At 38.1% G+C, this 72,089-nt stretch overlaps 1 protein-coding gene across 1 annotated transcript; it reads left to right on the top strand.

Moving 5' to 3' along the window:
• The first annotated feature begins 41,797 nt into the window (after nucleotides 1-41,797).
• ube3a.L (ubiquitin protein ligase E3A (human papilloma virus E6-associated protein, Angelman syndrome) L homeolog) lies at nucleotides 41,798-71,665 on the top strand. Its single transcript, XM_018247117.2, has 11 exons — nucleotides 41,798-42,084; nucleotides 50,149-50,193; nucleotides 57,983-58,293; nucleotides 59,363-60,609; nucleotides 64,336-64,480; nucleotides 65,664-65,869; nucleotides 67,735-67,899; nucleotides 69,022-69,177; nucleotides 69,260-69,333; nucleotides 70,047-70,190; nucleotides 70,776-71,665. The coding sequence occupies exons 1-11, from the start codon at nucleotides 41,972-41,974 to the stop codon at nucleotides 70,894-70,896; spliced, it is 2,727 nt and encodes a 908-aa protein (XP_018102606.1). The 5' UTR covers nucleotides 41,798-41,971; the 3' UTR covers nucleotides 70,897-71,665.
• Nucleotides 71,666-72,089: the final 424 nt, after the last annotated feature.

Genomic DNA, 72,089 nt, shown 5'->3' with positions numbered 1-72,089 from the left:
AATTTTTCATTCTGTTACATTAGGGAACATCATGAAGATTATACTGCCTTGGTCCCTAGTAACTTCTAAGATGACATCCCCTGCTCCATGGCCATGCTCCTTCCAGTCAACCTGTTTTTTTTTTTACTGAAACAGTAAATCCACCATGTACAGTAAGAGGATACTTGGTTGTTAGTTCACATATATGTATAGGGCATGTATGTATAGGGCATAACACAAGTCTGATAATTTATTAAACCACAAAGATTGGCTGAGAATAATAAGAACTATATTACTGTATATCCAATGGAGAATTGGGGTTTGATGCTAATGAATTAAAAAAACAACGTATAACATTAGGGACATAATTAAGCCTTTGGAAGCTTTATGCTTAAGAACCACCAGAAAAGTATATGTTGAATATGTATGAGAATAATTCTGTTTTCCGCTACCTCCATTTTTATGGACATCTGCAAATTCTCTATTGTATGCAATGCTCTATAGCTGAAATGTATCTGTCTTTCTGTCTTCCTAGTAACATATCTCTCTCTCTCCCTCTCTCTATCAATGTGAGTGCCCAGAAGGTAAAATATATCAGCACATGTCAGCAAAATGCATTGCAGATCCACATAAACTAGCAGTGTCTGGAAAAGATATATTATTCCATATTATAGAAAAGCACCACTGCCAAGAAACAAATGAAGAAATACTTTTCAAAGATTTTCCAAATTCAGTACTTTATGACCCGATATTAAATAGAATGTACAGTACATGCAGCAAACACTACCATTATATCATAATTGTAAGGTATTCCTCTTTCTTACAAAGCCCATGTTGCCTAAGGTCTCATCTGTATGTAAGGGAGGGTCTTTGGAATCTGTACCACAAACCAAAACACAAAACTAGTATTAAGTCTCTGTATTGTCAACACCTATTAAAGAGGTTGTTCACCTTTGAGTTACTTTTAGTATGATGTAGAGAGTGATATTCTGAGACAATTTGCAATTGGTTTTCATTTTTTATTATTTGTGGTTTTTGGGTTATTTAGCTTTTTATTTAGCAGCTCTCCAGTTTTCCATTTCAGCAAACTGGTTGCTACCCTAGCAACCATGCACTAATTTGAATAAGAGATTGGAATATGAATAGGAGAGGCCCGAATAGAAAGATGAATAATAAAAAGTAGAAATAACAATACATTTGTAGCTTTACAGTGCATTTATTTTTAGATGGAGTCAGTAACCCCCATTTGAAAGCTGAAAAAGAGTCCGAAGAAGAAGGAACAATTAAAAAATAAATAATGAAGACCAATTGAAAAGTTGCTTAGCATTGAGCATTCTATGACATACTAAAATTTAAATTAAAGGTGAACAACTCCTTTAAAAGGCATGCAATGTCTGCACTGTATCTGTTAAACGAATTTCAGTTATTTACAAAAGGTATTTTTAAGCCAAATAAAGTAAAAAGTTGTAAAAAAAATCCATTAGAGAACACATTTAATAAACTCATGATTCACATTTACAGTATTAAGTTAAAGGTTATTAAAGGTTAGGCTTCAGGCATTGCTTTCTGTTTTGGTTAGGTAACATATTTGGCTGGGTTTCTTCCTTCTACTAAAATAACTGTTATATTAACTTGTAAAATACTATGATGTTAAAGGGAATGTCAAACATGAAAAAAAAAATAGGTTTGCCCAATAAAAGAAAACATAATTCTAGTCAACTTTACAATATACATTCATTACAAGTTTTTTATGATTTTTTTCCCGGTTTTATTTTTGTATTTTAATAAAACAATAAAGTAATAAAATAAAACAATACTAAAACAACAAGATAAGGTAAAATTAAAAAAAAAAAGTACTCGTACAGTGTTGAGGGTAGGTAGTAAGGGGAGAGAGGGTTAAGAAAGGGTAGGCTATCAAGTTGGGATTATACTAGTTTCAATTGTCCTAAATAGGCTTAGGTGGGGTCTTGCTCAGTAGTAGTTTCATGGCAGGTCCATGCATCCCAAATTTTAGTAAATTTTTTGGGTCATCCTCTGCCCAGGTATGTCAATTGTACATGGAGAGTACCTGTAAGAAGGTGGCAATATCATCCCAGTAGCAGGCAATCACCCCCTGCAGGACCAGAGGTGCAGGAAGGTGCTTAGGGCTAATTGACAGTTGAAGCATGAGCTCCCTCCCATGTTGTACAAGAGTACAGGTGTCTAGTACAGTCTATCTCTCATCTTATATTGAATAAGTCTGTCACACTATTAATCACAGTGGACACAAAAAGTTATATCATTCCAGTCATTGGTATTGCTATTGAAAGCAGTCTTTGTCTGTCTCTTTCTAGTCTCTGCCCTGACTCATACTGTTGATACAATGTAAGACAAGGCAGCTGATTAACACACCTGTCTTTGTTTGGGAACTAAGACCTTTGCAACATTGTTTAAAAAGGAACAACCAGGAGTTATTTTGGGGGTTGACTTACCCTTTAAGAAAGTGATTGCCTTATAGCAAAAGTCCTGCAACTGATATATAATTGAAGACTCATCTGAAGGTTATGTTATGCTTCTGTAGGACCCCTAGTGGATTCCATTAACTCTAAGTAACTCTAAGTACTCTAAGGATGCAGAGAAACACTTTTCCTGTTTTTCTTAGTTATAACTGGCATTTTAAGTAACCAGATCTTTCTGCTGTATAAGTACAGACTGTCCCGTCTCCCATATAGCCCCACTCCCCATTATCTGAGGCTTATTGGGCTATCTATAACATTTACATTGAAAACTAGATTGGTTTATTCCCAAGATTTCATTCTAATTGGAAGGCAATTTCCCCAGTCTACTTGTCTTTTGAACTTCACATTTGCCTCAGGGGAGTTCCCTGATTATAAAATATATAGGCCTGGTGAATTATTACAAACAAGGAGAAACAAAGACAGAGTGATAAGTGATAAATACATCCCTAAGCAAACCTTCAGACAAGTGCTTTTATTCAAGTTTTTGTTTTTCTAATTATTTTTACTTTGCTTTAAAGAATTTCTGTTGTTATTTTTTAAAAACATTTGGAAACTAAAAATGATGACTAAAAAAGTTATTTCCCTCAAATTAGAAAATGTAAGTCTGTATTGAGTCTATTCAGATTATTCACTCTGGGGCTCATTTATAAACATTGGGCAAATTAGCACCTGGGCAGTAACCCGTAGCAACTAATAAATAATTATCTTTTTTCAGCCAGGTGCAGGCTGAACACGGAAAGCAATCATTGATGGGGGGGGCTATTTAAGATTGCTTGAGCTTTTGGACTTAAAGGACAAGGAAAGTCTAAAATAGAATAAGGCTAAAAAAGCTGTATTTTGTATACTAAACATAAGCATGAACTTACTGCACCACAAAGCCTAATCAAATAAATGATTTATGCTTTCAAAGTTGGCCACAGGGGGCTGTCATCTTGTAACTTTGTTAAACATCTTTGCCTGACCCTGACCCTGCACATGCTCAGTGTGGTCTGGGCTGCTTAGGGGTCGTCATAAACAAAGCTGCTTGAATTCTGCATGGCTGGTAAGTAAGGCGGGGGCTCCCCCTGCTGTTCATAAGTATGATTGTTTCCATGCTCAGCAGTTAGGAACCATCTGACAATTCCTATCCACAGCAGTAAATGAAGGGAGAATTTCACTGCATACAGTCAGGTTTCTTATAAAAACGGTACACATTTTTTAATTAAAGTATATTGGAGATGGGTTTCTTTTTCATTAAAGAAAGTAAAAATGTGATTTGATTTTTTTGCCTTTCCTTGTCCTTTAAGCAAACTGCAGGTTGAAGCTGAACTTTAGGGAAAAAATGCTTGCTGAAAAATCAAAGGTTGATGAAGTTATCAGGCCCGAAACCCTGTGCGAGTTCATTAACTAACAAGGGATTCCCTTAAAGATTGCTTGAGCCTGAAAGCTTGAGAAGTCTTAAATAGGCCCTATAACATGTAGAAGTTTAGTACCTACCAATCAGAATACAACCACCCCTTAAAGTGTGATGTACTCATTCTCCGTTCAGTACATTCCAACACTGGCTACAGCTACAACATGTTTAGGTCCTACACTAACAAGCTTTGTGAACCTTTTGTCGGGGAGTAATTTGGGATCCTATATCCGCTCTAACAAATGTACCACATATAGAATCTAAACAAGAAATCAATGAGGACTTGTAAAAAAAAATATAATCAATGAAAAAAATCCTTTTTTTTCAATTCTCCTACCTAGTACATTAAACTTGCTCACAAATGGTATCCTTTTGTTCTTCCTCAGAGGCACAGAGGTGCCAAGAAGGTAATCATTCAAGACATTCAGTAAGAATAATGAGCTAAGCATCTGGAAACCAAGAATCTTGATGCACAAAGGCTAGTGTTGGGGCAAGCAACAGACTGAATAAAAAGTTTAAGGGGCTATAGACGCACAGATATTTGCTGTGTGTATGGCGAGAGACAAACCTACCAATAGACTTGGATATTGGTCGGCTCGTTGATTGGCACATCAGCCCAAACATCAGCCACTGTCTACTGCTGAATCGTCAGATACAGATAGAATTCTATTGTTTCTACCTGTATATCTGATGATTCCGCTCTAAATGTCGGTATTGCAAACAAATGATCTTTCCTGCACCCATTGGTTGCAGAAAAGATCGTAATTGTTATGCCTTTGGCCACCTTTAGCACAGTCAAGGTCAACCCATTAGGAGAGGAGTCAGAATCAAGCCAAAGTCAAAACCAATAAATCAGAAGAATAGAATGTCAGTGTCTGTAAGGACAATCGCCACGCACTGAACTTTGGGCGTTTGTGCTGTATTCATGCTTTAAAACACGCACACAAATGTGTAGAAGTATGTGCTCAGATGACTGACACATACTGGAATATGTTCAATGGTAAGACAAGTGCTGTGGTTTTTGTGAACACAATTCATTTTAGTCATTAATGGTAAAGAATATTCTCGCATCAGCAATTCCCAGTACACTTACATTTCCAAGAACAATAAGTTAATCTATAGGAAGTGCTGAAAATCACGCTATATTAATGAATAACCAACAATCATTGCTGCATCAAAGATTCTACAATACACTCTGCACTAGCGCTTCCCAAGCTAGGTTTAGGCACCCGTGGCTCTTAAGCAATTGACAATGATTTATGAACAGGAACAATGGCAAAGCAAGGGCCAAAGTAGAATGAATAGTAAGTATCAGCAATAACATGTCGGTTCATATAAATGACTGTACTGCTATGTTACAGGCTTCTTTATAGCTCTTAATGTATCTGCTTGTTAACATATAAAAAAGAATAATTAAACATCCTTGCAAAAATAAAAATTAATTCTTGATCAGTTAGTTACTTTTAAAAACAAAAGCCATTTTTGTGCCTGTAGGGCATGATATTTAGCCTCATAGGCTATATTTAAAATTCAAATTAGCCAATGACATAATGGCTAAGAATAGCCAATCCAAAGAGCCTATAGGCTATCATGAAAAGATATTTTACAGATATATATATTTGCATGTTATACAAAGGCTGGAGCCACATGTATACATGCCTTTCTAGGAAAGTAAAATCATTTTGGTAGAAGATAATTTATTACCTAGTGGTCCGGTTCCTTTAGTTACAATTTTCTAAACTCATATTTAGAGTCTCATTAAAAATTGTATATGATTTTAAGACAAATATCCCTTATCCACAAAACCTGAGATCCCAATGATTCCAAATACCATCACTGTAGAACAAAAAATATACTGTAAAAAATGATGCTGTTCTTTCCTGTAACATTTATAATGCTAAAAACACACTTAATGTGTGCCAGGTGACACTGATCGTGTATACAACAGGCAAGAAACTAGAACAGCCAGGCTCCAGTTATTCACCTGTGATCCATGCAAGAAAGATGTCCGAAGGCTTCAGCAAATAAGTAGAGCTCATCGCAAGGAAGTTCATACCAAGCCGAGATTTAGTCTCATTAGTCATTTCAGATTTCATATTTGCAAGGTAGGCTTCTTTTATCTGCTTTGATTTTCTGACTTGCAGAGACAAATGTATATTTGGTGAAGTATCACTGAGCTTTCACTTTGATATATCTTTTCCCAGCTGGGTAAGGGTTGAAGCTTTGAGGCATTACTAAGCCAATTATTTTGCCTACTCAGATTTTTGGCCTGATAATCAGGTAAGCAGGCAAATAAATAGCTTAACAAGGCTTGGAAATTCATTGAGCAGTGCATATGAAATTGAATATGACTGCAATAAGACTTTGCATCTTCAACCTATTCATGTGTAACTATAGGTTTCCCTCATCCAAATAAAAAACAGAATTCAGCAATCTTATTTTGGCAAGATTCTTATTTTATGTTGTTCTGCAATGTGTCCTTTATTATTTTATCCTTCTGGCAGTACCAGAGTTTGGCCCCCAACCTTTATTAGACTCTTTATAAAGAATCATGCCAAACATATTGCAGTTCTTCTGCTTAGCAGTGCATAAACAAAGACAACAGTTTCAAAACAGTAAATGTGGGATACATATGACTGATATCCCGGCCTTTACACAAAGATTAGAATAGATTAGAGTTCGATTAGACGGCAGGATTTAAAAAGAAGCCTTCTTGCACTCGCCTGCCCTGCACTGGGTTAGTGTGAAGCGGCAGTCCAAAACATCACATAAACTGTGGGGAAAATAAGTACAATTTTTCATTTATCCAGATTCTGGAGTAGTAGTTTCAACGATTATTCACCCTCTGCAGTGGGGTTTACAGCTTATACCTGGCACTTCAAGAAGCAGTATTTTACCTGTATGTGCAGTACAACATTGTTCTTCTCCTTGTCTTGTTTTTTTACATTGGGTTGCACTGCATTGGGCTGTTGATGCCCAAAAAGTTGCCTGATCTTTGGCACAAATAAACCACTTTCTTCACTTACCCAGTGTGCTACTGGAGTTGCAATTTTATGATTTTTCACCCTTTGCAGAGGGCTTTACATCTTGCACCCTGTGCTTAAAGAAGCTGTATTTTACATGCTGTGCAGATCTACTGTAAGTCAGGAAACCCCATTATGTTTGTAAAAGATTTATTATGGTTGGCATGATATAATAATAATAATAGATTAATAAATCACATGCCATTGACTGATTTGTGCATTGCAATTTGCCACAGTTAGGATAGAGAGATGACAAATTATTTCCCACTAAAAACATACATGCGGCTGTAACGCTGATCCATTTAGCTGTTCCCATGAGATTCTTACTCTGTCTCTTTCCTCTGCATCCAAGAATGCCCTTGAAAATAGTATAGGATACCAGACTTGCTCATAGATGTTGATAAGATGCATTAGTCATTGCTTGAACTTCAAAAAGAATCTTTAGATGGCGTGGTTTTGCATTCTGCCATAACGGCTATGTCATGCTAGGCTTTTTGTTAGCTGCTAGTTCGATCCTTGTTTCATTTTTAAATTCTGGTATTTTATTGGATTGGGAAGGCTTTTGTGGTCATTTTCTTGGTCACACTTCTTAAAGTGTCAATAGACATGAAAAAGTTTACATTTCTCAAAGTTTGACTTCTGTGAGCACTTGTGATCTATATGCTGAATTAAACTGATTAAATACTTTGTTAATGTACTAAACAATGTCAGTTTCAAACTTACTGTAGGTATTGGACTATAAACTGGTTAAGCCCCAGAAACCCATACACAGTCTGATATTGCCAGCCAATACAAACCACCAGACCATTGTATGTGGGGCTTCTCCTGCCTTGTATTTGCTGGGGTTTGGTTAGATATCAGTTAGGTTAAGGGCTATTCTCATAATAGTATGAGAATATTTAGTATTGTTTCTTATGTAACTATGACAGTGTAGTTTTTCAATAAAGGTGGCCTGCTGTCCAATATACCCATATTTGTGAGCTACAATTAAAATGTTGGTCTTATACAAATAAGTGTGTAGAACCCCTGGGTAAATTCGGGTTCATAAATATTTATAGCAAGGCCACAGGCTTTCAGTCAGACAATCCTAAAATAGGAGGGCATAATAACATTGAATCATACTGGGCAATCCTGGGCTCCAGTGCAAGCAGTATACTGTATGTCTTTTCTTGCCAAACAGAATACAGGTTTTACTTTATTGTGACAGTTGCTTTTTTTTAAGCTATTGATTTGAAAAAAAAACGAGAAAGCATTTGAATGAGATTCTGTGAATGGCACTTTATTGTATGAGTAAGCAGTAAAGTAGCTCCCATTCGTAATGAGTCTCTCGTGTTTAACTGAATAATTGAAGAGTGTGTTTTCATTTTTACAAAAAGTAGTGAGAGTGATCATTCATGCAAAGAAAATATGGGTATTGTGTTTTGAAAAATCAGATCATGTAAAACCAACATAACTTGAAAGTGGTATCAATTTATGGATCTTTGCATATGAAGCCTTTGAAATGCAGTATATTCACCAGAGATGGACGTTTAGCTCCCTGCCTCTATAGTATGACAAAACTAACAAATGACAAAACCTGAACAAGCAAGATGTAATTGAATGAATGCAAGTCATAATACTAGTTCACATGATAACAAGAAGAAATTCTCTCTATGTTCTCTCGGTTAGGTATTGCAAAGATTCAATCTTGAAGATTAAAGAGCTTTCAGTATAACTCCAAGATGTTGTAGAAAGGCATACATCTAAAGATAAGAATAAAGAAATCAAAGGCATTGAAATATCCCTTTGAGCACAGTAAAGCTCAAGGGTAAAAAGTTGAAGTCATACCTGATATGCCATAGATCAACTCATTACTCCAAAGCATGCAGTAGAACAGGAAGAACGGGATGATAGATACAACAAAGCAAATTTAGCTTTAGCTGCTGAGAGCACTTGCTGACCAGAAAGGAAGTCCATGTGGCAGTCATAAATCCAAGGCCCACTCCACTGCTAGGCAAGGTGGATCTGTTTGCATTATACTATATGTGCAGCTATTTTATGAGACTGGTTTTCATCTGCAAGGATTGAAATGCTTATGAGGTCTCTAAGAGAAGATAAATCAAACAAATTAACACAGTGTCGGACTGTAACACCAGGGGCCCACCCAAAAACCTTGGACCAGGTGCCCACTCTCAGTACTATTATTCTTTCTCTCATCTTACTCAACCTCTATTCTCCTAGTCTCTTTTCTTTACATACTATAATCTATTATTCCATCAATTTAGCCTCTTTGTTCTCATCTCATGAAATAGGCCAAATCTTTAGAAGCAGGCCAACTGACACCTGGGCCCACCGGGAGTTTTCCTGATATCCCAGCGAGCCAGTCCAACACTAAATCAACAGGAGGTCAGATGGCTAAAGGCATGAAAGTATAGTGGAAACTAACCTTTCATTAACACTGTGACCAAAGACTACTGCCTACAATGCCTTGGTAGCAGAACAGGAAAATACATTGATTGTTAGTAGTTTATGTAACACTAATCTAGGCTATCACAGCAGCTTATTTATATAAACAATAGTAGTGTTTCTTAAGCAAACACAGCAGTTTTATCAGTGCAGGGCAACACTGCATTATATTTTCATTACTTTAAAACACTTTTATTTTTTGACGTTACTGTTCCTTTAAATGGCTACATAGGGGCAGATTTACTAAAAGGCGAAGTGACTAACGTTAGCGAAAATTCGCCAGCATGACGTCATTTCATTACTTTGCCGATTTACTAACGGGCTCAGGCGTAACATTTCTAGCGTAGGAGATTCTAGCGGTAATGTGCTCCCATACACCTGGCGAAGTTGCGCTCTGGCGAAGGGACATAACTACGAAAATTCACTAAGATGCGGATTTTACTGAACGTTACCTCTTGCGCCAGACTTGCCTTCACCACCTCAGACCAGACGAAGTGCAATAGAGCAGATAGGACTTCCTCAAAATTTAGTTGAAAATTTTTCTAAGTACCAAAAAACGCTGGCAACTTTTCATTTTGCAAAAGATTGTAAATTTTTAGGGGCGATTTAACCCCTATAGGTCCCTACACTCAGTTAAGCACTAACATGAACCCAACAGGAATAATATTGTACACAGTTGATATCTGCTAAGAAATAGAAATCAATTGGAAGAAGACATTTTTACTTTTATGTGTCACTAAACTCATTCGCCTAGCTGGAAAGCTGCCATCTACAAAGGCAATGTACAATAGGATGTGAGACTGGAACCTGCTGTGTCTTTGTTGCAATGCTATACGTCTTAACACACATGTCTGTGCTATTTTCCCATGTTTTGCTGTCCATCTATTTAAATATTAAATAGTGTCAAATCTTTTACTATTAAAAAGAGAATATTATATATTATAAAAATGTAATTGAGTAGTTCAAGGGCAACTAACGTTTTGATTTTTTTAGTGTTTTTAACGGAACAGTAACACCAAACTGAAAGTGTATCAAAGTAATTAAAATATAATGTAGTAATGACCTGCACTACAAAAAGCTGTGTATTTGCTTCAGAAAGACTACTATAGTTTATTTAAATAACTCGCCTTGGGGGCAGACATTCAAGCAAGAACAAAAAGAAAAGGCCCTGGTTACGTAGCAAATGGCAGATAAAACATCATTGTAAACTACAGAACTTATCTGTTATGTGCTGTGTAACCTGTGCCTTTTCTCATTTTTCCCAGATTGAATGGCTACCCCCATGGTTACACAGCAGCTTTGATTATATAAACTATTGTAGTCTTCCTGAATAGGGATGTAGCGAACGGCGGAAAAAATGTTCGCGAACATATTCGCGAACTTGCGACAAAACATGCGAATAGTTCGCGAACGTCGCGAACCCCATAGACTTCAATGGGAAGGCGAATTTTAAAAGCTAGAAAAGACATTTCTGGCCAGAAAAATGATTTTAAAGTTGTTTAAAGGGTGCAACGACCTGGACAGTGGCATGCCAGAGGGGGATCAAGGGCAAAAATGTATCTGAAAAATCCATTGTTGACACAGCGCTGCGTTTTGTGCTGTAAAGGGCAGAAATCACACTACGTCACTCAGGTGATGTTTCTGGACACGGAATGTGAAAAAGCTCACACAGCTAGGTGGCACTTGGTTAAAGACTGGGCAAATAATGCCTGCAAGGTCAACGTATACACTACAGCCGTTGGATACGGAATATATTATTGCTGCTTGAAAAACGTCACTCGGGAGGTGTTTCTGGAGACGGTATTATTATTGATATTTAGACAGCTAGGTGGCAGTTGTTTGAAGAACAGATGCAGATGAGAGATCAGCAGCAGGACAGCTGCCCACAGCAGCTACATACAGAGCACTGCAGTAGAAGGTAGATTACTAGCCAGCAAAGCTACCTAACCTAAAATGTCCCTCAAATCCCTGCAGAGTTCTGTCCCTACAATACAGAGCAGTATCAAGTAGATTACTAGCCAGCAAAGTTACTATCAACTGTCCCTCAAATCACTAACAGCTCTCTCCCTACACTAGCTCTTCCAAGCACACACAGGCAGAATGAAAAAACGCTGCAGGGCTTCAGTTTATATATGGAAGGGGAGTGGTCCAGGGGGTGTGGGGGTGGTCCAGGAGGGAGAGCTTCCTGATTGGCTGCCATGTATCTGCTGGTCTGGGGTGAGAGGGCAAAAATAAGCGCCAGCTAAGGCGAACCCAAATTGGCGAACGTCGCGCGACGTTCGCGAACATTCGCCGAACGCGAATAGTCGATGTTCGCGCGAATTAGTTCGCGGGCGAACAGTCCGCGACATCCCTATTCCTGAAACCTGAAACACACAGCTATTAGCAGGGCAGGGTAAAAAGCATATTATATATTAATTAGTTTAAAACACTTTTTTTACTGTTCCTTAAAGAATTTACTTGTCCAGCAGCATTTGCTTTCCTGATATGTAACAAGCATTCATATTGAGGTTAAGGTTAGCAGTGAGTAAAATGCAACTTCAAGCACAATTCCCATATTTTTCCCACAATGCACCTTTTTCCCAGGATTCATCCCAGGATTCATTGTGTCATTGTGGATGCAGACAGACAATTCTCTTTTCTAAAGCTGGCCATAGATGTTGAGATTTTTAAAAGATCAGATCCTGATCGTGAGACCACGATCTTCTCAGAACGATCTACGAATTGTCCATCAACTAAAAAGACCAATTTGCCAGGAAAACAATGGGGAGCTGCCTGCTTGGCCCTGCAAACATAGATAGATTGCACTGGGACCGACAAAGATTTTTTAACCTGCCCAATCAATTTCCCGACAGATGTCGGCCGAAAAATCGTAAGATGCACGATCGTTCGAATCCCACTAACCGCACGATAATTTCGAAGGATTGGTCGGACTTCCCTAAAATCGGACGTTCGGCAAGAAGAATCGTTGCTTCTATGGGGAGCTTTAGTCTGCCTGGAGTCATTTCCCACATTCACTGGTATCTTTTATGGTATTTGCAGTGCAATTGAAGTGTGTGCATGATACTTTTGGTGCAATTGAACTGCGCTAAATGACGCAGGGCACTGAGGGATGCCTGGAGCTACTGCCTGGTCCGGAGGTGGAAGAGGGTTACCCTGCGTCAATAGGCACAGCAGTGCTCAATTCGGAATGGAAGGCAAGAAGTAATGAACTATAGAGAAGTGTGAGAAGTACATTTTAATGCAAGTAAGTGATTTCAGCAATGGGAAAAGTGAAAGTTGCAAATGTTAAGCCAACAATACAACATTTCAGGGGTGTACCCCTTTGTCAGGTGTGAAGGGGTATGCCCCCAAAACATTGTATTGTTGGCTTAACATTAAACACGGGAGGAATCCCTTGAGCAATCTACATGTGCTGGAGTTATTTGCATTCACTTAAGTGTGGAGGGGCCGTCCTCCTATACCCCAAGCACCGGACATAATTAGTGGAGAGGCCAGATGTGCAGGTGCAATCTACTGCCTAAAAGTTTGCCCACTGTGCTTGCAGACATAAATGAGCCCTAGGGACCTTTACACCAACTCTATACCCTGTATTAGAGCAATAACCAGGAGTTACATTGTCCAATAAAACTATTTAACTTCAAATCTCAAGTATACTAATGTCACATGTTATTGTTCATGATATATTTGATTTATATGTACTCTCAAGAATATCTAGATTGACGGAAACTCTCCTCATATGTTTTATTAATTTTGTATAAGCCAGTGGTACACAAGCCCTATAATGAATAAAAACATTTTTGCTTAGGGGTTTATTTATATTTAAGTTTGAATGTTAAAAAGTCGAATAATTTGAGTTTTTTCACTAGAAAACTAGAATTTTTACAGAAAAAAAACTCAAATTTTTATACCGTTATTATACCCCGATGCTGCAAAAAGCCAGAATTTGAAAATCCGCCATCTCAGACCTGTCGTGGTCCTGTTTAAGTTAATGGGAGAAAATTCGGCAGAAAATCCAACTTTTTTGGGGGTTTTTGGGCAAAAACTTGAGAAAATCAAGCGATTCAGGAAAAAGCCCAAAAAATTCAAGCAATTCTGGAAAAGTCCAAAATATTCAAGCAATTTGGGTTTTCACGCGATTTTATTGTTTTTTCCGTGATCCGATTAAATTGAGTTTTTCTCTTAATAAATAAGCTAAAACCAAGCATGAGAGTTTGGTAGTTTTTTTTAATAAAATATGAGATACATTTGGATTTTAATAAACAACCCCCTTGGTGTTTTAAGAAATAGAAATTGGACTTAATAGTTGAGGACCGGCAATGATGAATAGGATGGCTATGTACAGTACCATGTTACTGAGCTGCAATGGTACAAACAATTGTAATAGTGACATTTGTAGCTATCTGACACCAGTCTTTTGGGGAGTGGACAACCATTTCACATTGTTAAGCTCCCCATAGACGCGATGATTCTTCTTGCCAAACGACTGATTTTAGTGAAGTCTGACCAATCCTTCGAAATTATTGTGCGGTTAGTATGATTCGAACGATCGTACATCTTACAATTTTTCGGCCGACATCTGTCAGGAAATTGATCGGCCAGGTCAAAAAATCTTTGTCGGTCCCAGTACAATCTATCTATGTTTGCAGGGCCAAGCAGGCAGCTCCCCTTTGTTTTCCTGGCAAATTGGTCTTTTTAGTTGATGGAAAATTCGTACGATCGTACGATCGTTCTGAGAAAATCGTGGTCTCACGATAAGGATCTGATCTTTTAAAATCTCAACATCTATGGCCATCTTAAGATTCAATTCAGACTAGTTCATTGAGGCATTCCTCTGATAAAAACACAAATACAATCCAACAATTTTGGTCCATTGCAAAGTGCTTTACAAATAGGGTGAAGTGAGGAAAAACAACAGTTGAAGTAAATATTTCAAAAGTTGGATCAAAGTGAAATATTTCCATGGAATCGATTGAAAATAAAAGCTGTGAAATCCACAAACTTTGATCATTTATTCAACTTCAACATTTTAGAAACAGGCTTCACTGCTTTCATCTGTGCAGTACTTTGTCCAAATCATGTTAGAGAAGTGCATTTCTATTTGTTCCATAAAGTCATTTCTTCTTCTGTTCACCAAGGTCAACTTCTGAAGAGGTTGTATTTATGCCTTTCTTCTAGAGATGTCGCGAACTGTTCGCCGGCGAACTTGTTCGCGCGAACATCGGGTGTTCGCGCTCGCCGGAAGTTCGCGAACGTCGCGCGACGTTCGCCATTTTGGGTTCGCCATTGTTGGCGCTTTTTTTTGCCCTCTCACCCCAGACCAGCAGGTACATGGCAGCCAATCAGGAAGCTCTCCCCTGGACCACTCCCCTTCCCTATAAAAACCGAAGCCCTGCAGCGTTTTTTCACTCTGCCTGTGTGTGCTGAAGAGATAGTGTAGGGAGAGAGCTGCTGCCTGTTAGTGATTTCAGGGACAGTTGAAAGTTTGCTGGCTAGTAATCGTTTTGATACTGCTCTGTTATTGGAGGGACAGAAGTCTGCAGGGGTTTGAGGGACATTTTAGCTTAGGTAGCTTTGCTGGCTAGTAATCTACCTTCTACTGCAGTGCTCTGTATGTAGCTGCAGTGGGCAGCTGTCCTGCTTCTGATCTCATCTGCTGACTGCTGCAATAACAGTAGTCCTTGTAAGGACTGCTTTTATTTATTTTTTTGTTGTTTTACTACTACTACTACTACTACTACTATAAGAGCCCAGTGCTATTAGTCTAGCAGTGTTGGGGAGTGGGACTGGTGTGCTAATCTGCTGCTCCTAGTAGTTCAGCAGCACCAACTTTAATTTTTTTTTTTTAATATTCATTTTTTTTTTATTTTACTTTTTTTTATTTTACTACCGCTGTAGTAGTGTATAAGTTGACCTTTTAGGCATTATTTGCCCTGTAGGCATTATTTGCACACTGTTTTCTTCAACCCGCCATCGAGCTGTGTGACCTTGTTCCCATTCTGTCTAAATATCCATAATATTACCGTCTCCAGAAAAAACACCGGAGTCACTTTTTTCAAGCAGCATTCATATATTTTACGTAATCCGTATCCACCGCTGTAGTAGTGTATACGTTGGCCTTGTAGGCATTATTTGCACACTGTTTTCTTCAACCCGCCATCTAGCTGTGTGACCTTGTTCACATTCTGTCTAAATATCCATAATATTACCGTCTCCAGAAAAAACACCGGAGTGACTTTTTTCAAGCAGCCATAATATATTTTACGTAATCCGTATCCACCGCTGTAGTAGTGTATACGTTGACCTTGTAGGCATTGTTTGCCCAGTTTTTTTGGCCGCAGCCACTGAAGCACAGAGGCCAGAAAAAATATGCCATATAAATGCTGAAAATAGTCATTTTTTGCCATACGTTGACTCAACGTATATGGCAAAAAATGACTATTTTCAGCATTTATATGGCATATTTTTTCTGGCAACTGTGCTTCAGTGGCTGCAACCAAAAAAACTGGGCAAACAATGTCTACAAGGTCAACGTATGGCGAAAAATGACTATTTTCAGCATTTATATGGCATATTTTTTCTGGCAACTGTGCTTCAGTGGCTGCGTCCAAAAAAAACTGGGCAAACAATGCCTACAAGGTCAACGTATGGCAGTTGTTTAAAGAGAACAGTAGGTTACTAGCCAGCAAAGCTACCTAAGCTAAAATGTCCCTCAAATCCCTGCAGACTTCTGTCCCTCCAATACAGAGCAGTATCAAGCAGATTACTAGCCAGCAAACTTACTATCATCTGTCCCTGAAATCACTAACAGCTCTCCCCCTACACTATCTCTTCCAAGCACACACAGGCAGATTTTTCAGATACATTTTTGCCCTTGATCCCCCTCTGGCATGCCACTGTCCAGGTCGTTGCACCCTTTAAACAACTTTAAAATCATTTTTCTGGCCAGAAATGTCTTTTCTAGATGTTAAAGTTCGCCTTCCCATTGAAGTCTATGGGGTTCGCGAACCGTTCGCGAACCGCTCGCATTTTTGCGCAAGTTCGCGAATATGTTCGCGAACTTTTTTTCCGACGTTCGCTACATCCCTACTTTCTTCCTAGTCTGTCCGGCAACTCTTTCTTTTGTCTTCCCAACAGTGAAGTCTTAAATTATTTCCTTCACCTGCTGAGGAACATAAGAACCTTTTTTGAACCTTCATCCTTATATGTGCATATAAGCTAAGAAGGCCAGTAAAACTCCACTAGTAAATTACTCAAGCGCAAGAAAGATCATTAAATGTAAAAACTCTGGGTAATATTCACAAAAGCAAAAACTCAGCACAGATTGCCAAATGTTTTCTCAGAATTCCATTTGGGTGTTTTTGCATGTTTTAAAGAACCCATTGTAAAAACTGTTTTAACAAAAGGACACCAAAACTTTTTTTCTCTAGGGCCTTCCCTAAAACTGTATCTAAGAAAAGCCAATAAGAATTATCATGTGAATGATGCACATAGATGACTATAATCTCAAACTTTTGTGTTTTAAGAAGATAATTACCCAATGCATGCACAACCAATTTTATTTTTCAGACAATAGCTAGGGCTTGTTTGTCATTGGAAAGGTGCCATGACAATATGTCAGAACACTCTCCATGTGTGATAAGTCTAAAGGCCTTTCTTCTTTTTACATTAAACTAGAACACAAGGGCTCACTCATCACTATTACTCAGGGGCAGAAAAGAACATACACACAGCACCTTTATGCAAAAGACTAGCCAACATTCAAATTAAAGTAAGTCTTTCTGCATTGTTATCTATGCACAACAACAGCCCGAGTTCTGTCTACAGCAGTTGGAACACGTAAATTCCACGTTTGCCTATATCCATTAAGGATTTATTGGACAAAATCAATACCATTCATTCTGCAAGTATTTTTAACTCAAAAGGCTGATTATTCTTAATTCTGTAGGAGTTCAGGGCAAAGCATTGTTAAGAAATCAATAAGAATCATTTGCTGGAAGAATAAATATTAATGAAGGAATAGAACAAATAATTGCCATACTCGTCAACTGTATGACAGAGTGATTCTTTATCACTAGGAATGCTATTGGTGCATTTTTGAATTATAAAGTTAAAGGAAAGGTAAAATCACTGGGGGGGTCAAGTTTTTAGGCACCCCCCTAATGGTTATTATCACTAAGCAGAGACCCCAGGCTGTTCCTCTTTAAAACATGCACCAGTTCATTTGGCAAAGTAAGATATGGCCATTTTTCCTTTCAATGTTGCCCTAAGCAAGTGCAGGTGCAATAGGGAGAATATTTGCCGATTTCTGCATACCTTTGCTTGGCACAAGAAGCATTGGGAAAAACAGATAAAATGACTGTGTTGCACTCTGCAATGATCTTTGCTTAGTAATTACAGTATAATCACTGTTTAGAACCCCCCCCCCCTGTGATTTTACCTTTCCTTCGCTTATAAAGTCATGGGACCATGGGTATGTGAACATCTACCTTATTTGTCATCTAAACTTGAAATGCAGATTATAAACTTTTTATATTGCATCAATATATATATATATATATATATATATATATATATATATATATATATGTGTGTGTGTGTATGTATGTATGTATTGCATTTTTAGGTAAGCCTACAGCATATTTGCCATGATGTTTTATTATAAAAAGTACCCATTTTAGAAAGTTTACTGAGGCTTAACCTGCATAAAACAAAAATAAACTGGCATATATGTTTATTGTTTTAAGCTTTCCAGTGGAAAGACATCTGTTTCATGTGTGTAAATATATAGTCGAAACAGCCAAAAAACAAAACTGTTAACCACCAACATCTTCCCAGATAACTGTTTCCACCATAAGGTGCCACTTTCATATTCATTTGAGCCACACTTCCAGATGTTGTTTTTTATTTATCCTATATCGGATTGTAACCTACCACAAATGAGCATGACCCAGTGTGATAGCAGGGAAAAGAATAATTAAATTTGGCAGCCTGGTGAATAGGTTAAGAATATCAGGATAGTTACAAGATGGTCCTAAAGAGCAATGTATGAGCAGCATCAGTGGTTGGCCATCAGTTATCCACCCTGCAGGGCATATGTGAATATGTGAAACATGTAGACCAGTGCTGTCCAACTTCTATGGTACCGAGGGCCGGCATTTTTCTAATCTACATGGTGGAGGGCCAATAATGGAAGCCAGTGTTAGCCACTCCCTGTTTTTAGACAACACCCACTTTAATCCACACCCATGTTACCACAAGACCACATTAATAGCACACCAAAAAACCAAATGGTTGGTGCCCACTGAAGGGATCAGGGCCGGAACTAGGGGTAGGCAGAGTAGTCAGCTGTCTAGGGCACCATCATTGAGGGGCGCACTTTTTTTCAAGCGTTTATTTAATAATTTGTTTCAGTAATCATGGTCACCCAGTTGGGTGGAATCCATCTCCTTCCCCTTCTCCCTCTTGCCGGCAAGTAATAGCTCCTTCTGTGCGGTGCACCGCGACATGCATACACGCGTCAATGACGTCACTGATGTGATGACAGAGAGAGGCAGAGAGCTGGGGGGCTGCTTGGTGTGGCTCTCACTGCTCTCAGCCTTGCACAGCTGCACTGAACTGAAGACATTCTTTCTATTACTGTAAAGTATGAAGCTTCCTACTGGCACAGCCAGGTACAGATTTGGGGACCATATGTTTGCTGTTGCTGCTGGGCTGGGCGCTGGCACAGGTACATAAATACTTGGGGGCAATATGATGTGATCAGATTTATTTTTGGCTGCTGCTGACACAGGTAAAGATTGGGGGCAATATGATGGCTGCAGGAGGCTGTATGATGGATGGCTGCTGGGCTTGCTGGTACAGGTATGGGGGGCAGTAATATAAATGAAAAAGTGTTGTACATTTTCTTGCTCTATTTATTTAAAAACCATCATGGTAAGGAGGGAAATGGTAATGCAGGACAGGGGGGCACTGATTGAAGCTCTTGCCTAGGGAGCCAAACTACCTTGGCCAGGCACCGGCAGGGATGTCACTCATATGTGAAAAAAGTTAAGTCATATAAGACATACCCTTAAATCCATATGCTTCCTTCTCCCCTGTGGATAATACAGTACCCCAGCATATGATTAAACACCTTAGGGGCCACTAACAATAATTTTCAAATGCTAACAAACCCCCAGAACAAATACCAAAGTATGACACACACAGGGAGCATAGGGAAGGCAGAACAGAGCAGGAGACAGGAATCAGGACCAGTCTAATATGTACTACATCACAGGTGTGAACAATGCAGGGGATTAGTCTGAATTTGAGGTTTAGACAATCCAGGGGCCAGTTAATGTCTGTAGTGATACCTTTTAAATTTTACATATGGTAAACAGACACAGTAGGCAGACTTTGATGTGGAGGGCCACATGAGGGGGGGTCGCGGGCCGCCAGTTGGACAGCTCTGATATAGACTGTGGTGGCCATAGTGAAAAATGACAAAAACCTGCAGCAGCTTTATTGCATAGCATTTTTGACCAGAAGGAATTTTGGGCGACTGGCCCAGGATTGCTTGTACGATTTACGTTTACATTTCAATTTCAAAGTTGGAGCTCATACAGCCACACAGCAGAGCCAGGACAATATGCTGGTTAGATTCCAAACTACAAACAGGTTTTGCCCTATTGATGCCTCATTGGTATAGTAGGGTTTTCTAATCAGCATGTGTATTCCATGTAAATATAAATATTAGGAACAATCCTGGGCCTTTTCCCAGCATTCCTTCTGCTTTGCAAACAACTGAGGGAGGTATCTCCTCAGGTTGCTGATGTTAGTAGGGAGCTTATTTTTTAGCCATTAAAGGGTTGTCTGAATTTGTGAACTGGTAAAACTGTATAGCATATGCATTCCAAATGTACTAGGAACAATTTAACTCTCTTAAGAAGTGCCTTTTGAGACAGGAACAGGATGAACATTTTAGTAACAGTACAACATAGATCTCATATTATGGTAATTTTATGCATATACTGTATTTGTGAACGTAATAATGTATCAGCATCTTGAATTTTAGCCTTAATGTATCTTTAAAATCCCCACTGAGCCATGCACAGATGGATCTATCCTTTGGGCAAGTTCTGGAGATCATTACATTCTTTAAAATTAATCACAAATTGCTACGTAGATGCCAGAACATTTAAACAGAGGACTTCTGAAACATTCCGCTTTCAGGAATGCATGGCGAAAGTATAAAATAGGCTAGCATTTATATCGGTATGGCACCAGAGTGAGCACTTCATAAGTGCGATATTTAATTCTGAAATCTTATTTGCTACCAGAAGACACTCTCTAAATAAAGCTGCTACGTTAATTTCAATCATTGCAGATGCTGAGACTCCTGGAGGTGTCATTGTCCTCTGATATAGCGTTCATGTATTTCCAAAATAAGCATGATAGTGTCATAATGCTAACAGTGCTATTGTGTGAGTAACAGTGCAGCAGTCTTCTCCTCTTCCTAAACCTTGTAATACTCTCAGGGGATGTCAAGTAATGCTAGCACTATCACTTACACTTAGAAGGAATAGGGGCAAGGTTAAAAAGTGGGATAACCTGCCCAACACATTAATACAAGATGCTTTGGTAGAAACTTGCATTTTTAACAGTTGTATGGCAAAATACCCTTCTCTGTAGGCTTCCCACATTAAAAGTAAAATATAATGACAATATGAACCAAGAAAGAAATTTGAAGATTGGAAGAAAAAAACACATACAAAAAAAATCTGTGCATAGCAAAGTGTCCATTCTGCTATTTCTGACTATTCTGTAATGTTTATCTGACCCTGTAGCACTGCCACCATACTTATTCCAAGAACATACAGAATGCATTGAGCAGTACTGCTTGAATTAGATGCAGTGGATTCTATTTTTAACCTTGTTATGAGCACAAAGCATACATTCATAAATATTGCAGATTCAAGTGCATTTACTGTGATATATCGAAACCACTGTTGTAATGAATTTCCCTTGGAGACAGAAAGATGAAAGAGAGATGAATAGGGAGAAGAGAGAAAAGAATAAAAGAAATGAGAGTACAGCAGGCTCGATAGAAAAAGGAGCAGATGAAGTTAGAGAAGAGGGGCTCCAGTCCAACCAGCTGTTTTTGGTCTACAGCTCCCAACATCCCAGTTCAACAGCTAGAGGTCTGTCAGTTGGCCAATATTCTCTTTGCACTTTTAGCCACATTTTTTGCACCGAAGGGCCTGTGTTTTGCTAGAGCCCATGATAAACGCAAGAACATTAGGCACTGAGGGCCTAATTACTAGCCTACTAAAAATATGGTACTAGATTTTCTAGCAATTTTATTTAACTACGACACAGATAAAAGCATATTTAAATATTGATATGGATTAGAGTTGCCACCTGTCTGGTTTTCACTTGGGCTGTTTGGATCAAAACTGCTTGTCTGAGTTTCAGAGCTCTGAGACCCAGACAAGATTATACTGCTGAGGCTTCTGAAATACAACCAATACAAGTTGTTCCCTCGCTCCCTGATGTCCTCATCACACACTTAAAGGAACTGTTCAGTGAAAAAATAATCTGGGCAAATGGATAAACTGTGCAAAATAAAAAAAATATTTTTCTTGTAATATATAATGGCTGGAGTGAACGGATGTCTAACGTAATAGCCAGAACATTACTTCCTCCTTTGCAACTCTTTAACCTCTTACCAGTCAGTAACCAGCCGGTGACTTGAAGGGCATATAGGACATAACTGTTCAATTAGTTTGCTTTTGGATCTGACCTGCGCTCCAAGAATCAAAAGCAAAATAACTGAACAGTTATGTCCCATGTGCCCCCAATTTAAGTCACTGACTAATTAATAGGGTGCCTCATTGCATAGTCCCCCACTATTCTGGACTTCTTTGTGGACTGACTTGTAGATCACCCTTGTGCTTACTCTGTTTAATAATAATCTTTCAGAAGACTGCTCAGACTTCTGTTTTTTCCTCCAAGATATAACTACTGCCCTATGACAGCATGCCAAGTCCCACTTAGAGGTCCCTCAGAGTTGAGGTGATTCAGGTGATGCCCTGTCTTCAGGCTCATAGGTGTCCAAGGTTTTTTCCCTATAGGATACCCAGGAGTCCTATGCTGTGATCGTTTCCTGAATCTGATTCAGTTTTGACTCAATAAACTTCCACACCATGACAAGAATGACATGCCAATGGGGCCCAGGAAAACAGAATGGATTGAAAGAGAAAAAAAACACAGATCCAAAAAACAAGGAGACACAAGATACTGATTATGGGTGAATCCCAGCAGCAGCATTGTAATATTGAACACATGTGACTATGTTTCTGAGGCCAAATGCTAATTAAATGATATTTCTTCTTACACTTAGATCATGTGTAATCCCACTTAACAATTGAATTTGCCAATTTAATCTGTTTTGGTATTTGTTTGGGAGTGGTGAAGGACACCTTATTGTTTCCAGCATAAGAACAGTCAAGGAAGGTCTATCCAACTGGGTGGATTCTTGCCTACAGCCCGCACAGATAGCTCTAAATTCTTATATAAGAGATACAGAAGATTTTCTTTTCAAGCTGTCTATTACCATCTGTAAGGCGGAATATATGTGGTTATATTTGGATTTTAAATCACTTTATTTGCCTATTTTACATTCCTAAGGGATTACTAGCTGTACAGTATCTTTAAACTTAAAGATTTCAATTCATATTGTCAGGATTTTGTCCCATTTGTCATATTAACACCAAAATTTCTTCTGGATAATTATTTCATTTTTAATGGGGAATACCATCCCCAGAGATGTGGGGCTACCATGGTAGCTTTTGGAGCCACCGTGGTGGCCTTTGCCCCCTCATATGTTCATGTGTTCATGTGATGGGAGCAGTTCTGCATCTATAGAGATGATAATTTATTCTCTACATATACTAACTTATATCGATTGGCAGGGTTCGATTTCTGAATTGGAGTCTTTTATAGGGCATTTGAACACTAACAACCTTATCCTGAGTTTTGCCATAGTATTTCACCCCATTGATATCCAATTTTGGATTTGTATTTGAGGTGGCATCCGGTGGTGTAATTAATCCAATAATCTTTGATGAACAGGCAGAAATACTTGCCTAGAAGTTAAAAGATAGAAGATATCAGTTAAGAAAGCCAGATTAAGAACCCATGGACGGGACCATGAATCATTGACAGGCCAAACAAAAGGTAGAAAAACTCCAGGTAATTAACCTAATATAGTATATTTTTTGCAACAGGTTTTAATCTGGATTACCATAAAATTTGCAGTATTGTCCTGATATAATGACGATAAACTGAAAACAGTTTTGACACTTTTTTTTTTATTGGGACTCCTGCCCAGAAGGGATGATTCAGGAAGCTGCAATTCACTAATTGAATATTGGACATTTGATTGTGAAGATCATGTTTTAGTGCTGATATACATTAATCAGATGAAATAGATATTCCAGTACAGCACTCCAGAACCATTGTATCTCATAACACAACCAGACCATATGAATGAAATCTGCCGGAAAATGTTGACAGCAGCGACATTTATCCACATGGGACAAGGACATTTATGACAGTATATTCGGTGTAAGATATGCTCTAAGGAGGAATTTCTATAATATGAGCCTATCTTTGGAGGCTACTATGTAAATATTGATTCAATCAGTAAGGCCCTTTATTTTGCTATTTGAATTGCTGCTTGAAAGTGTTGCATTTTTCTTCAGAATCAGAAATGAAGGAGAAAAAAACTTTTGTATCTCAAGTCATATTTATAAAGTATGAGTAAAGAAGTGGCATTAGAATAAATCAAACATTACCACTTTAACATTGCTGTACACTGTTTAAAATTATGTGTAGTCATAAAGCAGTATAGTGAATTCTGTCCTATGTGTAGCCAAGTACAAAATTCTTTTGAGTTGAAAAGGTCACCCAACCTTCTCTTGGAAAAATTATGCCATTCTACACAATGGGGCAGATTTAGTAAAGGGCGAAGTGACCGTCGCTCCAGAAATGCGATCCACAGGGACAGGGGCAATTTAGTAACAGGCGTAGAGAGAAACCAATGCTAACCTAGTTTCTCGCCTTTTTTTAGGTCGAGATTTTTAAGGGAAAAACTGTTTTTCGTGGCGGGAAAAAAAACTTGATTTTTACAGATTTATCATACCCCAAATCTGCTAAAAATCCAAAAATACACCATCTTAAACCAGTTAAGGTCATGTAGAAGTCAATGGCAGATGTCCCTGAAGTTGTTTCTTGACATTGTGATCTGAGCTGGATAATCCAAAAAATTGACACTCAAATTTTTTTGTGACTTTTGTTGCTTTCATTTTTGCTAGTCAAATAATTGATAAATGAGTTCAAATTATAGAAGGTGAGATATGTTTTCATAACAAAATGAGATTAATTCGAGTTTTAGTAAATAACCACCTATATGACTGATATGTGCCATAACATTTTCTTTTCTATTATTTGCTCTTTTATAAAGTAGCACTGAACAACGTCCATGGCTTGCATTTGTGCGAATTGGCAATTCGAAGTCATGGTTTTTATTCTGCTACAAATACGCACCATCAAGGGACACTAATGTATGGTTCATACTTAGTGGTCATCAAAACAGTAAAAATAGACTATTGTTCAGTGGTGGTCACCATGGAAACCATATTTCGAGCCCTTCCTTGCTACAGACAAGGTTTCCTCTCTTGTGCTTTTGTCGGTAACAAACTTGTTTCAGAACATGGTTTCTGTATAATCTTTGTATTTGCAAATCAAAATGCTTATACATGCAATTTAAAGTTATTTTTTAATCTAGCTCCATAAAAAGAAATATGACTTCTCAGCATAAAGCAAACGTAAATAAATAAATAAAGGTGAAGATGGGTAATTTGGGGTCCTGGAATGAGAGTATGTTTGTTGTCTGATTGTGTGTCTGAATCCAGTGTTGCAAATGTGTAATTTAATATACACAATGTATGTACAGTATATCATCAGTAGGGCCAAGCAACATCTAGGTTTGAAATATTTTATTTGGTTTTCACAATAAACCATAAAAATCAATATGATAACAAAAAGTATGCAGAATAAGAAGATTCGAGCAGCAGCACTAATGTACCAGTTCTTGGGAGGAGGTAAATGCTGTAGCAGCAGCTCAACCAAGTGCCACATTAGTGTACATGTGCGCTTGTATTCCTCTGAGCAGTAGGACATTTACTCTTCCTGCAAGGCATTTTACATGAAAAATGTGCCTCTTTCTCTCTAAGCTGCAGGACATCAATGATTTCTGAGAGTATTTAAGCCTGCTATGAACAGTTTTGAACTCATATGGGATAATATCTCTAAAAAAAAGTGACGCATTTGCTATATCAAATATTTATCCCAACGGACAATTCTAGACTGCTTTGTGTATATTAGATGCACTTTGCAATTTGGATATATAAATTTAATTTATACATTTATGTTTTTTTACATGTATAATGGTGATTTAGAGTGCTCTTTAGGATAATATTTTACCTTGTGTAGATATACACAAAAAAGAGTATGCTTCATTAGCTACCCACTGCTATGGGAGGCTACACTTAAGACCCTAGCCCTGGAGAGAAGCAAGGAGATTGGGACTGTATTTTACATTTATTATGGCCTCTTGTTTACTATTTTAAAAGGTTAATCTGCCCCTATGGCTTTAAGGCCCTACCTTTTTCCTTAGTTACTAGGCAAAAGCCTATATATCCATTTGAGTTTTAGTTCAGTGTTACTGGCCAAGAGGTGTAATGACAACTTCCTGCCATGCTGCACTATAGTGTGTGTAAGGAGTGGCCTCTTCCTCTTTGGCTGCTGGATGCTGATCCAGCTGGGTGTGCCCAGGGGAACCTGGGTACAGCAAGGCCCAGAGAGGTCAGGGACCAGGAAACCCCATGAATGAGGATTAGCTTTAGTAGGGCAGACTTGTAATAGTCTCTCTAGGATAGAAAGGTAGATAGGATATAGAGAAACAGCAGTTGAAGCTCCAACAAGGATTTGCAGCAGGGAGTAGCTTCCCAGAGGCTCTGTGTAAATGCCTCCAGTGCAGGGACCCCAGTGAGGGTGTGAGTCCAAATGTAACCATGCTCTGCTCACTAGCTGGAAAGTGATCTGTGGTGTGGATAGCCCAGATTAGCATTACACTATGTTTGAAGTTTGCTCTGTTTTTATTACTGTACTATTGCCCCATTATGTCACAGATGTAACATAGGGTATCCCTAACTCAGAACTAACTCCAAGGACCCGGTCACTCTTCTGCCTATAGCAGCTGTCTTTGGCCCCCCACTACTCAGATGCCACCAGGACTTAGGGAGAGGACCAAGGAGAGAGTTCTGAGCAGGCTAGGGAACCGAACATGTAGTAGTAGAATGGGAAACAAGTCAATGGCCAGGCCAGGTCAGTAACAGTCAGGCAATGCAGATCAGGAGATGAGAGAGAGTAGTCAGGGTTACATGCAGCGTCAAACACACCAATATTGCAGTACAAAAACAGGATCCGAGAGAGTTGTCAAATAACAGGCAGAGGTCAGGACAGGCAGCGAAATAAGGATGGTCAGAGACAGACAAGATCATAAGTAGGCAAGACAGCTAGAAATAGCACCCACCCTATGAAAGTTGGACAAGGAAAATTGGACTTGGGCCCTTTAAATATCTGAAATTCACGCCAAGCGCAATGACATCAGACGCAAAGCTTGTGACATAACCCGTAGGCGGCACGAGTGCGATTAGTTTGTGCACCAAGGAGGAAGAAGTGGTCCCACTAGATAGGTTCCCCGTATTCAGGTACACTTACATCATTCTCACCAGTCCTAATCCAATCAGATATCACAATTTCATTTTTCTATCATATATTAATGGTAAAATAATGTATGACTTTGACCTGCACACTGCTCTCTCATTATATTTTTGTATGAATGCTTCAAGAAAACTGTAAAGGTACTTCTCTTCTGTGGGATTTTCTTCAGCAATAACTAGACCATGCTCCATTTGTTCAGTCTTATGCAGTCTCTTAAAACGTTCCTTTCTTCATGAATATATCAAAATTCCTCTCCAAAAAGAGTTGTACTTTAAATTAATTTCTTTCTTTCCTGGAACAGCGAAAGTACAGATTGAAATAAACATACCTTTGTTAAATATTAAACAGGTTATGATCACAACACTTATTTTCAAATCTAAGAATCAGTGAGGTAGTAGAGGTACACTATAGTTGTCTGAAGAAAGAAATTGTTAATATCAAGGTAATGAGCTATTACTGGAAGTATAATATAACATGCAATGCAATTGTAATATTGCAAACCTGCTTTTTTTTTTTTAAATAAAAGAAAAAGAGAGAGAAGCTGCAATAGAAGTGAAGCTATTTATGCATGGTAACAGTGACATCTCCTGGTTACATTGCATTACACTGAAACAAAGGTCACCTTTGAGGTTTTATTGCTTAAACGTATATTAAAAAATATTTGTAGGAAAAAGGAAAAACAGAAAAATATCAACTGATCACAGCATAATATATTTATTACTGACATTAAACAAAAAAAACCTCTCAAAAACATGAAGAAAGCATACAAGGTGTGAGTGAAATAAAGAAAGATAATTGTTTGATTTCCCCGCTAACCTTTAATTTGAGCAGCTTTTATCATTTTCATAACATTTTGCAGAATAAGACATAAATTCCATTCCTTCATCTTATAAAGTTTCCCTAAAATTATCCACGATTAACATGTTGGAAAGCAGAGCAAATTCCCAATGAAAAGTGCCATAGTAACTGGGTACTTATGGCAGAAAGAACCTCCAAGAGTCCACAGGATGGGGGATAATGTGGTCCTGAACCTGAATGATGAGAGACCAAGAGGTGGAATAGATCTGCCATTTAAGACCAAGGGGCATATATAATAATATTGAAGAATAACATCATCGGTGATGGTGCCCATAACAACCAACCACATCTTTGCTGTTGTTTTCTAACTGGAAGGTTAGGAGGAGCACATGTGGAGTAGGAGAGGCAGGGGTAGCTGCTTGCCATGGACAAGGCAGAATTTGAATTTAATGGAGCAGAGAGTTGAACTAATATACTTGACAACTGAATGCAAAGCAGAATATACTGTAGCTCCAGGTTGAGAAAACCCCATACAACAAAAAGTGAGGCCAAAGTATCCACCTGCAGTTGCTTATAAATAAATATGTGATAATGTTAGTGGGATTGGTTGTCGGAATTAGTTTTTGGGGGAATGTGGACCTTTTCTCCACAGTTGGCATCAGACACTGATAAAGTTCTCTCATTTATTTTGTTCAGTATGAAAACATGGCTTGCCATATTACATTAGAACTATGAGTAATGTAAGGAAACCTCCTGTTCTGTCCTCAAGCTAATTGTTTACATCATTAAAATTTGCAATTAACTATATCCCAGCATGAGTATTAATGAACCACATAAGCATGGCATCCCCTACATAAAGTGCCATAAGTAAATCAGTTGAGATAATGGAGGTTGTATGGTATGATATTACACAATATATATTTTCCATAACAAGACATAACTAAATAAATGCATTAACTTGGGCACCAAAAGGAAGAAAGATGACCCATTAAAATACAGCAACAGCAGTCCTAACACTTGTAGAGACTGGAATAATTTACATCAATTTCAATTATCATAGAAAGCTGCTAATTATACAGTAATACCAAATTTGATTCATGAATTTTCTTTAGAATTTTAAAAGCAGATTTGCTGGTCAGTAAAGTTAAGCAAAGAAGAGGTCAAGAAGTAATTCCTGATAAGATGTTTTTTTTAGACATTAATACTACATGACAAGATCTCAAGACAAGATGCGCATATTAAAGGAGAACAAAAGCTTAAATAAAGATGTAGTGCAGAAATGTTGTACATTATGTTTTGGGCTTCTGTACCAGCCCAAGGCAACCAAAACCATTAAGCAGTGAAGATCTGTGCCTCCAAATATGTCCTCAGTAACTCCCCATCTTCTTTTCTGCTGATTCACTGCACATGCTCTGTGCAGCTCTGTCAGTGGCTGAGCTTATGGACCAATGTACAAGAAACTGAACATATATCATATAAATGTCACTCACAATATAAGGCTTATAATGATTAGTAATTAATACAGGTAATTACTACATGGCGGCTCCGAAACCAACACAGTTAGCATCATAATCATCAGCCCTGTAGCATCAGCTTATATGATGGCCCCACCTCATTTTGTGCTTGATAGTTTGCGACGACCCCCTAATCTTAGCTTCCCAACGTCTGCTTAAAGCACACTGAGCATGTTCGTCACTAACATTTCTAACAAAATCCAAGTGGAGCTCCTGTCAAAACCTTTAAGGCCTGGCTCATTACTACTATACCGATGCTAAACCTTTAGGCTAGTGCTATTCATTTTTAGGGTTTAGTTCTCCATCAAGGGCCTACCGAGTACAAAATGTTGTTGACTAGTTATGAGGGAATCTGTCCCATTTTGCTTCTCTGAAAAATTTTAAATGGCAAAAATTTATCAAAAAAAATTTAAACTCACTGGGCATTTTTTCCACAAAAAATGCATTGAAATCGATATGGGTTTTTTCACTTTTTTTCCCAGCATTTTTCCTTGCACTTTTTTTTGGCACCAAAGAAATTTTTTTGACTAAAATTTGCCTCCGTTTTGGAAATAGTTTGCACACGGTGAAACACAGAATTTTGCCACAAATCCATGCCTGGCAAATAGTTTTGCTCATAACTAAAGCACTGTATAACTTGTCAGCACTATATATCCACTTTTCTGGACCTGATAAATTCCAGTAGACCAAAAGAACAAACCCTTTCAACTACTATTCACATCTATAGAAGAAGACTTTATAGGTTTAAAAGCATGTACTTTCTATAGAAATAAACCAAAATCTGCTGTCCATGTGTCTTGTGCAGAACCTGTTTTACTTGGATCTGCACAGATTTCACTTTTTCAATGAAATTTGTCATTCCGGACTGAGAGTAAAATATAAAAATATTTGAGATTAAACACTTTTGTTTATGTTAATGCTTTGCAACATCCAATAAAGGTAAAAATGAGATACAATACTGTACGTGCAACCTACAGTATCAAAGACTATCTTTAGTTTGTGATCTAAAATGCTATCAAAGCAAACGAGTTCACAGCTACTGCCCACTGTGTTTTGGGTTTTATATAATTAGCCTACAAATGTGGACTGGGACAGGTTTACTAACTGCATTATTAAAATGGCATATTAAGAAAATTGAATTAGACAAGCATATGGTGAGCATAGATTTGCAAGTATTAGCTAAGTGTTTGAAAATATTTAGAAAAACAGCAGGTTTTAACAGAATCTATAAAGAACAAAATGTTTCAAATTATTTACCAATCTTTACATTCCTGGCATTATGTAATATTTATTCCTTACAACATGTTTTCCCCCAAGAAAACAATTTTCATTAACAAAAGAAGAGGATGCTATCAACTTAAACTCAGTTTTACATAAGCATAAAGCAATGAGTAAGGGCGCTTACCAAAGGTCGCAATGCGCATGCACAGGTTCAGCCACATCAGAATTCACAGTGAAGCCTTGTGCTCAGGCACTTCTGTTCCAGTGTGCGTCAAAGTTTATGCAATGCGTCCCTATGTTTTGTGCCATATCTGACCTTTAAAAGACACTGCCTTGACCCAGATCTGATTGACTACTCTTCTTCCTCACCCTTGGTACATTGTATTGGCTCTTCCGCCTCTCTCCACTACTGAACTACCAGTTCTCAATTCTAGTTTAGTTCCCAGTCAGAGTGAGGCACTTGTGAGCTTGATTTTCATCTGTTGTTCCCTGTGGCTTGATACAGGGCACACAAACTAAGATACCAGAAGCTGAACTTATAACTCAATGACAATCTTATTCCATCACTAGTTAAATTGTGATCTAGAGTGGACAGGCTTAGTCACTCTTCCATTAATACAAAAGGTGAAGCTCATGAGACCTTAAGCACTGGGATACTGCAAGGCCCTCAGACATAGACCAAGGTATCACTGACAAACCAGATTTTAATGGAGAACTAAAGACATCTGGAGCCATTAAGCTCCCTGCAAGGCCTCCTCCCCAAACTAAACCAGAACTGAAAATGTTCCCACATGTTTGCTATGTCACATCCAATCTGAGGCTCCATGGAGTTATCATAGCAAAGTTACATTATAGCCCTGAGCATGAGAGCAGGACATGACACGGCCATGTCCTCTTTGGGAATCGGGTTGATGCAGTTTGAGGCTCCAGCACTCCTTTAAAGGAGAACTAAACCCCCATGGTGATTAGTCCCCACTGCCCCCCTCCCTGCCTCCCCCCTGCACAGTCTTACCCCTGAATTCTGTCCCTTCTAGAAATAGCGACCGCCTTGTGCTCAGGCACTTCTGTTCCAGTGTGCGTCAAAGTTTATGCAATGCGTCCCTATGTTTTGTGCCATATCTGACCTTTAAAAGACACTGCCTTGACCCAGATCTGATTGACTACTCTTCTTCCTCACCCTTGGTACATTGTATTGGCTCTTCCGCCTCTCTCCACTACTGAACTACCAGTTCTCAATTCTAGTTTAGTTCCCAGTCAGAGTGAGGCACTTGTGAGCTTGATTTTCATCTGTTGTTCCCTGTGGCTTGATACAGGGCACACAAACTAAGATACCAGAAGCTGAACTTATAACTCAATGACAATCTTATTCCATCACTAGTTAAATTGTGATCTAGAGTGGACAGGCTTAGTCACTCTTCCATTAATACAAAAGGTGAAGCTCATGAGACCTTAAGCACTGGGATACTGCAAGGCCCTCAGACATAGACCAAGGTATCACTGACAAACCAGATTTTAATGGAGAACTAAAGACATCTGGAGCCATTAAGCTCCCTGCAAGGCCTCCTCCCCAAACTAAACCAGAACTGAAAATGTTCCCACATGTTTGCTATGTCACATCCAATCTGAGGCTCCATGGAGTTATCATAGCAAAGTTACATTATAGCCCTGAGCATGAGAGCAGGACATGACACGGCCATGTCCTCTTTGGGAATCGGGTTGATGCAGTTTGAGGCTCCAGCACTCCTTTAAAGGAGAACTAAACCCCCATGGTGATTAGTCCCCACTGCCCCCCTCCCTGCCTCCCCCCTGCACAGTCTTACCCCTGAATTCTGTCCCTTCTAGAAATAGCGACCGCACATGCAGAGTGAGTGCATCGGAGCTCACGGGCACCATCTTCTTCTCTAAGGTAATCTTCGTGAAGTGAGCAGCGTATTGGCACATACGCAGTTGGAGCAATCTTCTGGTTCGCGACAACTGCGCATGCGCCAAAAGAGAAGGAAATTGCTGAAGGGGAGGAAGAAAACACAACGATTACCGAAGAGAAAAAGATGGCGCCTGTGAGCTCCGCTGCGCTCACTCTTTCTAGAGGCAACAGAATTCAGGGGTAAGACTGTGCAGGGGGGAGGCAGGGAGGGGGGTCAGTGGGGACTTATCACCATGGGGGTTTAGTTCTCCTTTAAAGGAGTGCTGGAGCCTCAAACTGCATCAACCAGATTCCCAAAGAGGGCTTGTAATGCAAAGTCTGTTAAGGTATAATGTCTGACAGGTTAGTTTTGCTATCCGTCTGCATTTGAAGAGTTTTTTACTCAATTAACTTATATCTTTTTAGCCTAACTTGTGTCTTTTCAACATAACATTTGTTACTATTATATAAGGAATATGAAAGTGGAATAAGAAAAACTTATTTTTCTCAACCTAGAAAAAGCTCCAGTGGAGCTGTACTTTTTGTTAATGGTTATAGTCTATTCCTCTCCCTTCTAAGAGGACTGTATCATTCATAGAATCAAGGTTAAATTGCACTGGCACTAAAATCTAGTGAGCTAGTACAAGCTGACACCTAAGCTTACAATTTACCTATCCCTATTTTACAGAACAAAAACTCATATTTCAGTTATGATCCCACCATAATCCGGAGGGGGAATCTTATCATACTGTAGATACTAATAAGCCATAACTGTAATATTCTTTTTTTTTTTACTTTCAGGAACCCTATTACAGATGGATAATTGTCTCACAAAAAATTGATACATTCACTGGAGGCTATTTGGGGGCCAAACAGTGTTTTTAAAATCTCAGCCTCTTTTTTTATTTCAATGTCATTTATTAAATAATAATTTTATATATCCTGTTCTGTGAACAGCTCCTTCGTTATACCTGTAACTCCTCAATGCTGTATATGGTTTCCAGTAACTTGAATCATCTTGGTCACAAGCTTTGCCTGTTCAGTTTCTTTATTTTTTTCTTCGAAGGCAAGAACCAGACCTTTCACTTTCTCAGGGATAAAAGTCATAATCTTCTTTTTTGTTAAAGACTGCTATGCAATCTTTCATGCTCCCAAAATTTGACAGAACCATGATTATACTTAGCAACGAAAAAAAGAGATCCATTGTATGGGCTTTCTGCCACAGTGAGTCCAATATTAAGGTTTCATATATTGTATAGAAATTTCTTTGGAACTCTCAAATTCCCAAATCATAAATTACATATGAAAGATGAGTTAGGGCATATCTTCTAAGCTCTGTGATATCCGTATTTCATAGTTTACGAAACAGTGCAACAACTGAAGATGCCCACAGTTTCTGGGGTTTGTTTTTGAATTGGAATTACTACATCACAAACTTTTTTGGTCTCAGGTCAATGTTGATGATGGATCTTCAATTCTTCATCAGATTACTAAAACAATTTTTATTCCAATACTCCTTTACATCCTAAGAATGACAACATACATTACTTCCATTTAGATTAAAAAAATTCTAATAAATCTGTCTAGTGAACAGTGATGTTATAAACATTTTGTTTTCTGTATTTACTAATGATCAATGAATACATGTGACAATTTTTTTTATACCATTGCTTTGAAAAGTTAAACGTTTTTTTAGAGTTATTGAGCTTTAACACTGCTTTCTTAATAAGCAGCTCAGTCAACAAAAATGGAAAATATGAAAAATATTAAGCATCAAACTGCATCATAAGGTATACATATTAAAGTAAACCTTTTTAATTGTCACATTTTTCCTAATCACATTTTAATATCATGATCAATATAAAAATAATAACAATTGCCTTACAGGTTATTTCTATTTTTTTAACAAACATTTATTTCATCCCATTAAATACTTTATTGAAGTAATGTATTCTGAATTTTATTCAAAGGCTATACAAAATTATTTATTCAGGAAAATCAGAATAGATTTTGCACAAGTAATGGACTACAATAAAATTATCTGTAACAAACTAAAAACACCATATTTTTGTGTTCTATCTATAAACTCATAGACCTTGAATTGTTTAGTAAAAATGAATGCCTACATAAGTTATAGTGCAGTCAGGCCCCAGGCCTACAGCTGGAAGAAATACAGTCACTCAAAACAGAAGGCAACACTCCAAGGAAAAGGATCCAGGAAAAGGATTTATTGAAGAAGCAGAAAACAGTACCAATATAAAGTAAGGCAACAACAAAAAACAAGTCCTTTTACCAGGCCAGTGGTCAGAGGCAGGTGGCTAGCAAGTGAAGTCGTTAACAGCCTGAAGGTCTGGACAGGCAACAAACAAGGGAAGTCCCATACCTGTATTAGAATTGGCTCTATGAAAAATAAAGGGCTCATTAAATGATTACTCAGCTGTGTTTAAATATTAAATATTTTAAAAAATAATTTGGTGTTTGGTTTACTCTTCCCAATACCCTTTCCATTCTCTAGTCTAGCTTGCCTGATTGCTTTTCTATGCTTTATTGGCCTCTTTTAACCCAATAAACTTTTGATCTGACCTAGCTAACTTGAATGACTTAAGTAGACTTTTTCTCTTACTAAACTAAATGCTAACCTTTCTACCTTTCTATTAAACTATTAGATCATTTTGCTTTACTGTGTCTTTCCTTACTTACATTTTTAGACATTTTCTTTAAACTGCTTATCAGTCAGTGACCACTATACCTTCTGGCATCCCATTTGTAACAAAGTCTGCTTCCTCTACAATTACAACCCTGTTTTAAGTATATTGTCATACTGTAATAGTTACCATTGGATCATGGTGTATGCTACACGGTTTGCACAATATAACTTGCTTGAAGGTTTGTTAAATTGTAAGTTAAAAAAACATTATAGCCCCCTCTAGTACCTCATCCTTCCAGCACAATGTTAACTATTTTGAATGGTTTATTAAAAAATACCATAATGAGCGATATGCCCTCAGCTTTATCCTAAGTGTGTGCTCCAGATCTCCTGACTTCTTCTTAAAGGAGAACTAAACCCTAAAGTTAAAAAAACCCTACCGCCCTACCTGTAAAAATATTCAATGGGCTGTGAGCTTAGGGTAAGACAAGAGGAAGAAATAGTCACCACTCTTCATATCCTATCTAAATAGTTAAGTTATAAATCGCCGGCGGGATGGCATTCGGATCGATTTGTTTTCCGAAGTCCCCGTAAGTTTCCTCGTCAGGTCTGGGAGATTAGTCGCCCAAAGAAGAGGCGAATAGTTGCCGGGCGACTAAATCTCCCCAAGTATTCCCGTGTGTCTCTGCCCTAAATGAGCCTTCCTTTGAATAACACTCATATATAAACTCTGATTCAGGGTGATGTACAAGTCACTTTGTAGTCCTCATGAACTGGATGAAAGGGTCCTTCAATCAATCTATGTTCAATCAATCCATGTTCAATCAATCCATGTTCAATCAGATCTCAAAGTTTTATAAAACCTCAAAGAGACTAATGCCCCTAGACATTCCCCAAAGAACAGATCTAGTTCTGAACACAGAGAAAACACATCATCTGATTCAGAAGGAAAGGTATCTGACTAGGCTCTGTGGATGAAGAATCAATATTCAACTGCAATGAGACGCACATTAGACATAGACAAAGAACCAACTACCTTAGCTAAACCAGAAAAGATGTTAAAGAATGCATAAAATTTTTTTCTATTTCTACTATTACTCTATACAGCCCCCAGAATAACATTCCCTTTTCCCTGCATTTAGTCTTACTTAGTCTTGCAGGTCAACGACAAGTAAATGGCTTTAGCAGCAGATGCCTTTTTCATTAGATGGGACTTGAGGGGCCAGTGAACATATTTCTTCCTATCCCAGTGATGCCACAGGTACTGATAAAAGTGAGACAAAACAGATATAGTCTGGCACCCTGGTGACCAAGGAAACCTTCTGCATCTTGACAGGGGACATTATTTCATGTTACACAACTTGCCAAAACTTCTAACTCCAGGCAGAGTCATCAAGAATATGTGACTTTTAAGGGGGCTATCTGATGGTCGGGTATGCAAGCTATGCAATTTCAGCATGTGTTTGAGGGGTATAAATTTGTTGCTGTTATATTTATATATACATTTTCAAGATGTGTTAACTGCAATAAAACTACAGATTTACAGGAGTTGCATTTTCAAAAATTATGCTATTTTTCAATTTGAGCTTTCAAGATAAATTTAATTTTTGGCAGACTCATTAAAAATGAAAAGTAAAATGTGAATTCACTGCAATCAAGTTTTTTCTCATGTAAGTGATCAAGTTTTCAACATTTGGGATTTTCTACACATTTGAGAGTTTTCAGAATCTGAAAAAAAAATATCAAGGATTTTGACTCGTGATAAATCTGCCTGCCCAGAGTGATTTGTTGATGTACATAGGAGATAAAAACGATTATTTACAGAAAGACCTAGGGCAAAATATATGGCTATTGTTTAAACAGCTCCATTTTACAAAAGATGTTTGTCATTTTTTTATAATTTTTACAGCAGATTGCCTTCACAGTGGGTAAATAGGTATTTTGGAAAGTCCAGGCCAAAATTCTCAAGTAAAATCTGGCAAATCATGGTGTTAAACCGAGGAAACCACCCATTCAAATACATTTTAATTAAAAAAAAATTACTTTCCCAAAATTACGCAGTCTCTAGAATCTCCCCAAATGTGGTTATTAAAGAATCCACATTTAAGATCTAAGATGATTTATTACCCCAGATAGGAAAATAATTTTGATCCCTCCTTCCCTCCTATATGGCACTCCTGGATAAATAGTAGATAACAGATAACACAATTATATTCTACAGAGCATACCTGCTATCTGCTGTGTAACCTGAGCCTTTTCTCCTTTGAATGACTGCCCCCATTGCTACACAGCAGCTTATTTATATAAACAATAGTAGTGTTTCTGAAGCAAACACAGCAATTTTACCAATGCAGGGCAATACTGCATTATATTTTTATTACTTAAAAACACTTTAATTTTTTGATGTTACTGATCATTTAACCCTCCCAAGTAAAGATTCAAAATCCCAAAAAAGCTCTTGAGCCAAATACTGGCTGTTGCAAAAATGTCACCAAACATTGGCTGCAAAACAATATCAATATTACCTGGTGTAGCTCTGTACCTGGGGTAGCATTCTATGCATTATGTTATTAAAGGAGACATATAGCATAACTACAAACCCATCCTAATAGTGTAGGCAATATTGAATAATATATGGTGCTGGTTTCACTTTGGGCTAAAAGTTAATTATCTTTAAAAATGGCCCCTTTATTGGCGCTCACTATAGATCTGCTATGATCCCTGTTTAAATGAAGGGTAGGTGTATTCTATCGGTCCCTGCATGAAGCACAGTAGGAGGGGACAGCCAATCACAGCCCTGTAGTCACACAAGTAAAAAAACAAAATCACCTATTTTCTCCTAAATTAGTCCCCAAATTGTGAAAACACTGGTTCTAGTTTTCACAGAATAATTTTTGGTCAATAGTCAGCCTTTTTGTCCTTAAATTGTGAAAAATATGTATTAAAATACTGAACCTGGATTACTGAGCTGCCAGACTGAAACACCAGAGGCAGGAACATTAAAGGGGTTGTTCACCTTTGAGTTAACTTTTAGTATGATGTAGAGCAGTGATCCTCAACCAGTAGCTTGTGAGCAACATGTTGTTCTCCAACCCTTTGGATGTTGCTCCCAGTGGCCTCAAAGCCACCAGGCTTGGAGGCAAGTTTTGGTTGTATAAAAAACAGTTGTACTGTCAAACAGAGCCTCAATGTAGATTGACAATCCTCATGGGGCTACCAAATGACCCATCACAGCACTTATTTGGCACCCCAGGAACATTTTTCATGATTGTGTTGCTCCCCAACTCCTTTTTCTTCTGAACGTTGTGCACGATTTCAAAAGGTTGGGGATCCCAAGGGTGATATTCTAAAAGTTTGCAATTGGTTTTCATTTTTTATTCAAGGTTTATTTAGCTTTTTATTCAGACACTCTCCAATTTGCAGTTTCAACAATCTGGTTGCTACCCTAGTAACAATGCACTGATTTGAATAGGTTAGGACCTGAATAGAAAGATGAGTAATAGGGGGGCGTGGTCTGCATGGCTAGCTGAACGGACATGTGATCCAGAGCTCCGCGCCATTTATCCTGAAAGATCCTAAGGAAATCGTTGGGGAGACCCCAAAACATCTACCAGGGTTAGCCCCACATACAGCACCCATGATGGGAGGCAACAGAACCCAGAAAGCACGCTCAGAGGCAGCTGCGAGGTTGGAGCAATATGCAAGAAAAGCTCCTCAAGATGGCGGAGCCTCCCCTCCTCGTGAGGAATGAGCCACAGCGCCAGCAACATCGCTCCAGGATCAATCAGTACAACTCCTGCTTAACGCAATTACTGACTGTAGAGCGGCCTTATCTTCCAAAATAGAAGAGGTTAAAACAGACCTGTCTCTCCTGAGAGCTGATCTCCAAACGCTGAGGGAAAGAACAGCCGAAGCTGAGCAACGGATATCCAGATTGGAGGATATGTGTAATCCCCTGACGCAGCAAATACAAGAACTAAGGGCCCAAAACATCGGGCTCAGCTCCAAGCTGGATGATTATGAGAACAGACAGCGCAGAAACAACATCAGGGTGATCGGTCTCCCAGAGAAAGTAGAGGGGGAAGACCCTACGCACTTTATGGAGCAATGGATTCGGGAGCATCTCCCAGAGGCCGCACTCTCACTTCAGTTTGTCGTGGAGCGTGCTCACCGAGTGCCTGCTCGGCCGCTGCCCCCCGGGGCCCCGCCGCGGCCCTTCCTATTCAAACTCCTGAATTACAGAGATCGGGACGAAGTATTGCGAGCCACTCGCCAACAGCCTCAGCTAACCTATCAGAACAACCGGATTCACCTATTCCCTGATTATTCTGCGGAGCTCCAGAAAGTACGCACAGCATTTATCGGAGTCAAGCGCAGGCTGCGGGAAGCAAACTTGACATACGCAATGTTATACCCGGCAAAATTACGGGTGCAAGCTGATGGCAAAGCGCAATTCTTTACAACGCCACAGGCGGCATCGGAGTGGCTAGACACTCGGGGACATCGCAATTTGCAGGTGGAGGACTGCCACTAGAGAGACGTGAGTACAATATCTTGCCCAACTCAGGATAGAGCCCCCAAAGGTCAGAGCATTTGGCCTGCGCCTTCCCTCCAGTCTAACATTGTGCGTTGAACTCTGTACCTACTGCTAACGCCTACGTGTAAACCAAGACTATAGAGACTGGAACACTGCACTAGCCAGAACTAGGGAGGAAGAGTATTAGGTGACGGCCTGATATTCTCCCTCAACCTACCCTATTTATCCTACTTCCTCCTCCGTGTTCAGAGGACTATGGATATATAAGACTGCCTTTCGCAGGGTGGGCCAAAAGCATAGAGATCTGGATTGTATCAAGGGGCCTATGAGCGCAAATGAGAGGGCGGGGGGCGATGCAATGGCCCTCGAGGGATGAGTAATAAGATGTAGTAATAAGAATATTTTTGTAGCCTTATGGAGCATTTATTTTTAGATGGAGTCAGTAAACCCCATTTGAAAGCTGAAAAGAGTCAAGACACATTTAAAAAAAAAAAATATATATATATATATAAAAAAAAAATAATGATACAGTTTGCAATTCGTTTTCAAAGGCTTTTGAGTTCTTTGGCTCTTTATTCAGCAGCTTTCCAGTTTGCAAATTCAATCTGATTGCTAGGGACCATGCACTGATTTAATTGAGACTGGAATTTAATTGGGAGAAGCCTGAATAGCAATACGAGTAATAAAAAGTTGCAATAATAATACATTTGTAGCTTTTCTTTTTTTTTTTTTTTTTTTTTAGATGGAGTCCTTGACCCCCATTTGAAAGCTGGGATGAGTCAGAAGAGGGAAAATAATTCAAAAACTATAAAAAAAAATTAAAATAAATAATAACAATGAAGACCAATTGAACTGGTCATTCTATAACATTCTAAAATTTTGAACCAATCCTTTATAGTATCAGTTTTAAAAAAACAAATAGTAAGAATTAAAAAAAAACATAAAGGAATTGGGGAAAAAAAGGTATTTATTTCTGGTAAACACATACCTCCCAACATTTTGGAAGTAAAAAGAGGGACAAAATTTTTTTTTCGCGTGTAGCGCAGTGAATTTTTGACCACGCCCATTTCTGTGGCCACACCCCCTAATTACCATGTTTATTTTACAAAATTTCCCAGGTTATGAAAGCTTGAAAATATTTCTCCTTATCTAAACTGTTTTCTTTGTGTCTCAAAATTGTTACAAAGTATCTTATTTGTTAGCTGTTCTGTGCTCTCTGCTAAAAGCCAATTAAGTGAGAAACTTTGTTTCTTTTTCTGGCTGTTCAGTGCAGAGAAAATAGGGACTTTACAGTATAAATGAGGGACTGCAGGTTGAGCTGTCAAAAGAAGGACTGTCCCTCTGAAAAAGGGACAGTTGGGAGGTATGTACACTATGGGGCACATTTATCAAGGGTCGAATATCGAGGGTTAATAAACCCTCGAATTCGACCCTCGAATTCGAAGGATTTAGCTCAAAAAAACGATCAAACGATAAAATCCTTCGAATCGACCGATTTTAACCGATCGATCGAAGGATTTCTCTACGATCAAAAAAAGGTTAGAAAAGTGATGGGGAAGGTCCCCATAGGCTAACATTGTACCTCGGTAGGTTTAAAGTGGCGAAGTATGTAGTCAACGTTTTTTTTTAAAGAGACAGTACATAGAATTATCGAATGGTCGAATAGTCAAACGATTTTTAGTTTGAATCGTTCGAAAGTCGTAGTAGCCTATTGGAACTTTTTTTTCATTCGAATCCTTCACTTGAATTTAGTAAATGTGCCCCTATGAAAACAACCAAAGTGAATAAAGTGTTTAGAAAGTGGACAAGCCCTGGTGCAGGTGGGCATGGCTAGCAACCAACACAAACAAATACTACTTTCTTACACTGACAGGAGCCGCAGCACTGCAAACAAGTGAGCAGAGACAGACTACTGTTATTTACTAGCGCTTATTATTGTGCAACACTGAAATACTTCGTCACTCCCCTACGTGCCGCGTCGGTGCGCTTATACGTGAAGTCGTGACGTCACAATCTCGCGATATGAGGCTTTTGACGTCTGGATTAGCTGTCCGGCAGAAACCAAGGAGCTGGCTATTTACGGCGTTGCGGGACGTCTAAGCAGCAATCCGGGACGTGTTAAGAATATCGGGTTTGTTTGGCGGCATGCAGTAGTGTTGTGGTTTGTATTGGGGGTCTCGCATGAGTTCCCCGGATAAGAGGCGGCAGCAGGAGAGAGCGGGAGCCCCGGAGCCAGAGGAAAGGAGGACCAACACCCCCCGCAGCAGCCCGGGACACAGCCCTGAAGGAGACAGGTCAGCAAGTTTGTTGTTACAGCATGGACGTGTGCAGTGTCACAGCCAGGGCTGTTTCATTCAACTCACTTGTGTTTCAGGATTGGATCGACTCTGCAGCACTGTCTGTCTTTCCATATCCAAACGCCTATTACATGGCTGACTAGTAATCCCTTCTGATTCTGTATTGCTTTACTCTGCTCCCCTGTGCCATACACACGATCCCTCTCTCATCATCATATTCTTCTTTATGTACCACCGGCAAGTGCTTTTCATATTTTAGCCAACAGGAGAAACAAACAAGCAATGATTAATGACTGATGAACCCGCAGATTTGCAGGCTTCTTTTTAAATGCACTTTACTTACTCTTTAAATGTACATTTATAATAATCCTGCTGCCCACACTACTTAGATGTTCATTTACAACATGAGCTGGAACTAGAGCAAGTTGTCACACACTATAGAGTACTGTAACAAGACTAAATAAATCCATGTGTTCCTACCTACATCATTGGCATAGACATACAAGCAGAGGTTGCTATCACTTGTAATAAATGCAAGGTGCAGGCAGATAAACTGCAGGTAAGTATATATCAAATTACAAGCCCATCCGTCTGATGCTCTTTTTTGACATGTGCTAAATAAACACTACCATCATTTTGACAGATCCAGACATGTTCTTGTAAATTATATGGATATTATAAGTTACAGAGGAATTTCATGTCCATATAAAAACACGAAGCCAAAACTCCGAAATAACTTCTAATATCCGAATATTTTGCAACTGGGGCTACTTTATTTATTCTAATACACACATTTCCGTGAGTCATGTGACAGAAATGACATCAGAACTCACCGTTTATAACTGATGACATCAGAACTCACCGTTTATAAGGATATAATTTACAAGATATTTATTAGATTTTGTGTATTATATAATATTCTCCCTGCTGAATGCCCAGTCTTGGAATGCTGTCTTCACATGTGTCTTGTTTACTTCATTTTTGCCAATTTTTCAATAAATGCTCTAAGGGGCCATATTTGCTTTTTACAGAATTTTGCTCATGTATATATATTACACCTAGGGTTGCCACCCGGCCGATATTTTACCGGTCTAGCGGGTAAAACACCCGCCAAGACTGGGGCCGGTATTGCAGATTTACCAGCAATGCAGCTGCCAGTAAATTTAGTGTCAATGATCTTGTATTTTAAAGTATGATAAGTGCAGTTTGAGTGGACCTTATGTGCTCATATTATGCTATAGCTGGCATAATAAATTGCAAGTTCAGCCCAAATAAAACTTGTTTTTAAATGGAATAATCTGATATAAATGTTTACTAACATTGGAGATAAATATCTCTGGAGTTGTTGCCCATGATAGTAGAAGATTGAACAGCACCACCAACTCTTCAAATGGTTAAAAAGCCTTTATTTATGCTTTTGTGGGCATCACCGCAACGTTTCAGGCCATGCGGCCTTTTATCAAGCTTCAAGTTTGTTGCCCATGCCATCAGCATTTAGGCTAAGGCCACACTAGGCGATAGCGCCGCGATTTGACTCGCGGCGACTTTTCGCCGCGACTTTTAAGCAATCGCTGGGGAAACTTTTGCGCTGGCGTCTATGGGGAATCGCGTAAAATCGCCAGCGTAAAAACACACGCGGCGATCTTTTCTCTACTGTCGCTCGAAATTGCCTCGCTAGGCGATTTCGAGCGACAATAGAAAAAAGATCGCCGCGTGTGTTTTTACGCTGGCGATTTTACGCGATTCCCCATAGACGCCAGCGCAAAAGTTTCCCCAGCGATTGCGGCTTAAAAGTCGCGGCGAGTCAAATCGCGGCGCTATCGCCTAGTGTGGCCTTAGCCTTAGATTTAAACAGTAAGCTACTAGTTAGAAAACAAAAGCAAAGATCTGATTGATTGCTATGGGCAACATCTCCGGAGATGTTTATCTCCAATATATGTACACATGATAACCCACTAGTCACAGCCAAAGTTTTGGGCAAATTTCTAATATAGAAGAAAACTTGTCTCTGTGACAGAAAATAATTATTGTTAAGATCCTTTATCACAAATGTAATACAGGGTGTCGTCACAGCATTTAAAGAAGTGGTTCACCTTTAAGCTAACTTTAAGTATTTTTAGTATAGAATGGCCAATTTTGAAGCAACATTTCAATTGGTCTTCATTTTTACTTGTTTTTTTTTTTATAGTTTTTGATTTTCCTTCTTCTGATTCTTTCCAGATATCATATGGGTGTCAAGGACCCCATCTAAAAAATCTGTAAGGCTACAAATGTATTGTAATTGCGACTCTGAACCACTCTGAACAATCTTAACCTCTAAATGCATTGTCTTTTTTCCTGGCCTTCGTTTTCTCTGCATATCCGCAAAGCTGAGCAAAATTCATTTCTCTCCACGGAGGCCCTTTGAGTAAAAATGACCTGCTTGTTGAATGGGAAGTTCATTTTTGTTGTCTTCCGTTTCACTAGTCTGTGATAGACCCATTGTTTACATGTGGAAGTAGCCATTTACTCTCTTTTTTTAATTATATGTATACATTGTACATACTATATACAAGTATCAGATGACCCATGCTGCTGCTTCTGGTTTTTCCTTTTTTGTTTTTTTAATGATACCATTGAGAAACATCAACTGTTTTGGTGAATCATTGTAAACCACGCTACCAACTAATAAAATAATGCTTTATGTGCATGGGTGAGGCACTTCGCTTTAACTGTGATGGCTGATTTGTGATTTTTGTAACGCGTGTGTACTCTAATTCCAGTCTATGCAATATCGCACCACGGTCAATTTAGTTGTTTGTGCACTTCTCTTTTTCTGGAGTTCTTTGATTTTCCCTTTGTGAGGGATTTCCTTGTTTAAAGAAGCTGAGTTGAAGTTTATGGGCTTAACGTTTCTATTGTTTAAGATGAACCTTTCCATGTTTTCTAGGGCAGCTACAAAATCTTTCCTTTCATTTATGCTTAAGAAATGGATGCAAGATAGTGATTTCTATAACAGTATAAACTTTTTCCTCTGTCATTTTTAACATTTTAAAAGTCTGTTCTTGACGGCAAACATCAACTGTTATTTTTTATATGAGAGCATGGCTGGAGTTCTTTCTGTATTGGATTACTAGAAAGGAATGCAAGTGGGATGTATCGCAGAGAATCTATAGTCTCCTAGATCTGAATCCTTAAACTGATAGACCTGGTCTCCCTAATGGCAAATCAAATGCATATTAACGCATCATTATTGAGTTTATGTAAACTGTGACATAGGGAGTAACGATAACTACACATTTCAAATGATTACAAATTTAAAGTGGGCCATACAGGTCTCTTATGGAGTGCACTGTTGTCATCACAGTTATTAATATATTATTAACACAAAAGTAAGACTCCATTTGCATAATATAATATATAACAGGACACATCAGCATGTGTGTTACTCATTTTGGCACATGCAGTAAGAGTGAGACTTCCTTAATATTAAGTAAAACTGTTATATTTTGAAGCCATTGTTACTCTTAAAGGATTCTGTCATGATTTTTATGGTGTAGTTTTTATGTCTAAATTACACTGCAAATAATTCACTCTACCATATAAAATTTAATTCATGAACCAATTAGTGTATTTATTTAGTTGTAATATTGGTGTGTAGGCAGCCATGTCCGGTCATTTTACCTGGTCATGTCCCTTCAGAAACTGCCATTACTGCACTATGGAACTGCTTTCTGGCAAACTATTGTTTCTCCTACTCAATGTAACGTAAGGTGTTGCAGTGGGACCTGGATTTTACTATTGAGTGTTGTTTTAAGATCTACGAGGGAGTGGTTATTTTGTGTTAGGGTGCTATCTGGTTACCTTCCCATTGTTCTGTTGTTAGACTGCTGGGGGAAAGGGGAGGGGTTTACTCAAATTTATTTATATTACTCAAATTTGCAGTACAGCAGTAAAGAGTGACTGAAGTTTATTAGAGCACAGGTCACATGACTGGGGCACATGGGAAACCGACAATATCTCTAGCCCCATGTCAGATTTCAAAATTAAATATAAACCAAACAGTTTGCTTTAACGAAAAATGGATTTCATTGCAGATGTCTGCTGGAGCAGCACTATTAACTGATGTGTTTTGAAAAAAAAATTATTGTTTTCCATGACAGTGTCCCTTTAAAGGGGAATCTCCTTAACTGGAAATGACTTTGCTGGTTTGCTTCTTTACAGACAGCCATGGCTATTTGGCGAGTGATACATTGCCCAATCTCTCTATTAATGTACAGTGACTATGTACATAGTCATGTAAATAGAGGCTGTTGCAGCTGTCAGGGCAAGTGCATACTGTTACCTAAGCCTGAAAAATACCTCTGATGCTGTACATGCTTTCACTAATTTTCTATAGCAAACACTTGCAGTTTAATTCCGCAGCATAGTAGCTCTTGCTTCCTGCAGCTGAAACTTTGCTGTATGTTGGTGAAAGCTCAACTACAAAAATAGGGGACACAAGCTGCAAAATGGGAAAGGCGTTTTGGGTAAAAATCTAGAAAAATGCATTTGTGACATAGATTGTACCAGATAGATGAGCAGCTAATATACACTAATGATCTATTCCTACATATGAATCTCTATTTACTGTCTTGTAACCGAGCAGCAGCGAATTAAAGGGCCAGTAACTCTACTAAAAAGAAAGGTGTGTCATATAAATATGCTGCTGTGTAGAATTTGGGGTTACCATTCACGGCGAATACGGCTGTAGGGCACATGTTATTATGCTCATAAGCTGTGTATAATACACTGATTTTAGTACTTAACCAGTGAGAAAATGGGTCTGAATATGATTTATGGCTCTCTACAGAACTATGCAATCAAAAACATAGAAGAGTGAGGCAAAAATATAAAAAATACAAACATTTTAAAATGGCACTCCCAGAACATCTCTTCACTGATACCACTATTAGTCAATGAAGTATAAGTTATTTGCCAAACACACCATTTCTTATGTGTCCAATTTAACACGAGGAGGTCATGGGCTCATTGTGGGGATTTTTCTGCACATCAGTCTCTACTACTAAATTTGTTTGCAGGTATAACTTATTCGCCATAGGGTGTTTTACACAGGCAGCAGGGACTTTAAGATACTAAGAGCAGACTATGGCTTTCAACTCACTCCGATTCCTGAAACAGTCTCATTTATCTGAATGTGCAATTTCATCAGTGGACCACAACAAAACAACCCCAAATGATTTATTTGTAGACGTAATAAAGTAAGCTTTATTTAGGCACAAAATAAAAATTCAGTAGAACCCTTATTTTATGTATATAATCACAGCAATCCATTTTAATTTGAAATACAATAAATATTGTGTTAAGCATTCCATCATTAATGTATAAGGGGCACGTGCAAGGCTTCTCTGACAGTTACATACACAACCTAAAGCAATAAGTGCTTTGTTGGACTTTACTATTTACAGACAGAACCAGAGCAAAAAATGTTATATTGAAGTTGCACTGTAAAATTGTAAAACATTCTAGGGTTATAGACATGACCAATTGAAGTTATAAGATATAGAGGTCGTGTAAACATTCCCCAAAGTATTATTTTGCAAACCTATTTTCCATATACTTGGATGCTAAAAATTATTTGGGGCTGATTTATAAACGTATTTTGCGCTAGCACTTGTGTAATTGAACCCAAAGTTTTGAAAAACAGCCCTTGTGTGTCATTTTTCCATGTTATATTGGTCCATAGTATAAGTCAGGGGAGACAAAGATACTTATTTGTGGGTTTTTATTGCCTTGATCTGCACTTAATTTCTCAGTGGGATGGTATACATTTGTTGCCGTCATTAATAGCCAATAAATGCCCCAGTCCAACAGCTGCTAGGGCTAAAACAATTCTATTCACTGTATCAGTTCAGATTATTTTTTTCGTCTTCTATATATAAAATATATAGTAAATTCACTCTGTGTAAGCAAATACTAGATAAAAAAAAGTCTGGTAAACTTTGTGTGTATGTAAGCCAGGGGTGTCCAAACTTTTTGCAACGAGGGCCAGATTTGGTGAGGTGAAAATGTGTGGGGGCTGACCATTCAGCCTGACATCCATTCCGAGGTAGCTAGCTTGTGATCAGGATCATTCACTCCTGGAGATGGATGCGTACACTGCGTTTAGTAATTGGAGTCGGTTTGGACTTATTCTCCGCGCCTCATTTAAACAAGGAATTGCATAGCCGTAATAATTGGGCACATTAGTTATTAGTGAAATGATCTGCCAATTGGTCTATACTGCTGCCTGTGTGCTGAATGTGTTAGCAATAGACACGCACGGAGTGACGCACCGCTCCTGCATACTTTAGTTTACCATACTGGCACGTCAGTACGTCTATTGCACCTTCAGCCCTAAAGTATGTGAGAGCAGCGTGTTACTACGTGTCTATTGCTAACACCTTCAGCACACAGGCAGCAGTATAGTGGCAGATCATTTCACCAATGTGCCCAAATATTACGGCTTCGTGATTCCTGATTGCACTGTGCTGGGGGGCCACATTATTATTAATTTCATAACAGAGGCTGAGGGCCAGTGTAAATTTGAAAACGAGCTGCAATTGGCCCCGGAGCCGCACTTTGGATCTGATGCTGCATATGATATAGGTGAAGTGTGGATTTATTTTATTATGCCGGAGACCTTGTGCTTTTTGGGCAAGATCAATCTGGATAACTCATGGCCAACAAAAATCTCCTTTGGAGCATAATTTAAGGGATGTGTACTGTATGCTGCATTTTTTATCTTCTTTCTCATTCCAACACTTAATCATGCAGAATAGCAATCTTCTCTGCAAATAGTCATCTCCTTCTCTTGGAGCTTTTCATTCAAATTGAAGGGGGTTGTTTACTAAAATCCGAATATCTTATTATTAACTCCCTTGCCTGATTTTAGCTTATTTATTTATTAAAAAACTCTTATTTAATCAGATTGCGGAAAAACTCGATAAAATCGTGTGAAAACCCCAAATCGCTTGAATTTTTCAGACTTTTGTTCTTGGATTGTTCGAATTTTTTAAGTTTTTGCCAAAAAATCCTGAGAAAGTTGGATTTTCTGGCTAAATCCAGCGCAGACCACGAAAACGTCAAATTGAGATAGGTTCCCCTTATACTGGACCTCGACAGGTCTGAGATGGGGAATTTTTGGATTCAGCCGTTTTGCAGCATTGTCGCATGCTGCATCTGCATTCGACAGTCGTGTCGCGTCGGATCAATGCTGAGACACCATGCGACAATGCATTCACTTACCTTATTTCCGTCGCATGCGATTTTATTTTCGATATTTCGCAACTCAACCTTTAATAAATAATCCCCGAAGTTTAAATAAACTGCAATGAATGTCATAGTAGTTCAACCAAAATTCCTTTAACATACAAAATAATTCTTATCTAATGCACATCTTCAAAAACAAGGGTTTTTAGTTCGTTTTAAGATTATTAAATTGCTAAACAACAGTATCAAAGTAAAATCAATGTGGTGATCCTAACCACCATAGTGTTTGAGTTATCACTTGACCAAAGACCTTAAAAGCTGATCCTCCCAGGCTTCTCTCTTTGTATAGGAGAGAAATCTCCAAGACCATCAGGCTTTTTTTTAAATGCAACATCTACCATGGAAGAATTGGTTTTTGGGGGATACTACAGCCACATTGAAGTTTGACCTGCAATAACTGCTAAAATACAAATGAATTGTGGGAGAACTTCAAGACTATTTTGAGCATATGTAAACAACAAAGACCATTTTCTTTATCATATCTGTTTTTTGGGAAATAATCAGGCCCAGCATACTAAATATTTTGCTTTTCTGATTTTGTGGTAAGAGAAGTGACAAATTTACCAAAGAACATTGCAGCATTAAAAATGTCCCAAGTGCCACTATTCTAAGAAGAAACCAATGAAATATAAAACCTATTAAGAAGATATGTTATCCCTTAACTAAGGCTTATGCCCTGCATTACAGTGAAAATTGGGTGAGCCTGAAATACAGGTAACTGGAAAGCTCTGGTATAAGACTAAAAAATATATATATTTATATATTTTACAGATCACCAGGAGACCCTCATTCAGAGAATCTAGAAAATAGCCGAATGTAAGTATATCTGAAGCACACATGCCTTACATACAATGCCTTTGTACATCAAATATTTAAACAATATTGATTTCTTTGAAGAGCTCTTGGATAAGTGTCTGCCTTAAGCATAATGTTTATGGACCTACGTGATCAAAAAGGTGCACGTGAAATTGCGTTTTTCTCAAAATATATACTTTTATTATAGATCAAGTTTTCCAAGCAGTTCAGTCTAGTTTACCTTCAAGTTAATATCTTTCAAGAAAATCTTATTAGCAACTTTTCAAATGGTGGCCATGTTTTATAGTATTAATTATTTGCTGCCTTCAACCTTGTTGCAGTTTTTGAGAGTGGGTCACTGCAGGGGTGATCCTGGCCCCCCCTCCCCTGGAAATTCGCTCTTAAAGTACTAGGAGCAGCATTTTTGCCTAAGGCGACAGCCTCAACTCGCCTCATTGGCGAAGCACCCCTGGGTCAATGACCCAGGCAGGCAAAAAAAAAAACGATTGCTCTGCGTGGCTACAGTTTCATTGTTGTTATTATTGCTTAATATTTTATTCAGGCTCTCTCCTATTTATATTTGTCTTTCATTCAGATCACTGCCTAACAAAACCTTAATGACTGTTCTTTTGGGCAGTTGAACACCAATTCTGCCTTGAGGTGTGGTAGCATCGCTCTACACTGTCACGTTAGCTCTCCCATTAAATGGCATGAAAACAAAACAAAACAAAACAAACTAAAGAAAGTGGAGTATTGCCCTCACTTTCAATGCCAAATGTCATTGTCCAAGCTTCTGGTATAACCTTGATAGACATATCAATTTAGTCACAGTTATTTTCCTTTTCTTTCTTGTACATGAGATAATCTTCTTCCATTGTAGCTTTTAGTGACAAATATTTGGAAACACATTTAGCAGTGCTTCAACTTATTGACACACAAGGTGTTAGCCTTACTGAAATAACAAAGTATCATCAGCAACAATGCCCCCAAAATGCTTTTTCTTCAAATTGCTAATGTTGTGGGAGAACAAGTGTTCTCTTTCGATACTGTGTGTCATAGCAAATGTCAGAGGGACTATTGAAAGATTCTATAGAGAGTACACCATCTATTGGGCCTGTGGAGGGCTGCTTAGCCCCTCTTAAAAAGCTTGTTCTTGGTCTAAACTTTGTCATAGCCAGTGATTTTTCCAATGTAAAATGGGAAAGGGTTATTGCAGTGTATGAATATAAAAAGATAGGAAGGGGCACTCACCAGATCAGGGCTAGGCAACCTGTGTCTCCGGAGCCTCATGCGGCTCTTCATCCTGCTTGCATCGGCTCTGTTATTCGGCTTTGCCTGTCATGTCGTCTATACAGCCCTTGCACCTGCTGGTGACTTCTTAAATGTACACCCTTGGTAAGCTAACTGTTAGTTTACGGCTGTCACACACTCAGGAAGCCACAGCAGGTGCAAGGGCTGTATAGAAGTCCCAGGAGTGACAGGCAAGACCGAGCTGCAGCAAGATGATTCATCATGGTCCTTACTGGGGTCACACACTCAAGACAAGAGAGGGAAGATCAGCATGGAGCTTCAGAAACAGAAGTCACAGATGAGAACACTAGCATTTAATAGGGCTATTCAGTGTTTAATTTATTTCAAAGTAGGCCTACATATACACACTGCACTTCTGTTTGTTGTATTCTGTTGTTGTAATAGTTAAAATGAAAAAAGGTTAAAACTTTTAAAACTTTATAAGCTTTATGTTTTGCGGCTCCAGACTATTTTTCTTTAGTGGAAGAGGGGGGCAAAATGGCTATTTTGATAGTAAAGGTTGCTGACCCCTGCACCAGATTATGAAAAACAATCTTTTAGCAATAGGCTTGAATGTGATAACAAATGCTGAAAGGTTTTCGGGTGTTTTTTGGGGGGGGTACCTTTTACATTATGGGAAGACCCTTTATCAGGATAACATTATGTCCCAATCATTCTGTATTATTTAATGCACATGTACCTTCAACATTTCAATTACATTTTTCTATGTAGTGAGCTAATTTAATTAACCGAAATCCATGTTACAATAGCAATAACAAATGCACTTAAACATGACCAGAGTATCCACAATATATCAATTGTTAGATCAATTGACGTATTAGCATAGATAGCAGCCTGGTTATGACCTAGCTAGATAGTTGGTGGTCTCCTTTTACCTTGCATATGAAACCTATCACTTGATATAAACTAGATGTTCCTCTAGTATCATGTAACTAATGATGCCCTAAAGCTGGCCATGCATGTAGAAGTGAAATTGTACTTCACTTTCTGCTGTTCTGATCATTTGGGCTGGTGGTCTGAATGAACACAATAATAGAAAGGTGGCCATAGTGTGTATGGCCCCTTGTACTGTATCCTTTCTTTTAGCCAAATCAGTTCAGTGGCAGTTTCATCATTTAGACTGTTCCACTGTAGCTCCTGTCCAGCATACTTTGACAGTTGCACAATAAAAATGACACTGAGGTCCAATCTCATGACATTTATCCAGTTACAGCTGCTCAAATCAGTATTGTGGCACTTCTAGCTTAGCATCCAGCTTGAGTAGATGGACGGAAGTGCCACTTTACCCATTAAAGCACTCAAATTTCATTTTTAATACCGTTGTTTATAGTGTGAAAATTGCTTATTTTTTTCCAGGTGATTGTCAACTAAATTTCCAGCGTAATTGTACTGGGTAACTGCACCAGTATTATTAAATTAGCCCTAGTATAGTTTTAATTATCATGAATGCTTTTTTTTAGCTTTTTTAACATCACTGAGTGTGCCAAATGTTAATCATTTACCTGTGCCCCCGGGTAATAATCAGCCTCTTGGATCTTTTCTGCAGGCCAATACAAATGCACAGTAGAACAGCTAATTTTAGCTTTTCACTCTACTATTACTGGAGCCTACCAAGAATATTATGGCAGTGCTCCAACACTAGTACCCAGGGACTGTGCCGTTTTCTGTGACCAGGACCACTTGCCTGGGGACTCAGGTAAACTGGGTGGTACATAACATTTTGGCAGCCTGAGTGATTATAACTTTCCTTATCATGTAAAATTTCCCCCACTCCCATAACAGTAGTAGACTTAGTAGTGGGACAGTAGGGAAATTCTACCAGCCATGCAGAAAACGGATGTCATTTGTGAATGTGAATTCCTTCAGAACACTATTGAATTTGGCACGTTTTCAATCATTTTAGAATTTTCATTATCTCTTTCCAGATTGTTATATCACTGCTATGAGATCTTTTCAACTTCCATTATTAGATGCTGATTCACAAATTGGTTGAAAGAAATACTTTATAGTGACAAATAAGAAATCGTGCAGGAAGCCATAGATATAATTCCATTCTAACTAATTGTCTGTCATGCTGTTAGCAGTTCTTCTAAAATTGCCAATCTAGTTTATAAGGGAATATTAATTTATCTCTTGTTGGCTCCATTGCACATAAGCTGCACGATCAGCAAGTAGCTCACCTATCTGTTAATGTAATTGAAATATGTCAGTACTATAATAGTCAAAAAATGTTACTGCAGTTTTAATATTTTTATTGTTTTTAAACTATACTTTCAACTTTCCTCTTTTATTTTGTTACCACATATGAGTTCAACTAAAACTTTATGCATGAGTGTCCATATACTTGCAAATGAAATCTATTTTCGCTCATCTGTTAATTTCAGTTATGTAGATGCAGTGTAATGAAACAAGAAGATGCACATGTTCATAGATTTGCTGTATTTTTAGAAGCAATAGCTGACTGTTTCACGTTGTGCATGTCTATGGACTTTGCTAAGCTTTATTTAAATAGTATGTTGGCACCGTGTTTGCTATGTGACTGTGTGTGGCCTGAACTTGAAGTAGCACAGAAGTGTGACATTAGTGAACACTATCCATTGCAATGTTACCTCCATGCCATATGTTTAAAATAATGGGTTTATAAAACTGCTTACTGACTATCTGAGTGTAAAATGAAGTAAAAAGAGGTATTGCGTAACAATAAGAATGTAAAGATTTCCTTCAGAAATGTCTTTTTAGAACACTATCTTTAAAGGTGCAGTTTACCCCTTTGTTCAACATGATTTTCATGTATTTGGCATACATGAAAATTGCTTACTCTCTGCCTGTTCATTTAATCTTCAGGAAAAAAAAATCTATGGATTTGTTATTTCGTGAATTAAACAGGGAATGTTTTGTTGTTGCTATGTAAACCTCCCTTTGTTATGACTGTTTTGTTAGCAGGAGTCTATTATGCAGGGAGATTATCTCTGGTAATTAGGGATGGGCGAATTTTTTCGCCTTGTTTCGCCAAAAAAATGATGCCCATAGACTTGTATGGCGTTGTGCGTCAAAATAAAAAGACGAGCGTCAAAAAAATTTTGCCACACCACAAATCTTTTTTGGTGCCCATAGACTTTAATGGAGCATCGGCGACATTTCGCTGGTGGCGAATTTTTAACGAAACGGGTCAAATTCACCTATCCCTACTGGTAATCTAATTATTTACATTGCAAGGACCAAACGAGAAGTATCTTCTGTTTCCCTGTTAGGCTCGAGTTTACAAAATCCATAGGTATTTTGTTATTAAAACAATAGGCAGAAATTTGTTAATAACTCATTGAGCTTATGTTGAACAAAGGGGCTATATAGTTATATGCCATACTATTTAAAACTTAATGTGCACCACACTGAACCTGGAGCAAAGCCAAGCTTACTCCTGAACAGTGGAACATACTTACCTCAGAATAGTTGTTACTGCAAAAAGTCGCTCCTCAAAAGTGTGGTGAGTGATTTTCTTTAGCAAGGCACTGTATACTAATTTCTGTGAAAAATATTTGGGGGATAAGCCAAATAGAAGTGTGTGACCTTTGCAGCATGTGAATGTTGCAGATTGTTTATTTGCAATTTCTGTCTGCCACAAAATTCATGCTATACACTCATAGTAACCATTATTATATATGCATATTTCTTCTGGAGTAGTAGTTTATTAGACATGCAAAACATCTGGTGTACCAAAGCTAAGATTATCTTCTTTGAAACTGTACATAGCAAGTTTATGTTTATTTGCATTTCTAAAACATTTAGGGGGTTATTTATCAAAGGTCGAATGTTAGAAATATGTGAGCTTTTTTTAAACTTCGAATGCACTCACAATTCGAATGGTTTCTAATTTAAGAAAAAACTTGAATGGAAAAAAATCTTGATTCAGTTCAGGGTTAACAACCCAAAAACTCCAATTGATCGATTTTTTTTTTTTTGGAAAAAAAATACGGAAAAGAACTCGAACGCCATGATGGCTATTAAAGTGGACGCTTCACCCAAAAAAATTATTCAGAATCCCATTTTATCACATTAGTCAAGCAAAATGAACTTTAATTACACTATATACATTTTTTGAATCTTGTTTCCTTCAGTCTGGGAATTAATAATTATAGCAAGCAGACAGGAGCCATTTTGTGGATACTGTTATTAAAGGAAAACTATACCCCCCAAACAATGTAGGTCTCTATTAAAAGATACTGAGTAAAACAGCTCATGTGTAAAACCCTGCTTCATGTAAATGAACCATTATCATAATAATATACTTTTTTAGTAGGATGTGCCATTGGGTAATCATAAATAGAAAATTGCCATTTTAAAAAATAAGGGCCGCCCCCTGAGATCGTAAGATTCACTGTGCACACATACAAACCACATGTAAGGTCACATGAGCCAATTAACAGACAGAGTTCTGCCTTTTGCTTCCATACTTCTTCCTGTTACAGTTAGAGTTGTAGTATTTCTGGTCAGGTGATCTCTGAGGCAGCACAGATAGAGTCAGGAAATGGTGGCTCAAGGCAAGAGATGTAAAAGGGCAATATTTATGTGAATATATATTCCAGTTTGGTAAGATTCTTTAATATGTCATTCAATTTGATATAAACTATCTGTTGCTTAAGTATTCATTTTGGGGGTATAGTTTTCCTTTAAGACAAGCCTTGCATCATCTCAAAATCTTGTTTGTGCACCAGAATGGGGGACCTGATGTCCATCCACATACCCTGGCTACACAATTAAATGGTGACGAGAGAGGGGGAATGTGGGTAGATATCAAAGACATGCACAGTTTCTCGCTTAAAAACATTTATTGGTGCATATAAACCACAAAAAATAACATATCAATATTCAATTCGCACACACCACACCTCCTCTGATGAAGCGCCCAATAGCGCGAAACGCGTCAGGAGGGTGTGGCTAACAACAGGTAGGCAGACTGGGGGGGAGGCACTGCTTTGTGGTGTGTGCGAATTGAATATTGATATGTTATTTTTTGTGGTTTATATGCACCAATAAATGTTTTTAAGCGAGAAACTGTGCATGTCTTTGATATTTACCTTGGTTTAATTGGACCTGTGCACAGTACTCGCTGTATAGACAGCAGCTACCCCATAATTGATTTCTGTTTTACTACAAGGAATGTGGGTAGAGCAGTGACATCTAGTAAGTTCTGAATGGAAAGTAAAAGCAATTGTCTGCCCCGCCTCTATGCCTAAGGCATAGAGGAGGGGCAGACAATATTTGATTGACAGCTGAGATTTTTTAATGAGCGTACAACAGCTATGAATGCTTTAATAAAAAAATTAAATTGGATTTCATGTTTAATTTAAAGAGGACGTTTATTATACAGCATTTTGTGTCTGGGTGGCAGGTCCACTTTAACATCTTCAAATAGTTCAAGGGACCTCTGCCTTTGACTTCTACATGACCGTGACAGGTTTTAGATGGTGTTTTTTCAGATTCAAGCTATTTCCAGGGTCGAGGGGAATAATAAATCTCGAAAAATTTTGAGTTAAAAAAAAAGATTTTTGACCAAAAAAATCACCTCACAAACTCAATTTTTTTTGTGGAAAACACAACTCGACCTTTGATAAATAACCCCTTAAACTATTTTGCTGATTTTTTTTTTATCTTAAAGGAATTGTTCAGTGTAAAAATAAAAACTGGGTAAATAGATAGGCTGTGCAATATAAAAAATGTTTCTAATATAGTTAGTTAGCCAAAAATGTAATGTATAAAGACTGGAGTGATTTCATGTATAACAAGTCAGTCAGAGCACTACTTCCTGCTTTTCAGCTCTCTTGGTTTACACTGACTGGTTGCCCTGGCTACCAGACAGAGATTTGAGGGGGGGCCACATGGGTCATTTCTGTTGCTTTTGAATCTGAGCTGAATGCTGAGGATCAATTACAAACTCACTGAACACATGTGGCCCCCCTTCAAGTCGCTGACTAGCTCAGAGTTATAGAGCTGAAAAGCAGGAAGTTGGATTCTGGCTGTTTTATTAGACATCAGTTCACTCCAGCCTTTATACATAACATTTTTGGCTAACTAACTATATTAGAAACATTTTTTATTTTGCACAGCTTATCTATTTACCCAGTTTTTATTTTCACACTGAACTATTCCTTTAATGGGAGAATGCCAAGCTTTGTCCAAGCTGAAACTTGGGAATTCCTACCAATATTGCCTGTGTTATTGGGATTGTGATTATTAACAAGTAGTATCAATAGCCACTGGATGTGTACATCTCAGACATACAGATTACATACAAGACAGATCAATACAAGAAGTAAAGAGTTTGTTAGACCGTCTTTGTAAGTAAGATGGCAATTTGCAATTCCAATTTAGATTTCTAAATAGTCTGGTTCCATTGTTCTGTGCATAAGTGATGGACTAGTCTTGCTTTACTAACAATGTGAATGAGCTTTGTATATGAAAGCTGTACTAATCCACATGCCTGTTTGAATGTTTGGAACAGGAAGCGAGCAGCTGCAAAGCATCTAATAGAACGCTACTACCACCAGTTAACTGAGGGTTGTGGAAATGAAACCTGCACGAATGAATTTTGTGCTTCCTGTCCCACTTTTCTTCGTATGGATAACAATGCAGCAGCCATTAAGGCCCTCGAGTTGTATAAGCTTAATGCAAAACTCTGTGATCCTCATCCTTCCAAGAAAGGAACAAGCTCATCTTATCTAGACAACAATTCGAAAAGCTCCCATAACAACTCCTGCACACAAAGAAAGATGAATAAGAAAGCCCTACATGGACCCAGAGACGACTATAAAGGTAACTTAGCAATGCATTTCTTTTAGCCTGTAAGAGTAGTGCTGCATATGTTGTTCAGCAATCAAATGTCCATATTTTGTATATTATCGCTTGTCATCTATGTACTTTATTTACTGCATTTCCTTTGTGTTTTTTCCGCCACAACTTTCTCTTGCTCTCCTTGTTACAGTGAATCTTTCATTTCTTCAGCATCTTATCTTATAAGACAAATGCATGCGGATATTCGTTGCCCTCAATGACATACTGGCCTGTTCAAAGGTTTTGTTATGCTTGGATAGGATTACATGTTTTGTTATTATTTGCTGTTATAAAGCAGTTAAAGTAAAATCTTAAAAAAGCTAGCAGGACCTGATAGGGAACTGAAGCATGTCTGTGCTTGTGTGAATGCAGGGCTGTGATTGGCTGTCCCCCTCCTACTATGCTTCTGGCAGGGACCGCTAGGACACACCCACTCCTTATTTGAAACACAGACCGGGACAAGTGAACATCTATAGGGAGCTCCAATAAAGCGGCTATTTTAATAGATAATATACATTTTTAGCACCATGTAAAAGCAACACCATATATTACTTATAATTGCCTACAAAATTAGGGTTGTTTCATTTATCCTATATGTCACACCATACAAGCGATCGAGAGCCCTGTCCAAAAAAGCTTACAATCTATAAGCACCGTGTAAGTTTTGTCACATGTAGAAATGCAATTTTCCACTGTGAAACAATGTCATAAAAAAACTAGTAGAGAATAGTAATCTTCTAAAAATGGTGAATAGCCAGTATAGCTAATTAATCATACTTCTTGTGTTTACTCTGATGAGGGTGAGGCAAGTCTAACGATTGTAAATCAAGGCCAAATTACGTTTAGTAAGGGGCTGATATCGGCCTTTGTATTTTAGCCCCGTCTGGCCCTAGCCTTAGTGTTCAGTAAAAATATTCTTGTATTATGTCTTTATTCGTTGTAGTAATATCGTAAAGTTGGCTGGTGGGCAGTTGTCTGTTTAACTTCCACCAAATAATGTTTTCAAACCACTAAAAACGCTAATTAAAACAAAATGTGTCCTTTTATTTAGATGTCACTTACTTATCTGAAGAAAAAGTGTATGAAATTCTTGAATTGTGTAGAGAAAGAGAAGACTACTCACCTTTAATTCGAGTGATCGGTAGAGTTTTTTCCAGCGCAGAAGCTTTGGTTCAAAGTTTCCGAAAAGCAAAGCAGCATACAAAGGAAGAGCTAAAATCCTTGCAAGAAAAGGATGAAGATAAGGATGAAGATGAGAAAGAAAAAGCTGCATCATTCGCTGCTGCAATGGAAGAAGATTCTGTGGCATCATCCTCAAGGTTAAGTGACCATTCACTAGGAGACAACAACATACAGAAACTAGGCCCTGAAGAAGTGTCTCTAGATATAGAAGCAGTTCGACGGGTGTATCACAGGTTACTTGCTAATGAGAAAATCGAAGCTGCCTTTCTAAATGCACTTGTATACCTTTCTCCTAATGTGGAATGTGACTTAACTTATCATAATGTTTATTCACGAGATCCCAACTATCTCAACTTGTTTATAATCGTCATGGAGAATGGTAATCTCCATAGTCCTGAATACCTGGAAATGGCGTTACCGTTATTTTGCAAAGCAATGAGCAAACTACCATTAACAGCACAAGCAAAGTTGATCTGTCTCTGGTCAAAGTACAGTGCTGAGCAGATTCGCCGAATGATGGAAACATTTCAGCAACTTATAACCTATAAAGTTATAAGCAATGAGTTCAACAGTCGAAATTTAGTCAACGATGACGATGCTATTGTTGCAGCAACAAAGTGCTTAAAAATGGTTTACTATTCAAATGTTGCTGGTGGAGAGATTGAAACCGACCATAATGAAGAGGAAGACGACGAACCTGTTCCTGAGTCCAGTGAACTAACTCTGCAGGAACTGCTAGGGGAAGAACGACGGAACAAAAAGGGTCCACGAGTAGATCCCCTTGAAACCGAACTCTGTGTTAAAACGATTGATTGCAGGAAACCTCTCATCCCGTTCGAGGAATTTGTTAACGAACCACTAAATGATGTCCTAGAAATGGACAAAGATTATACTTTCTTTAAAGTAGAGACTGAAAACAAATTCTCTTTTATGACTTGCCCATTTATCCTAAATGCAGTTACGAAGAATCTTGGTCTGTATTATGACAACAGAATCCGCATGTACAGTGAAAGGCGAATAACTGTTCTGTATAGTCTAGTACAAGGACAACAACTTAACCCCTATCTGAGGCTCAAAGTTCGGCGAGATCACATCATTGATGATGCTCTTGTTAGGGTAAGTTGTATCCTAAATCTGCTAAAAATAAGAATCTCAGTAACTGTCCAATTTCGGTGTATTTTATCCTGTTTATGTTAATATTTATATTATTTTTATATTTAAAGTGAACCTTCATTTTAGTTTTATGGTAATATATTCACTTCTGCTAGGAATACTGTGCTGCTATGTGTCACCGCTGACTGTTCATTCTCAGAGCAAATTCAAAATTGAAAAAGCAATATTTTGTTTGAAGCTTTGCATTGAGTAAATATGCAAACCACGTCAAAAGATTAAAAAAAAGTCGGTTTGAAAGTATTTTATCAATCCTTTTTTATGAGTGTTTTCCAAAAACTCTAAAAGCAAATCCACATGCGAGTGTCTGTGCAGTCTCTTGACTTGTGAAGGGGGTCACACGTTGATCCCTAGTAGGGATGCACCGAATCTACTGTTTTGGATTCGGCCGAACCCCCAAATCCTTCACGAAGGATTCGGCCGAATACCGAACCCGAATGCAAATTAGGGGTGGTAAGGGGAAAGCATTTTTTACTTCCTTGTTTTGTGACAAAAAGTTATGCGATTTCCCTCTCCGCCCCTAATTCAGATTCGGTACAGGCGGACAGAAAGATTCGGCCATATCCTAATCCTGCTGAAAAAGGCCGAATCCTGGATTCAGTGCAGCCCTAATCCCTAGTACTTTTTGCAGATGACCTTCTCATTCATAGGATTTGGGCTGTGAAACCAATGACTGTGTTGTGCTGTAAATCCACAAGTCAACCCCAACCGAACTGGCAGCATGGGCAAGATGAAATGATATGATATTCTGTATCAGAAAGATGTTTGTGTTTCTCAAAGGAAACAGAACTGGAAATAGCCCTCCCCCCCCCCCAAACATTTTTGTTCCAGAAAGCTTATGCTGATTCAACCATCACTTGCAGTATATATTGATCTAATTATGTTCCCTAATGCTTGCCTAAGGGATATGTTCTTCAGGCAGCTTCCTGTGAATCCTTGTGGTCTCACCCTTGGGGCAGGGGCACACACTATTCAGATCATCTGATTTCTCAGTCTGCATTTTGTACACAGGTAGAGGAAAGCATACTGTACCTGTTCCTTCAAGTAGCCCCATTGCCAGGCACTCTGTCAGTCTGTGTGGAGCTACACTGAGTAGATTTCAACACTAAAATGCTAACTTTTGTGGGGGACAGCAAATGATCTGCTCCTTAGAACAGGGGCACACAGAGGGGATAATCCACTTTCCTTCATCTGCGTTTTGTACGCAATGGGAGGAAAGTGGATCCACTGTCATATGCTCTTTCATGTAGCCCCATTGACAGGCTCAGCGTTGGTCTTTGTGGAACTACACTAAGAGGATTTCATAAACACAAAACTTTCACACCAAAATCTGCACAGTGTAGCTCCACACAGGCCAATACTGTGCCTGTCAATGGGGCTAATGTACATGAATGAGCTGATGACCTTGGTACAAAATGCAATAGAAGGAAAGCGGATGATCTACTCCATGTGCCCCTACATTTATACAGGCTAAGGCCAGTTAGAGCTCTCCCTTTCCATGCTTTAAAGAACATTAAATGCTTTTGACAAGTGTAGTTTTCTTTCTAACAAGTTTTTGTGTTCCTCTGGTTTCTTGAGTATTTATTTTGAGACGTAGTGTGCTCTGTCAAGTATGTGGAGCATAACTACTTAGTATAAAAGTACAAACTGTACAAGTATTAATACAAGCACTGTGTAAATGCTATACGACATATTAGTGAAAAATACATACTCAGAACTAATGAGTCGAAGCAAGACAGCTAGGGTGTGCAAACAGCTGTAAAGTGAGTAAAAGGGAATCTAAAGTCAAAAACTAAACAGTGAACTTGCCCTCCTGCGCACTTCTTTAATGTACGTTAATTTTCTTGTCTTAAGTGTTATTCATATAGCATCTTTAGGCATATTTATTCTGCTGAATGGGCTTTTGCTTGAGCAGCTTTCAGAGCTGTTACACTAGTAGCTAAAGGGTTTATTGAATATTGGAGCTCTGAAAATCACTCCCCGTTACAGTTGTTATTTTGCCTAAATGATCAGACCGACACCCCATTACCCTATTTGCTTGTGTTGTCATTTCTGTTTCTTTAGATTCAACGCACATGGTTATATGAACACCAGAGTCCCCTCACAGATAATCACTGTGATCATAACGCCAATCTTATTACACAGCCACTTCCCATTCACTAGAAACGGAAAATGAGCTGTCTATGGAAAATGCTTCCCTCAGTAGGTGGTGGTTGCTTGGGAACAAGAAAAGTTGCTTTCCTGCCAAAGGCATTGCTCACGATTTATAGTGTTAGCTACAAAATTCCGATCTTATTTATTTTTTTTGTCCGTCAGAAATCACTTCTCCTCCATCCAAGATCAAGACGCAAGTGTTTGTAATCCCCCGAGCACTGCTGTTATTCTTTCTTTAGTTTAGTAAATGGGTCCTCCACCCAAAAATGGATTTTGTTTGCATGATGAAAAACGTTAATTCTAGTCAAAAACCTAGTAAGGTCCCCACGGATCAATTAACTAGTTTAATTTAACAGTAAGTAAACAGTAAGTAGATAAATGTGATATTAATGATTGAATAAAGGGTGAATTAAATAGTTATTACAGAACAGGGTGTATTAAAAACAAAATCCGCATGCGTTCACTCTGAAATTTTTTACCAATGCAAAATAAAATTGACGGTTTTACAAGGGAGATTCATCAGTTTCAGCTACAAGACTGAATGAACACTGCTTTGGTTAAAAGGGTTGTTCACCTTTAACTACATTTTTAGTAAGACGTAGAGAGTGATTTTCTCTCCAATTTGCAACTGGTTTTCATTTTTTATTTGTGTTTTTTGAGTTATTTAGCTTTTTATTCAGCAGCTCTTCAGTTTGCAATTTCAGCAACCTGATTGCTAGGCTGTAAATTACCCTAGCAACCATGCATTGACTTAAATGAGAGACTGAAATATGAACAGGAGAGTTCCTAACTAGAAAGTTGATGAATGATAAAAAGTAGCCATAACAATGAATTTGTAGTCTTACAGAATATTTGTTCTTAGATGGGGTCAATGGCCCCGTTTGAAAGCTGGAAAGAGTCTGAAGAAATAAAATAATAATTAAGACCAATTGAAGTTGCTTAGAATTGGCCATTCTATACCATACTAAAAGTTAACTTGAAGGTGAACAACCCCTTTAAGGCTTTCATAAAACACAGTGAAAGGTAAATAAACGATGCCGAAAATATTAGTTCCTGTAGTGCGCTGTAAAACATTAAAATTAACTGAAATCTCTCAATGTCTATCAAACACATATGTCATAAATGTTAAAAATGCCGTATCTTGCAAAATTACTGATTTGCCTGTAGTTTTCCTGATACTGATTTATTTAGAATGATATTTGTGAAAAATCCATAAGGGTAACTTTTTTTATATTTTCAGTTCTGTGCATTTTACAAAGCAAATGAAACCCTGCCTATTTGTAATTGGTATTTTAGCACTTACTTTATTTAATGCAGAAAAATGATGCTGATTATTTGAGATTTTTTTTATAAAATTAATTTGCCTGCTTGAAAAACATATTTGCTGTAAAACGTCGTTAATGTAAATGAATGGAGTATGTTCTGCTTGATATTTACCAATTATTTGGTTTGTATCCCTTCGATGCCTCATCCTAATGTTATTTTTTTTTTTCCTTTCACTAAACATACCATCTGCAGCTTGAGATGATTGCCATGGAGAATCCTGCAGATTTGAAGAAGCAATTATATGTGGAATTTGAGGGAGAACAAGGAGTAGATGAAGGAGGTGTTTCTAAAGAGTTTTTCCAATTAGTTGTTGAAGAAATTTTCAACCCTGATATTGGTAAGTGTCTGTGTCTCCCTCTCTCACTGCAGTAAAACTAGCTAATATTTATAAATATCACTGGACCAGTAAAATGGATTGGCAGGCATAAAAAAATCTTTTTCATTAGATGACCTGGTTTTGTTCCATATTTTTTTCCTCAGTTCTGCTTTGTTCAGCAAACATAATCTTCTATTAAAGGAGAAGAAGGCTGTGTACACTTGGGGGTGCCAAATGTTAGGCACCCCAAGTGATTGTATTTACTTACCTGAAACCTCGGGCAGGTGCTCCTATCAGCAGAAAGCTGCACAGGCCCGGGGTTCTTCCAGTGAGCACCACAGAACGTTCCTCTTCCGGCTTCTTCTTTCTTCAAATTTCTCGGGGCAGACGCATGCACAGTAGAATGAAATGGCCGACTTTTAAGTTAAAGTTCTGCTTTTCGCTCTACTGCGCATGCATAGCCGCGCGAAGAAAGAGGAAGCAGGAAGAGGATCACTCCGCGTTGCTCGCTTGAAGAACCGCAGGCCGGTGCAGTTTTCTGCTGATAGGAGCACCAGCCCGGGGTTTTAGGTAAGTAAATGCAATCACTTGTGGGTGCCTAACATTTGGCAACCCCATGTACAAGAAGACTTTCCTTCTCCTTTAAATTGTACTTGGAAAGAAAGAAAAAAAGGTACAGGTATGGGACCCATTATCCAGAAAGCTCCGAATTACGGAAAGGCTGTCTCCCATAGACTCCATTTTATGTAAATAATCCGAATTTTTAAAAATGTTTTCCTTTTTCTCTGTAATAATAAAACAGTACCTTGTTTAAGATATACTTAATCCTTATTTGAAGCAAAACCATCCTATTGAGTTTATTTAATGTTTTTATATGATATGATTTTATAATAGTCTTAAGGTATGGAGATCCAAATTAGAGAAAGATCCGTAATCCGGAAAACCCCAGGTCCCAAGCATTCTGGATAACCGGTCCCATACCTGTAGTAAAAAAGTCAAATCAGTATGTGAAGATAGCTATAGATAGATAGATAGATAGATAGAGATAGATAGATAGATAGAGAGATAGAGAGATAGAGAGATAGAGAGATAGAGAGATAGAGAGATAGAGATATAGAGAGATATAGAGAGATATAGAGATATACCAAATGATATTAAACACTGGGGTGACTGGAGTAATAATATTTTTTATTATATTTTATAGGTATGTTCACTTATGATGAGTCCACTAAACTCTTTTGGTTCAATACATCATCTTTGGAGACAGAAGGACAGTTTACACTTATTGGCATTGTATTGGGTCTTGCAATTTACAATAACTGCATTCTAGATGTGCATTTTCCAATGGTGGTATATAGAAAATTAATGGGGAAAAAAGGAACCTTCCGTGACCTTTCCGATTCTCATCCTGTAAGTTGTTCATACTGTAAGATCTGTTTTGCCCATTGCTGTGTAACTGCTATTGAAACTAAATACGGCATTGAAGCTGTGCTTTCGGCTGTATAAACTTTCTCATCTAACTCAGTTCAGTGTAAGCTTAAAGGAATTGTTCAGTGTAAAAATAAACACTTGGTAAATAGGCTGTGCAAAATAAAAAAATTTTCTAATATAGTTAGTTAGCCAAAAATGTAATGTATAAAGGCTGGAGTGATTTGATGTATAACATGTCAGTCAGAACACTACTTCCTGCTTTTCAACTCTCTTGGTTTACACTGACTGGTTACCCTGGCTACCAGACAGTAACCAATCAGAGACTTGAGGGGGGGCCACATGGGTCATATCTGTTGCTTTTGAATCTGAGCTGAATGCTGAGGATCAATGCAAACTCACTGAACAGAAATGTCCCATGTGGCCCCCCTTCAAGTCGCTGACTAGCTCAGAGTTATAGAGCTGAAAAGCAGGAAGTTGGATTCTGGCTGTTTTATTAGACATCTGTTCACTCCAGCCTTTATATATTACATTTTTGGCTAACTAACTATATTAGAAACATTTTTTATTTTGCAGAGCCTATCTATTTACCCAGTTTTTATTTTCACACTGAACTATTCCTTTAAAGGAGAGCTAGAGATGCTGATATGTTGGGCATGCCCCAGCGGTCCAGGACAAAATTGCACTGGCCTGATAAACTTTCATATATGCTCTTGTGCCTCCATATTTGATTGATTTTACAAACACCTCTTGCATGGTGCATAAGCTATAAAATACATTCCACTTATTTGAAGGTGTATTCCACCTTTATATTTTGATTGAAATTGGTAGTTTTTCCCTATATATTGTACTAGACCAGAGGTCCCCAACCTTTTTTGGCCCAGGGACTGGTGTAAAGGAAATTTTTTTTGCAAGAATGAGGGGGGTCAGCGGCAACTGCGCGTCCAATTTGGCACACTGGCGTTAATTTCGGGCTATGCTCGGCTGCCCAGTTTAGGACTGTCCATGGCCCGGTTCTGTGCCACAGCCCAGTGGTTGCGGGACCCCTGTACTAGACTTTGCAGAATAGGAGAACACTTGATAAAGCAGGTTGCACCTCTGAAACGTTGTGTTTGAGATCCAAATAAAGAACCTAGTTTTTAGCACACTTGCTCCCAGTGTGTGCCATCCTACTTCTTTCAACATATGGAACAGGGGAACCAAGTCAAGCAGCAAGGTTTCTGGATAGAGCACCACGGTAATATAGCCACAGTCTTTTGAACTATTGGAAGTGCAGAATAGTGTATTTCAAGACCACTTTTCACTTTGATTGCTTTCTTAGAGCAATTATGGAAAGTCATTTAATCAGTTTAACATTATAGGTGCAGTGCAATTAAAATTAAGTGTTTATTTAAATAGAGTAGACTGGCTGCTGTGATCCAGTGCTGAGCTTCTAGCTCATACTCACCAGAAACTTTCAGTGTTCCAAAATTCATTTGCTACATCACAATGTTAGTTTTACATTGGGCATTTTCTCTGCCAGCGTAAATACACCAGTAGAGAAAGCACTGATCCACTCACTTTTGCCCTATCTTTAGTTCCACTGACAGGCACACAGAGCTAATTTTAAATTGAACCCACAAAAGTGAGCATTTTCTCACATTTTCCAAACTAAACATGGGGCAGAAGGCAGTGGTGTTTTTTCTCTGCCCCGCTCCCAAAAAGTACAATATCTTTACTGTGATTGATCTGCTATACCTCTTGTCATTTGCAGAAACTGAGGCTCAAATTATAGTCAATGTTTTTGTTCTGCTATACAGTATTATGCACACCTGAGGAAGATTTAAGTTGTATCCATTCTTTGCCAGGTTCTTTATCAGAGTTTAAAAGATTTGTTGGAGTACGAAGGTAGTGTTGAAGATGATATGATGATGACTTTCCAGATTTCTCAGACTGACCTCTTTGGAAATCCTTTAATGCATGACTTAAAGGAAAATGGAGATACAATCCCAATTACAAATGAGAACAGAAAGGTACCTAAATCTAATTATAATTTTTGGACCATTAAACATCTAAATATACTTCTTGGGCCCTAAAAGATACCTGTCACTTTAATAAATAATTTAAAATCCTGTGTTATCGTGTTAGTTAACTGTATTAACACTGTGTTAATTGTTTAAATATTGTTCCCTTCAGTCTGGGAATTCATAATCACAGCAAGTAGGCAGGAGCCATTTTGTTATTTTGACACTGTTATTAAGGTAAGCTTTGCATCATCCCCAAATCTTGTTTATGCACCAGAATGGGGGACCTGATGACCATACCCATGCACTGGCTACACAGTTAGAGAGGGAGGAGGGAGGGGCAAATGAGGAGTGAAGTGGCATTTAGGAAGTGCAGAATGGAAAGTGAAAGTAATTTCCTAAGGTATAGTGGAGGGGCAGGCAATATATGCTTGACACGTGAAATTTTCTAAATTAGATTATAACAAGTATGGATGTTTTAATTAAAAAAAAAATGAGTTTCATGTTCAATTTGAAAAGGACACAGGTCCCAGTTTCCCTTTATACATATGAATATATTCCCGGGAATATATAAAAATGCCCAAAGGGTGGTTTTTTGCAAGTATTTTTTAGGATTTCAGTGATTAATAAGCCTTAAAAGGTTTCTGTAGATCTTACGGCTAGACTCCTGACCTCTTCAGTTTCTGTATCCTAGAGCATTGTAGCCAGCCCCATTGCTGCATGTATGTGGCCGACACATAAACTCACTTGAGAGATTGGCACCTAGCTCTGTGAACAGTACAGTGATTATTTTAGTCTTTACTGAATATATAGGAATTGGAGAGTTCTGTTTTTCATGGCCTTATTTGGCCTTGCTTACCTGTAGTTCTGTAGTGGTTGGTAGTTAGGTTACATTTGCTGCTATCTCTGACTGTCTTCCACTAACCTCTGTGCTCTCTACCCTTGAAGAGGTAATCTTCCCCCAAAATCCATCTTAAAGTCAATTTGTCTGAAGATACATGGTACAAACAATATAAATCCCTTGCAGCTGTCACCATGCAAGCTTTTCCATTGCTTACGAAGTGATATATATTTATTTATTTATATATATATTTGTCTTTTTGATACATTTTTATTATTGCTCCCTCTTAGGAATTTGTCAGTCTATATACAGACTATATTCTAAACAAATCAGTCGAAAAGCAGTTTAAAGCCTTCAGGAGGGGCTTTCACATGGTTACCAATGAATCACCTTTGAAATATCTGTTTAGACCAGAGGAAATTGAACTTCTTATTTGTGGAAGTAGGGTGAGTTCTATTTTCCATTATTCTTTCGTATTATTGGTGATTTCTAAGAGTTCAAAATATTAATAAAGTGTGTTATTCATAGAACTTAGATTTCCAAGCTCTGAAAGATACTACAGAATATGATGGTGGTTATACCAGAGATTCAAATATTATTAAGTAAGTACCTTGATGTTTATCCTGTTATAAAGGTGAGATGCTCAGAGCTGAATGTTATTTTTCTTACTTTGTGTATTTTTGAATTTTATGTGTAACTTTGTGTATTTTCAGAATTGTATAATTTATATGTGTTGTGCCTTTAAAATAACATAATACTGTTTACCTTTCCTCTGTAAAGGAGGACCAGCACATTTTACACTTTTTTATAATTTTGTTAAAATGTCGGGATATATTATCAGACTTGCTAATCTTCTCATTGAACACTGTGGGTCAGTGGTGCTCTTTAAAAACAAGATACTTTCTTGCTCTGTGTATAGATAGATTGATAGATGGATGGATGGATGGATGGATGGATAGATTCCCACATTAAAATACAGCAATGTATGATGGTGAGGTTTTTTCCACAGCTTTTTCAAGTAAGCAGCAGAAAAAAATGTACTCCACAAATAGACACAGCTTGATAAATATATCAGTTTTTACACGCCAATATCTGGCAATTATATATGGATACCAGGTGTATTTGATGACTATGAAGATTTTCATTCATCCAGGTCATAGTATATCTAGTATAGGTCAATCTAAAAATTTGATAACTTTTTTTTTCTTTACATGGTTAATAGACTCCATAGTTCTTTGCTTGTCTTTTGCTCTCTTCCCTTTAACATATAATCAACTATATAAATAACATTTTTGTTCCTGTCTTTCTATAATAGAGAGTTTTGGGAAATTGTAAATTCTTTCACTGAGGAACAGAAAAGATTGTTCTTGCAATTTACAACAGGGACGGACAGAGCCCCTGTAGGTGGGCTAGGCAAATTAAAGATGATTATAGCCAAAAACGGCCCTGATACAGACAGGTAAGCTCCTTATGTAGGTGTCTTCTCATATCTTGATATTGAAACACTATCCTTGTCTACCTGAGTATGTCTCTGTCTAATACTTTCAAACCTTCAGATGTGCCTGGTATTAAACCCTCTTAAACCTCACTCTCATGCTGCACTCAGATCCTGCAATCAATTCCCCGGTTCGCTGGTTTTTCTGTCCGCCTTCAGGCCTGAAACCACATGTTTAAAAGGGTGCCTACCAGACTCCGTAGGCCACATGTCTTCAGACATTTTCTGTTGTGGCTCCCCTTAGCTCCCTAACAAAGTTTATAGCTAAAAAAATATAGTCATAATAGTCGCTCTCCTATATTTCCTGTGGAATCCAATACTGTAAATAAGCATTCACCCTCATATCTCACTAAACTGGCCTTCATGCTGATTTATTCCATAAATCCCCAAACATTCTCAACTGAGGCAAATAATTACAAACATTTTCAAGCCCCAGTGTTTCAGCATTTATTATTGTTTGTTTTTTTTTTTCTTATCAAAATTGACAATATGGTTTGAGCTAAAAGAGCTGCATTAATCTAACCTCAATTTTTTTCTTTGTTTCTCTAGGTTACCAACATCTCATACTTGCTTTAATGTCCTTTTGCTTCCAGAGTACACAAATAAAGAGAAACTGAAGGAGAGATTGTTAAAGGCCATCACTTATGCTAAGGGGTTTGGTATGCTCTAAAAAACAAAGGCAAGAGTTCTCAAAATGAAAAAAGGGATAACAATTCAAACTGATGTCTCTCTATCTCTCCAAAAAAGGCCATAAGATAGCACGCTACAAGTAGTCACATCTATTTGTGCCTCCCTTCTTTGCTGGGGACAATGGGCTGGAACAGCAGATTTCAGCTGCTTATACGAACAAAGTCCTTTTTGTTTCTTCTTTTCCTAGCGTGAAAGGGTTATACGATCTTTCACATGTATGTACAGAAAATATTTCCTGAATATTTATTTAAAGGGTTTAAATCACTTTTGCTTTTGTTTAAATATTGCTTGAAGTTGAGCCGGAGTATGGGAAATCAGGTACACTCATGAGATGCTGCATCATTTTGCAGCCAGTCCAACTTTCAAGTATATAATATTTGCTAATGTCCTTGCATCTTCTCAAATCAGGAACTGTACTTTTTTGGGTTTTTTTTTTTTTTTTTTTTTTACAGTTTGCTTATAAAACTTGAACTCATGGAAAATGAAAAAAACGTGTGATACAATTACTGCTGTTCTAGCCCCTAAGATTTTGTGAGAAACAACTATTGTAGTTAATAAAGTTGGGAGGGCGAACTTGGAATGTTAAACTGCAGCCTTGCAATCTTTTTACTTTAGTCACAGCACAAACAAACAAAAACAATTAAAAACGGGAAAAAAAAATCATTTCACTATTGTTGTTTTCACGTCTTGTAAAGTATACCATGTTCTCTTAGGGAACCTGATCTCTTGGTTGTGTGAAGGGGTAGAGTTTAGCGCTGTTTTATTTTTTCGACAAGAGTTTACTGGCAGAAGTGCATTTCAGCCAAATGTTCTGTGGTAGATGGTGGGTTGTCGGGAAACAAATGATTGCTTGCTATATCCTCAACAAGGAGCTTGTGGAAGTGCACTTAAATGAAGAATATTTACTGCATATTAAGTTAACATTTTAAATAGACAATCCAAAGTCTTCCCTACATAGTATGTCCATATACTTTGGTTTTATGTTTTTTTTTAACCATATCCAAGGCACATAATCAGTGCTGCTGTGTAATTAATAAGGATTGTTACTACTTCTTTACACTTACCTCAAAATTAGAGAGGTAAATAACAGACAATTGTGTCAAACTAACATTCTCCTACATAAGCCTTCCTGTCTACTGGCCATCTTATTAAATGAAAGGAATATCAGAGTTG

The sequence above is a fragment of the Xenopus laevis genome, chromosome 2L (genome assembly GCF_017654675.1).
Source record: "Xenopus laevis strain J_2021 chromosome 2L, Xenopus_laevis_v10.1, whole genome shotgun sequence".
NCBI lineage: Eukaryota > Metazoa > Chordata > Amphibia > Anura > Pipidae > Xenopus > Xenopus laevis.
The sequence above is the reverse complement of the archived record's forward strand: the minus strand, read 5'-3'. Positions and strand labels throughout refer to the sequence as shown.

What these genes read in the sequence shown, in the direction of transcription:
- ube3a.L (XM_018247117.2), top strand. Translation starts at nt 41,972, where the DNA reads ATGAGTTCCCCGGATAAGAGGCGGCAGCAGGAGAGAGCGGGAGCCCCG. An exon ending in AATCTAGAAAATAGCCGAAT is followed by an intron (nt 50,194 to 57,982) that starts GTAAGTATATCT and finishes TGTTTGGAACAG; the next exon opens with GAAGCGAGCAGCTGCAAAGC. An exon ending in AATTTTCAACCCTGATATTG is followed by an intron (nt 64,481 to 65,663) that starts GTAAGTGTCTGT and finishes TATATTTTATAG; the next exon opens with GTATGTTCACTTATGATGAG.